This window comes from Gopherus flavomarginatus, chromosome 1 (genome assembly GCF_025201925.1).
Source record: "Gopherus flavomarginatus isolate rGopFla2 chromosome 1, rGopFla2.mat.asm, whole genome shotgun sequence".
Classification (NCBI taxonomy): domain Eukaryota; kingdom Metazoa; phylum Chordata; order Testudines; family Testudinidae; genus Gopherus; species Gopherus flavomarginatus.
The window spans coordinates 244,272,635-244,344,723 of NC_066617.1; the positions used below are offsets into that span (position 1 = coordinate 244,272,635).

The 72,089-nt window shown below is 41.2% G+C and overlaps 1 protein-coding gene across 1 annotated transcript; it reads left to right on the plus strand.

Annotated features, from left to right (window-relative positions):
- The first annotated feature begins 3,785 nt into the window (after nt 1–3,785).
- On the plus strand, nt 3,786–33,977 carry LOC127046193 (interleukin-5 receptor subunit alpha-like). Its single transcript, XM_050942920.1, has 12 exons — nt 3,786–4,073; nt 5,101–5,262; nt 15,836–15,984; nt 16,160–16,307; nt 17,181–17,283; nt 17,365–17,558; nt 18,891–19,027; nt 26,036–26,180; nt 30,318–30,417; nt 31,170–31,260; nt 32,446–32,515; nt 33,105–33,977. Exons 2-12 carry the CDS (start codon nt 5,190–5,192, stop codon nt 33,185–33,187), a joined length of 1,293 nt encoding a protein of 430 aa, XP_050798877.1. The 5' UTR covers nt 3,786–4,073; nt 5,101–5,189; the 3' UTR covers nt 33,188–33,977.
- Nucleotides 33,978–72,089: the final 38,112 nt, after the last annotated feature.

Genomic DNA, 72,089 nt, shown 5'->3' on the forward strand with positions numbered 1-72,089 from the left:
AATTAATATTTCCCCCAAAAATTTTGAAAATTAAGTTGAGGATCCAAATTCAACATGTTGTTGAGATAGACACAGAGAACATTTTCTCCTAAAAGCAGATGCTGTGTCAGTTTCTGTAAACACTTCAAATCTGGGGCGTAGTGGAAAGGTTAAGTTAGACTCTAATTTAGATTCTACGCATATAGCAGTACAGTGAGTAATTAGTATCCACTTCCTCTCCTATCTTTCCCACACTGCTCTCTTTAAAGCTCAACTAGCTGTCCCACAGCAGTAAAACATTTCATTTTCAACTGTTTGGACCATTGTAATGTGATTTTCACACCAATAAAACTTTAAGGATGTGATTTTCTCATCTTACTCTGCTGATGTAAATATAAGCAAAACAAAGAAAGACGCCCCTTCTGCCACAAATGTACCTTAGGAGAAGAAGCAGATCCATGAGAAAATGGAATGTCAGAAACGTGACACCAGTTTCTCTTTCTTCTACCAGAAGTGATGTGAAATGGAACTTTGCAGTGCTTAGGGTATGTCTACACTACAAGCGCTACAGCGGCAGAGCTGCAGTACTGCAGCTACGTTACTGTAGTGTAGACAACTTGCTACAGTGACAGAAAGGGGTTTTCTATCACTGTAATAAATCCATCCCCTTGAAAGGAGATGTCTATACTGGACCTTCGGTTGCCTTAATTACATCTCTTAAGGTGTGACTTTTCACATCCCTGAGCAACATAGCTCAGTCAACCTAAATTTAGTTCTAAATAATTAGTTATACAAGTTCTGAATCAGCAAGGTACTTATGTGTCCACTTGACATGCACAAGTAGTTCCATTGAAGTACCTTGCTGAACTGGATACATATTTCTGTTCAAAATGATGATATATTAAGGATAGAAGACAGATAGAACAATGCTGAATTACTATGGCTCTTGAGTTGCTGGAAACATTGTCAGTTTGTGAACTCCCAGTCAAATACATCTACTATCTCCAGTAAACATAAGTTTCATTTCCTTTTTCACTTATCTGAAAATATTGTAAGGAAAGAAACCCCCGTGAGAGAAAATTGTTTGAAACGGCTATCTGGGTGTTCAGCAATGATAACATTGAGTGGTTGCAGAGCAGAAGACAGAAAGGAAAGTAATATTAATACACAGCTTTTAATTCAATGTACAATTAATGTACATTTTTCTTGGTCCGGCTTCCAGGCTGGGGGGTGGGGTGGTCTGTGGGGATGCATGTGATTTGGACCTAGAAGCAGTCAGTCTGCACCCAGATAGCCTAGAGTAAAGTTAGTTGTGCCTTGCTATTTGAAGGAGCAGTTTGCTTTGTCTCTCTCTGTTTTTGCATTCTTGTGTGCTATCATTCTAAGAAATAAAGTAGTGTTAAGTTGCAACCTTCCAGCAAGAGTATTTAATGTTTTATCAACCTTCTCCATCTGTGTGCTGTGAACATAACATGTTTAAATCCTACAAAATGGTTCATTTTTCTAATAAATGAAAGACACTCATAAGAAAATTTTGCCGTGCGTCTAATAGATAAAGTACTGAACCAGGCTTAAATTTGCATTATTAGTACTTGATCTATGATTATGGGCCATGTTCTCAGTTAAACACATGCAGCTCAATTGATCTAAATGGGGCTGCACAGGTGTAATAAATTTACTCTTATGAGTCTATTCTACTGAATATAACTGTTAAAAGATGCATACTGGAGAGAAATTACTTTTGAGTGTCTGGATCCAGGCATCCTGCCTAAGTCCATGGCCAGCACTGAAAAAAAATTCTTTGGTGAAGCAATTAGAATCACCATGACATGAGAAAAAGACCTCAATGTCAACCTCAGCCCCACACATTTAATTGTATTCTGTGTGTGTGGCCATAGATACATTTAGCTCAGGGTACTTTTTTTTTTTTTTTGAAACTATGGTAAAGTATTGAATCATATACATTACAATACTGGGTGTTAGCCATTGTAGGACCCATCAGCACAAAAAACTAAGTATTGTTCTTTTAAAAGTAAATCTGAAATACAGACAAAGAAGCAGTTGATTTAAGTGACTTGCTCAGCATTACACAGGGAATCTGTGGCAGAGGCAGGGATAGAATCCAGCTCTCTAGGGCAGCATTCAACTGCCTTAACCACGAGACCATCCTTTCCACCTCTGCCTCATGCACTGCAGACCTTCCAATGTCTTCAGCAAATGAAGCAGGGGTACTACATTCAACAGCTTCCTTCTCTGCACAATCCAGATTCATCCTCAGAGGAGTTGCGGTAGATGTAATGAATGAGGCAGGGATTCTTTGGAAAAATACAATGTGATCATGTAATTAAAGATGGTGTCATAAGGAATGTGCAGAAGGGGGTGAATCAAGAATACCTGGGCAACCTTAATTCTGGCATTTCCTAACTTTTCAGTACTTGACTTTGCAACCTTAACATTCTGTAAGGTAGATTTTAAATATAATTTCTTACATTTTCAAAAACTAAAAAGAAAAAAAACTCAAAAATTTCCACATGTGGACCTGTATAGACCTCTGACATGGTTCCTCAGCAGGGTTGAGATCTTTTGCTCCATAGCACAGTTCTCTACCACTGCAGCTAATGAAGTAACTAACAGCAAGAGAAGGTTGTATTTGTGCATGTGGTCCTGCTACTAGAGGGGGATGGAGACACATATTTTGCCAGTAGTTTTCACAGCTATTTACTAGACAGCACAGAAATGTTGAGACCAGGTGAAAATTTCCTTTCCCTCCTTGTTCCTATTTCCCCCTAGTCACTGGCTCCTGTCATCTTAAGCTGCACTTTGTTCATATCTCCATTCTTGTATTTTCAGCACCCATTTACTCCTGCCCCTATGCCCACTCCCAGCTCCTGCTCCGAACCTTGCTCCCCCACATGCTTCTATTTCCCCTTTCCCACTATGCATCTCAATCCCATTACTTACCCCTCTACATTTGAGTTGGACACTTTCCTCCTTTGCCTGCATGCTGGGCTCTGGCAGAAGGAGCATTGAAAACACTCAGGGCAGGCAGGCTCCCTGCTCTCATTTCTGGCACCTGGCACCACAGTTGCTCCCTAGCAGCCAGTAGCTGCAATAGCAGAGAAAGTCCTGCTTGGCCCTTGCAGCACTGTGAGTCTTCGGAGAATTTAGCTGCCAAACTCTGACAAGTCTCCATTGAGCATGTGTAAAATGAGATTTTGCAGAGGCTTATAATTTACCAAATTTGGGAAGCTTTTCACAGAAGTGGCAAAAGGCCCATTCCTGATATCAGGCCTACCTCTCCCCCATAGTCAAATTTTAAATCCCTACTCCAATACATGGAGGTGTAGAGATTGTCATGAAACAGATGTAAGCACTTTTTAAACATGGGAAAAGCAATGTATTTTTCCTTAATCTGATAGTCAGATACGTCTGAACCATTTTAGCTGAACCTTTCTCCCAATATACCAGACACTCAGGATGGAAAATATCAGCTTGAACAGTTTAAATTTGACAAAGTTATAAACAACTACCTACCCAGCCTATAACCAGGCCCCTGGGGAGGAAGTCCTGAACAATCACCAATCAAAGGTCAGTATTCTCACACAATTAAATTACAATTTTAAAAATACTTTAAAAATATAATTAACAGAATAAACAAGACGAAAGCTGGACGATTCCAGGAACTAAGTTAAGTAGATCTGATATCAGAAGTGAAATTGGTAGCAAAAGTCAAGTTCCTTTTGTCAAGAGGAGGCTGGTCATTCTTTCCCCTTCAGTTAGGGTTGGAGCTCTTTTGCTGATCTGTTTCCTTTTTATTTGTTGCATACAGCAAGACGCATGAGGCTGTAGTAAGTTCTGTACAATCTTTCCTAGAATCAGAACTTTTATTTTTGAAATTACAGTAGCTGTTGATTCATTTAATTTCATTTAAGTCCTGGAAGTTTCTTTAAAGACAAGAGCTGATAGCAAGATACAGAGTGGTTTGAAAACTTTCTCTTCCAATGAAGTCAAGGGAAGAGATGGTAACAACTGACTGTTGGCATTTCAAAGAAGATGAAACTCAAAGCAGTCTGAAGACTTAAGATAAAGTTCTGGTATGTATCCACACCGCCAAGTCTTTAGGGATTTGTTTTTTAATTTGATCCCATAGAAAATGTCCCGCCACAATGTCAAGTATAACTTTGAAAATACACATGACTAAGAGTTGCTATTTTAAATCGTAGGAGTCCACACCTTAAAAATGTAACATTATCTATGTTGGTTATTTAATTGTTCCTAAATATTTCAGAACATTACATAGCATAATATAATATCACTGCAAGTAGAGTTAGAAAAACCTTTGTCCTCAACCTTAAATACAGTGCAAGTGCTAGTCATGATCTAATTATGCAGCTGTTTTAGTGACTCCACAATTTAGATTGCTTTGAGATTTGCATTAAAAGAAGCAATAAAATCTCCATATTTCAGCTTTTTAGGATTGAATTTAGTTTCCAAATCTGGCACTAGAAATGTCCAGGTTATTTCTGTAGTGAAATGCTCACTTCTTCAGAGAAAACATTTAAAAATGCTGCTTTTTAAAATGTTATCCTCTTTTCCTAATTTCTGTGTGTCCTCTAGCAAAATAATCAGAGTTCCCACCCACAGTAAACTGTCTCTCTATTACACCCTCACATACACATAGTTTAAGAGAATATCTTATATATAGGTCTCTTGAGTAATTGCTTTAAACCATACAAAGTTTAGCTGTCAGAACTCCTGAGATCTGTTACTTTCATATTCCGACACAGACTTCCTGCTTCCTTAATTCACCAGATGTGCTCTGCACAAACCCTGCAAACCTCAGAGCTGAAGCAATGGTTAAGCCCTTGGCAGCCCTGAGGATCGGCAGGTATTAAACATGAGTGGCATACAGTGGCTTGCCCCTCCCCACTACCACCACCACTTGGACTAAATAGAGCTCAATCAGACCTGAGAATTGGGACTGTTATTTCTTTTACAACAAAGTCCAGAATGACATTTTGTATTCATGGTTTATGTCTTTTTAAGAAACCACTTAAAATGTTTAAAAGTTTTTTTTTTCACAGCTTGAAAATAACAGTAACATCCTAACTCTCTTTTCAGCCTCAAACAGAACCGAAGTATTTTAGTTTCAAATTCAATTGAAGTGCAAAGTATTTGTAAGGGCACATGCTACAATTACGCCTTCGATCATGCTTCTGCTTAGCCTTACCTGGTATGAGATGATTTCTGTTAGCCTGGCAAATGGAGAACCAGCAATAACTGGTAAGTTTTGTGACATTTAAAGTGATACATTTAAAATGATACAAAGAAGATGAAACTCAAAACAGCCTGATAAAGTTCTGGTATGTAGCCACACTCCCAAATCTTTAGGGATTAGTTTTGAATTTGATCCCATGCAGGTAGTGAGAGGCTGCAATCGCTGCCATCTGCAGTTTTGTCTTGAGAAGAGGGGACTCTCACACATTAATTCCTCCGGTTGTCAATACATAGCCTCACAACATGACCTCTCTAGGATTGGGGTATCTTATGGAGGTGCTTGGGCCAAATCCCAAGTGATAGGCAGGCTCCCAGGCTGGAAAATGTCCTGCCACAATGTTAAGTATAACTTTGAAAATATACGTGACTAAGAGTTGCTCTTTTATATCGTATGAGCCCACATCTTTAAAATGTAACATTATCTATGTTGGTTATTTAATTGTTCCTAAATATTTCAGAACATTACATAGCATAATATAACTTCACTGCAAGTAGGGTTAGAAAAACCTTTGTCCTCAACCTTAAATACAGTGCAAGTGCTAGTCATGTTCTAATTATGCAGATGTTGGTAGTGACTCCACAATTTAGATTGCTTTAAGATTTGCATTTAAAATAGTAATAAAATCTCCATGTTTCACCTCTTTAAGATTGAATTTAGTTTCCAAATCTGGCACTAGAAATGTCCAGGTTATTTCTGTAGTGAAATGCTCACTTTTTCAGAGAAAACATTTAAAAATGCTGTGGTTGGATAGGAAAGGAGCACTGAAAGTGGCAGGGATCCTATGGGAAAAATAATATGTGATCATACAGTTAAAGGTTGTATCACAATGCATACGCACAATGGGTGTTAATATAGGCAACCTCAATTCTGCCATTTCCTAATTTCCCTTATGGGTCTCGGGACAGAATAGGGCCCCTGTCCTCTTGCATGGGTTGTGGAGGATTGCAAAGGAGAATAGAAATTGAGAGAACTTGCAGCCAGAGGGAACAAGGGATAGGCCAGAGAATCGCACCATCACTGGTAAAAGGCAAGTCTACGTGGCTGGGGACTCCTTACTGAGAAGAATAGACAGGCCTGTAAACAGAGCTGATCCACAGAACAGAAGGATGTGCTGTCTGGCAGGTGCTAAGATACGGCATATGGACCTGAGGCTGAAGAGGATCCTAACGGGAGCGGGAAAGAATCCACTAATTGTCCTTCATCTGGGAACAAATGATATGGTTAGATTCTCGCTGGAATGTATCAAGGGAGACTATGCCAGGCTGGGGAAGATGAGAAAATCGAGGCTCCGGTGATCTTCAGTGGGATTCTCATTGTTCCTAGAGAAGGGCAACAAAGGTGTGACAAGATGTCTTTGGGATGTGTGGCCACTGGGAAGCATTCATAGACAGAAGACTGTTCTCTCAGGATGGACTTCACCTGAGTAGGGAGGGAAATAGACTTCTAGGATGGAGGCTGGCACAACTGATTAAGAGAGCTTTAAATTAGGAATTGGGGTAAGATGGTTGGGAGATGTCCAGGTAATCTCCATGCCAGATTTTAACATTGAGAGGGAAGGAAATGTAAGAAAGGATACAGCCATGGGTAGGAGAATGGACATAAGGAGGAAGGGTAGTGTAGATACCAGTCTAATAGGTGATATTAGTGGTAGAATTTCTGGGCCTCATCGGGTAAAGAATGTGAGCAAAGCCAAACAGCAAAACTTAAGATGTTTGTACACCAATGTGAGGAGGTTAGGTAACAAAATGGAGGAACTAGAGCTACTGGTGCAGGAAGTGAAACCAGATATTATAGGTATAACAGAAAAATGATTGAATAGTAGTCATGACTGGATTACAGGTATTGAAGGGTATGTGCTGTTTAGGAAAGACAGAAATAAAGGCAAAGGTGGTGGAGTAGCATTGTATTTCAGTGATGAGGTAGACTGTAAAGAAATAAGAAGGGATGGAATGGATAAGACAGAGTCTGTCTGAGCAAAAATCACATTGGGGAAGAAAGCTACTAGAGCCTCCCCTGGGATAGTGCTTGGGGTGTGCTATAGACCACCAGAATCTGATTTGGATATGGATAGAGACCTCGTTAATGTTTTTAATGAAGTAAATACTAATGGGAATTGTGTGTTCATGGGAGAGTTTTACTTCCCAGATATATACTGGAGGACATGTGCTAGTAATAATAATAGGGATCAGATTTTCCTGGATGTGATAGCTGATGGATTGCTTCACCAAGTAGTTGCTGAACCAACAAGAGGGGATGCCATTTTAGATTTGGTTTTGGTGAGTAGTGAGGATTTCATAGAAGAAATGGTTGTAGGAGACTACCTTGGTTCGAGCGATTATGAGCTAAGTCAGTTTAAACGAAATGGAAGGATAAACAAAAATAGATCTGTGACTAGGTTTTTTATTTCAAAAGGACTAACTTTAAAGAATTAAGGAAATTAGTTAGGAAAGTGGATTGGACTGAAGACTTTGTGGATCTAAAGGCGGCAGGGACCTGGAATTACTTCAAGTCAAAGATGCAGAAACTATCAGAAGCCTGCATCCCAAGAAGGAGGAAAAAATTCATAGGCAGGAATTGCAGACCAAAATGGAAGAGCAAGCATCTCAGAGAGGTGATTAAGAAAAAGCAGAAAGCCTACAAGGAGTGAAAGATAGGTGTGATCAGCAAGGAAAGCTACCTTAGTGAGGTCAGAACATGTAGAGATAAAGAGAGAATGGCCAAAAGCCATGTAGAGTTGGACCTTGCAAAGGGAATTAAAACTAATAGTAAAAGGTTCTATAGCCATATAAATAAGAAGAAAACAAAGAAAGAAGAAGTGGGACTGCTAAACACTGAGGCTGGAGTGGAGGTTAAGGATAATCTAGGCATGGCCCAATATCTAAACAAATATTTGCCTCAGTCTTTAATTAGGTTAATGAGGAGGTTAGGGATAATGGTAGGATGACAAACAGGAATGAGGATATGGAGGTAGATATTACTACATCCGAGGTAGAAGCCAAACTCAAACATCTTAATGGGACTAAATCGGAGGGCCCAAATAATCTTCATCCAAGAATATTAAAGGAACTGGCACATGAAATTGCAAGCCCATTAGCAAGAATTTTTAATGAATAACGTTTAATAAACTCAGGGGTTGTATCATATGACTGGAGAATTGCTAACATAGTTCCCATTTTTAAGAAAGGAAAAAAAGTGATCCAGCTAACTACAGGCCTGTTAGTTTGACATCTGTAGTATGCAAGGTCTTGGGAAAAAATTTGAAGGAGAAAGTAGTTAAGGACATTGAAGTAATTGGGACAAAATACAACATGGTTTTACAAAGGGTAAATCTTGCCAAACCAACCTGATCTCCTTCTTTGAGAAGGTAACAGATTTTTTAGACAAAGGAAATGCAATGGATCTAATTTACCTCAGTTTCACTAAGGCATTTGATATGGTTCCACATGGGGAATTATTAGCTAAATTGGAAAAAATGGGGATCAATATGAAAATTGAAAAGGGGATAAGAAACTGGTTAAAGGGGAGACTACAATGGGTTGTACTGAAAGGTGAACTGTCAGGCCGAAGGGAGGTTACTAGTGGAGTTCCTCAGGGATCAGTTTTGGGACCAATTTTATTTAATCTTTTTATTACTGACCTTGGCACAAAAAGTGGGAATGTGCTAATAAAGTTTGCGGATGACACAAAGCTGGGAGGTTCTGCCAATACAGAGAAGGACTGGGATATCATACAGGAAGATCTGGATGACCTTGTAAACTGGAGTAATAGTAATAGGATTAAATTTAATAGTGAAAAGTGCAAGGTCACGCATTTAGGGATTAATAACAAGAATTTTTGTTTAAGATGGTGATGCATCAGTTGGAAGTAACATAGGAGAAGAAGGACCTTGGAGTATTGGTTGATCACAGAATGACTGTGAGTCGCCAGTGTGATATGGCTGTGAACAAAGATAATGTGGTCTTGGGATGCATCAGGCGAGGTATTTCCAGTAGAGATAAGGAGGTGTTAGTAGCATTATACAAGGCACTGGTGAGATCTCATCTGGAATTCCGTGTGCAGTTCTGGTCTCCCACGTTTAAGAAGGATGAATTCAAACTGGAACAGGTACAGAGAAGGGCTACTAGGATGTTCCGAGGAATGGAAAACCTGTCTTATGAAAGGAGAGTCAAAAAGCTTGGCTTATTTAGCCTAATCAAAAGAAGGCTGAGGGGAGATATGATTACTCTTTATAAATATATCAGAGGAATAAATACCAGGGAGGGAGAAGAATTATTTAAGCTCAGTACCAATGTGGACACAAGAACAAATAGGTATAAACTGGCCATCAGGAAGTTTAAAATTGAAATTAGACGAAGGTTTCTAACCATCAGAGGAGTGAAGTTCTTGAACATCCTTCCAAGGGGAGCAGTAGGGGCAAAATACATATCTGGCTTCAAGACTAACCTTGATAAGTTTATGGAGGGTATAGTATGATGAGAAAGCCTAATTTTTGCAATTAATTGATCTTTGACCATTAGCGGTAAATATGCCCAATGGCCTGTAATGGTATGTTAGATGGGGTGTGATCTGAGTTACTACAGAGAATTCTTTCCTGGGTGTCTGGCTGGTGAGTCTTGTCCACATGCTCAAGGTTCAGCTGATTGCCATATTTAGGGTTGGGAAGGAATTTTCCTCCAGGACAGATTGGCAGAGGTTCTGGGGGAGTTTCACCTTCCCCTGCAATGTGGGGCATGGGTCAGTAGCTGGAGGATTCTCTGCACCTTGAAGTCTTTAAATCATGATTTGAGGACTTCAGTAGCTCAGACGTAGGTTAGGGGTTTGATACAGGAGTGGGTGGGTGAGATTCTGTGGCCTGCGCTGTGCAGGAGGTCAGATTAGATGATCATAATGGTCCCTTCTGACCTTAAAGTCTATGATTCTATGTCCTGCAACTAAAAGGGGGCTGTCTGGGGAGGAATAGGCTCTGCCAGGTTAGAAATTTGCCCAAGACACACCATATGATGAGCAAGTCAACAATGTCCATACAGATTGATCGCAGCCCGGGTTAAACCATCTCCCACCAGAGTGGACACAACAAGTATACTACTGGCGTAAACCCAACAAAGAGGATCCATAGAAGAGATAACATCACCATAGCCATGTGGAATGTAAGGACATTGAGACAAATAGGGAAGTTGAAAGAACTTACATATGAAATGGAAAATACACCTGGCACCTCTTAGGAATTTCTGAGGTCAGATGGAAGAACTTTGGAGAGGTACTAACAGAAGAAGGCCATGTGCTCTATTACAGTGGAGAGGACAAACATGTCAACAGTGTAGGATTTCTTGTGCATAAAGCTATCAAGAATTCAGTATTAGGATGCCACCCGATGTCCAGCAGGCTTATTTCCATCTGTCTAAAGGCAGTACTGTTTAATATCATAGTGATACAAGTCTACAACCCTACAACAGACTATGATGATGAGCAAATTGAAGATTTTTACAATGAGCTCCAGGAGACCATCGATAAGGTACACAAGAAAGATATCCTGATTGTACAGGGATACTGAAATGCTAAAGTGGGTACTGACACACAGGCAGATTGGTGAGATTATTATGGCCCTTTTTGTAATGCAGTAACCAAAGAGAGAGGATTGAGACTTTTGGAGTTTGCCAGCTATAACAATCTGGGTCTTGCAAACATGTTAGGAGCACATAAAGCAGCCAAATGATCAATGTGGCATGCACCTAATAGTCTATATCACAGCCAGATAGACTACATCATGGTGCAAAACCAATATCATTCTGGGATTAACAGAAGGAAAGCAAGGAGATTCCCCAGTGCTGATATTGGAAGTGATCACAACTTTGTGCTGCTAAATTTTTGGCTCTTGCTAAGGAAAATCATCAGACCAAAGTTCACCAGAACCAAGTTTGACTTAGAAAGACTCAGAGACCAAAACATTCCAGAGTCATTCCAATCAATGATCAGCGGAAAATTTGCACCACTGCTTGCTCTAGAGGAAGATGTAGAAACAATTACCAACAATTTCAACGCTGTAATGAATGAGGCAGCAATGGACATCCTTGGGAAACATTGTAAGAAGACAAAACCATGGGTCACAAATTAAATACTACAAATGTGTGACATTAGAAGAGAATTTAAGAGAGACAAGAACAGCACTGCGGGAGTTGATAAATACACTGAGGGAGTTAATTGGCAGAAAGATCAAGAAAGGAATGAAGGTGGCCAAGGAGATATGGATTGTAAAACAATGCTCTAAAATTGAAGAGTGTATCAATAATAAAAATAGCAAACGAGCCTTCCAGATTGTAAAAGATCTGAAGAAGGAAAGATGGACCAAAACTAATGCAATTCAAGACAAAGAAGGGAACAGTCTTACAGAAGAAAGGGACATCATCAATAAATCGACAAATTACTGCTCTTATCTATTCAACCACCAGAGAAATGGAGATCCTAGTGTTTTAGACAGCCCAGATTCAAGGAAGGAGGATAACTTTCCAATTCTATGTGAAGAAGTGGAGACAGCTGTGAAATCACTCAGGAACAGAAAGGCTACAGGTATTACCAACATCCCAGCCGAACTGATGAAATTCGAAGGAGAAATAGTAATAGATGTACTCACCAAGATCTGGAACAAGACATGGCAGACCAGTGAGTGGCCCTCCACATGCATACAGTCACTAATCATCACTCTGCCAGAGAAAGACAACCTGCAATTGTGTCAGAATTACCGAACTATATGCTTAATTAGCCATCCCAGCAAAGTGATGTTCAAAGTCATATTAAACAGATTGAAGCCACAAGCAGAGAGTATCATCGCTGAAGAACAGGCTGGCTTTCGTTCTGGAAGAAGTACCAAAGAACAGATTTTCATCCTTCATGTCTTGTGTGAGAAGTACTTACAACACCAGCAGGACATCTATCACATCTTTGTTGACTTCAAGAAGGCGTTTGACAGAGTATGGCACAAAGCTCTCTGGACAACCATGAAGTACAATATTGGTTGTAAGTTTATTCTTGCCATTAAACAACTATAGGCCAAGGCCAGCAGTGCAGTTCTTGTCAGTGGCATAATAGGAGACTGATTTCGCACCACATTTGGAATCTGGTAGGGCTGCCTTCTTTTGCCCACAGCATTCAACATCTACTTGGAGCACATAATGACTGATGCCCTAGGAGATCACATATGCACAGTCAGAATTGGGGGGTGATCAATCTCAAATCTTTGGTTTGCTGGTGACATTGACGGCCTGGCAGGCAGCAAAGATGAACTTGCCAGCTCGTGAAATGATTGGATGAAACCTCTGCAAAATATGGCATGGAAATCAGTGCAGAGAAAACCAAGCTGATGACAAACAAATGTGATGGGATCAGCTCACATATCACTGTCAGTGGACAAGAGCTGGAGACAGTGACGCGGTTCAACTTTATGGAGGCAATCATCACTGATGAAGGATCCAAGGCAGAAATTCTGGCAAGAACTGCACAAACAACAGCGGCAGTGGCAAAGCTAAAGCCAATTTGGAGGAATAAGAACATCTCCCTGGAATCCAAACTGAAACTGCTGCATGCATTGGTCATCTCTATTTATCTGTATGTGTGTGAGACATGGACTCTTACGTCAGAACTTGACTGGAAAATACAGGAAGTAGAGATGAAATACTTCCGTAAAATCCTGGGCTTCTCCTACTTCAGCCATGTCGCTAATGAAGAGGTCTGCAACATCATCATCCAGTGCGCTGGCTGGATCATACAAAGTCCTCCTGATGACTGTGAAAAAGCATAAGCTGAAGTGGTTTGGCCACGTAATAAGATCATCTGGCCTATCCAAGATCATCCTCCAAGGGACAGTACAGGATAAGAGAAGAAGAGGTAGACAGAAGAAGAGATGGACTGACAACTAAAAGAATGGACAGGAATGGACTTCGCAGAGACTCAAGCACTGACACACAAGCATCAAGGGTGGAGACAATTGGTTGATTGCTCACCAGTGATGGTTCCCCAACAACCAATGTGGTTATGGGAATGACAATGATGATGATGATGAATTTAGGATTGCTTTTCCTTGTATCCTTAATAATGGTCTCTTAGTGTAGGTTTTTGTCTGTCATTAACATTGGTGGGGCTTATAACATTGCCTATTACTAAAATTGCCCCCGGCACATCCAGTTCCAATTTCCTCTACCAACAGCTCCAAGAGCTAGTGTTCTTGCTCAGGAATCCCAGTCACCCCTCAACCTTAACTTCCAGTCCCAGTTTTCCTCTCCCCACCATGAGCCTTTAGTCTGAATCTGCTGCCCCCTTACAAGATCCTTGTCCAAATCTATTCTGCCCTGCCACCTCCCACCCATAGGTTTGGCTCTTATACGGGGTATAGCCCTGGGTGAGCCTGAGTGGCTGCAGCCCACACACTTAGCATCCAGGCCCTCCCAAATTGGGGCCGTAATCCCCTGAATTTACAGGCTGGGACTCCTGACCCTGGCTCAGTGTCTTTCAGCCTGGCCGCATCTCCATCCTGCTGGCACTGTGCACTGCTGCCCTGGTCTCTGGCCCCAGCATTAGCCCCACAGGGGTTGCGCCTCATGGGGGTAGGTCTAGGTGGGGCTATCATTGAGCATTGGAGGCAGAGACCAGGGCAGTAGGGCATGGCACAGGCAGGAGGGGCACAATGCTGGGCTGACAGACACTGACACTGCTTTGGGAGGGGTGGCCAGAGCTCAAGCCCCAGTGATACCTCCATCTATCCCATGGGTGCTCCCCACAACCTGTCTGCCCCAGATGCCTGCTGAGCAGTAAATGGGGGTGGGGGAAAGTTGGCTCCCATCCTTCCCTCCTACCTCATGCCTTTCCCCTGGGCACCTGCAACCCCCAATCCTTCCTGACTCACTCCTCACCAAGGCCTCCATCCCTCCTGTTCCCCTCCCCATCATTGCCTGCCCACCCGAAAGCTGGGCCCACCCAGTTTTCCTGTCCTAGCTATGCCACTGCTCTCATCCCATCTGAATTTGAATCAGGCAGCTTCCTCCTCCAGGCTGCTTGGGCCCAGCAGATGGGACATTGAGAGCACAGGAGAGACAAGCTCTCTGCTCTCAGTTTTAGTGCCCAGACCTTGCACAGCCTGTAGTAGTCTGGAGTGGCAATTGCACAGGGCTGGAGCTTGCTCAGTGTGGAAAGAATCTTTGGGGCCTTTGTCATGATATTCTATCCCCAATCTGAACCTTGGAGTCCAAAAGTTGGGGTACCAGCATTAATTTCTCTAAGCTCAATTACCAGCTTAGTACTTGTAGCGCTGCCACCAACCAGGAATTCCAGTGCCTGGTACACTCTGGTCCCCCCAAAACCTTGCCCAGGGACCCCCAAGACCCAGACCCTCTGGATCTTAACACAAGGAAAGTAAACCATTTCCCTCACCGTTGCCTCTCCCAGGCTTCCCCTCCCTGGGTTACCCTGGAAGATTACTGTGATTCAAACTTCTTGAATCTCAAAATAGAGAAATCAGGTTTGTTTTCCCCCCATTTTCACCCCCTCCCAGGCGTTCCCTCCCTTCTCTCTCCCTGTCTCTCACCAATTTCCTGATAAGTACAGACTCAATTCCCTTGAGCCTCAACAAGGGGAAAAAAATCAAACAGGTCTTAAAAAGCAAAACTTTTAATAAAAAGAAAGAAAAAAAAGTAAAAGTTGTCTCTGTAATTTAGATGGTAAAAGTAACAGAGTCTTTAAGCTTATAGACACTAGAGAGAAGCCTCCCCCCAGCAAAATACAATTTAAAATACTCCCAGCAAACCGCAATTTAAAATACTTCCAGCAAAATACACATTTGCAAATATAGAAAACAATCAAAAGACTATAACCGCCTTTCTACTTAATACTCACTATTCTGAATATATAAGAGACTGTAGCAGGGAGATTGGCAAGAAACCTGGTTGCACGTCTAGTCCCTTTCAGGACCCAGAGAGAACAAAGCAAAACCCAAAAAACACAAACAAAGGCTTCCCTCCACCGAGATTTGAAAGTATCCTGTTTCCTGATTGGTCCTCTGGTCAGGTGTTTTTGGTTCCCTGTTTGTTAACCCTTTACAGGTAAAAGAGATATTAACCCTTAACTATCTGTTTATGACAGCCTTTAACTGCTAAAATCTAAGAACTCTCAACTGAACCTGTGCAAACTGCAGTTTTTCAAAAGGCTTATAAATTGGCCAAATTTGGGTAGATTTTCATGAGGACAGCATAAGAAATATCTGACACAAAGGCCATCCCGCCTGCCAAATGTCAAGTCCCTGCTTCAAAGCATTGGCGCTCTATAGTATTTCAAATAAAAGGTCTCAATACTTTTTTAAGCAGGTCAAACAATGAATTCTTTGCTAGCCTTGTTCTCAGAAATGGCACAACACTTCAGCTTTAGGCAAACATTGGACGTGAAAAGTTTTAACACAAACAGTTAAAGTCTGGCAAAGTTAGAAGCTACTGAAAACAGGGTCTTAGAATAAGAAGTGTTGGGCAACCTCAAGAATGGGCTGTACCATCAGCCCCATCTATAATATAATAATTATCATTCATCTTACTGTATTTACAGCTTCTATTATGGCACCCAGTGATCTGCACATTGTTAAGCATGACTTTGGAGTTATTCTGTCCTGGAACAGTAACATTACAGAAGAAATTAAGACATATTATGTGAAGTATGTTTTGATTTATAAGTTCGATACAGCTAAGGAAATAACAGTAAGTCGCAACACACTTTACACACAGTTTTGGTAAAATACGATAATGCCTTATTTAATGTCTGGTAATTTGCAGAGCTTTCCTTTAATAATAATAATAATAATAATAATAATAATAATAATAATAATAGGCTATTGCATAGAACTCTTCATTATAATGCAGTTTCTTCTTCCAGGAAAGACTTCAAGAAAAGGAAAAGATGATAAGACTTGGGTTACACTCTGGTTTCCATGCTAAAGTTAAAACACAGCTTCTTTCAAAAGAATCAGAAGACATTATAAAGGAGAGTAACTGGACTGAATTTACTTACAAGGCACCACCAGGTCAGCTAGTTTTCTGCATAGTATTAGGATATTAAAAGTATCCGATAAAAAAGTTAGAAATGCACCAGTTCTGAAGTCCTGACTAATAGCTCTTTCTTGTGCTGGCTATTTTTTGGTATGCATTTTTGTAAAACACTAAGGAAGGATAATGATAGAGGTCTATAAAATCATGACTGGTGTAAATAAGGAAGTGTTATTCACCCCTTCACATATCATGAGAACCAGCAGTCACCCAATTCAATGAATAGGCAGCAGGTTTAAAACAAACAAAGGAAGCACTTCTTCACACGACGCACAGTCAGCCTGTGGAATTCGTTGCCAGGGATGTTGTGAAGGCCAAAAATATAACGGGGTTAATAAAAAAAAATTAGATACGTTCATAGAGGATAGGTCCATCAATGGCTAATAGCCAAGATAGTCAGGGACACAACTCCATGCTACAGGCATAATGGGAGAGATGGGTGGAAGCATGCTACAGTTACAAAATTACCACCTCTATTCTATTGACTCAGACACAGAAGCACCCTACAATCCTATTGGACTTCCCTAGCAACTGAATGGATTATGGAAGTCCCATAGCACATGGTTCCTGGGAAATCCCAGGAGGGCTCTTTAAGCTACTGGAATAGGAATTATTGAGTGTTTCTGCAAATGTCTCAAAAGGGACCTCTGGCAATAGGAATAGAAATGTTCTCAATGCCCTATAAGGCAAAGGCAGGCACATCCTTTAACTCAATTCTAGAAACTTGGATCCCTCTCTCCCTCTCTGTCTCTCTCCTGGATTTGTACTGGCACCAATCACTTCAAGAATCAATGTAAAACAACCAACATGCTAATATCCTTCTCTTTTCTTTCTTTATTTTTTGGTTGCAGTATATATCCAAAATTTCTCATGCGTCATATATAACATTTCCAATTTAAATTGTACCTGGGACATTAAAACAGAAGCTCCTGAGGATGCTCAGTATTTTCTTTCCTACAGGTAAGGATCCTGTTAAAACAAGCACAAAATATTATTAAAAAATCATCAGAGTTTTACATTACTTCTATTTGCTACCTACAGGCACAGTAGAGAAGAGTTTCAATGCCAACTATATTTAACAAATGCAAAGAACAAAAACATTGGATGTCACGTGAAAGAAGTATATTTTAATCACGCTAATAAAATCAGATTTAATATAACTGTAAAGGAACTAAGCAACAGTTCAGAAAACCATTCCTATTACAAAAAATTTACACCTCAAAGACTAGGTAGGTGTTTTCATTATTGTCTAGCATTGTGAAATGTTCAATTGCTTGTGATTTCCTACAGGGGAGAAAGGGGAAAAAGCATGACTCACTACATTCAAAGGGGTATATTCTGCTTTTATAATGCATTGACATTTGTAGGAGTTTGACATAAAGATCAAAAATCAAAGAATCTCTTATATAAATCACTTTTTAATTAAGGCTGTTTGAAAAATGGTAACGATTGTTTTGTAAAAAAAATGCAGTTGTTTCAAAATCATTTCTGTCCTGCACAATTTGAAAAATAATGATTTTTAGTTTAGAACATTTTATGAACATTTTCATAGAACATTTTTGTTTTTGAAGTTTTCATTTCTCCTAATTTCTTCCCCTATCCCTGCGTTCCCCCTATTTTAATTCTCTTTATTTCTTTTCTCCCCTTTTTGCAACCACAAAAGGGGAAATAAAAACAAAAACTAAAAACCAAATCCATAAAATTTTCATGTTGGGGTTAAAATAAAAAAGGAAGATTTTAAACTATACTTATTGGCAATATTCATTTTTTAAAAATGAATTTTCATTGAAACCTTTTGATGCAAAATGTTTTAGTTGAAGAGTTTCAGTGAGTGCTATTTGTAACTCTGTTGATAATTATGGCTGATCCAATAAGTTTTTTATTAATTTACTTCAATGAATTAAACCTGAAGAAGAGGAGGAAAAGCTTCTCATAAAAGGTCTGGGTAGTTTCCTGGTTGGTTCTAGTTCACATCTCAGTTACAATAAATATGTAGCCACCTTTTACATTATGAACCTAAACGGTTGTATTCAAACCTCAGTTACACTGCCATAAATCTGGAATAACTCTAGATGATCTGATGGTCCCTCTAGAGGCCTTTAACTCTGAGAATTTATGAACTCAATTAATAACCGAGCAACAGAATTATTGGTACAGGCATTCCAGATTTACACCACTATAATTTATTTCAGAAGATGGCCCACCACGTTTACACTCATCTACACTCTGACCCAGATTCTGAATTTATTTACACAGATTTACATCACTGGGATTTACTGGCTTCACCTTAGATTTATACTGTAACTGAGATCATTATGTGGACCTTTGAACTTATTTCTGGTGTGAATTCTTTGTTCAGACCCTAGGAAAACTTGTGCAGCAATACATTTTAGTTTAGCTTTAAGCTACACTAGACTACTGTGATTACCTAACCAAAAGGTGAACAGCGTACTTTGACTGAAACTGCCAAACAGAAGCTGCAGTCTGCCAGTATACTGCATTCCATTCACATGCCTGCTTGCTGAAAGAACATGAAATATTCTGTTTTTGTTTATTGTCAGAGAAACTGAACCCTCCAATCAATGTGTCTATATCACTTGAAAACAGAAGGATTAAAATTAACTGGAAACCACCACCTACTATTGGTTCAGCAAAAAAAAAATGCTTTACATACCAAGTGAAAATTACAGATCTAGAGGTAATATATGGTAATCTTTCTTAACCAATATAACCTCAGCTCTATACCAACTTATTCCCTGCTCAGTTAAACAGAATCAAGTCTTGGCTGAACTTCTGAGAAATCCCAAGCCCTGCAGCAAATGACCTAGCATTTACCATTCTTTCTTCTCAGTGGAGTTGGTCAAAAAGTGAAAACCTATTTTCATGAAGATGTAGAAAGTTTTCTTCATTTTGAAAGGAACCAGATTTTCATTTGTTTTGTTTACTGAAAGCACTATAAAATAATTACTGATATTTTTAATTTACTCAGCAGCAGATTTTTTGGTAAAAGAAAAATCTTGTTAACCATCTCAATATTTTCAATTTTAAGAATATAGGCATTCATTAATTGTGAAAAATGAAAAAAAAATCAACAACACTGACAAATTTCTATGAGAAATGTTGATTGAAAAGACCAGTTTGACTCTGAATCTTTGTGCAGTCTCTCTCTTTTGTGCAGACTCTACTTCTGAGTCATTGCTGATAAAAACTTCCTTAGCAAATACTGGGGTGTTAAGAGAGGCTGTCTTTGAGATGAGGTATTAAAATGAAGACTCACTTGTCATTTAAGAGCTTGTTATATGTTTTGCAAGAGGATGGGTGTGTCCTGGTCAAATTAAAGATTTGCTATTTTACTATACTCCTTTCCCAAATTTCTTCTACAGTTTCAGTACCTCTGAAACTGGTGAATAGAAGTAACTGATCTCCATAGGCCTTGGCATAGGCATTTTGAGTGCTTGAGTGTATGGGGGTGTTATATGCATGCAAATGTTGTCATCATTGCAATATTTAGTTGAAATTGTGAAAGAGTACATATCCTAAGCTCTAGGCCTTATGCATATCTTCCCTTAAGAATGCTTGCTAAATGTGTTTTTTGTAGTTCTTGCTACAGTTTTAAATTCATATACATATAGATAAGCAGGGGCCGCTCTAGGCACCAGCAAAGGAAGCAGCTGCTTGGGGCAGCCCATTTTCAGGGGCAGCAGCCAGCAGGGATCCAGCCTGGAAGCTGAGAACCAGCAGGGGGCCCTGTGAGCTGTAGTTCCTTGGTTAGCTCCCTGCCTATAGAGCCAGAACTGGAGCAGGGAAAGAACTACATTTCCCGGCATTCCCTTGGCTGCTATCAACAGGAAAGGGAGGGGGAGGTAGTATGGTAGCTGAAACTTCAAGCTGCAGCTTGCTGTGAATGGAGAGCTCACCACTAGAGCGGGATGGCACTGTGAATGGGGAAGAAGTGTGCCCAAGGAGTAGAAGGTTTTGGCCCAGATATCGCCTTCAGAAGACATCCCCAGACTGGATTAGGGATACTGGTGTGACTTCACCTTGCAGCCCCCAAAGAAGGAATTGGGTGGACTAAATGAACAGTGCCGCTCTCTATCTGAAGCCTAGCAAGGGAGGTATGTGGATCCCACTAGAATTTAAAATGAAAAGTAAGGGAGGGGAGGTCTGGACCTGGGCAGCTTTAGATACAGTACCAGGCACATAGGAGGATTTCCGCTTCTGAGCCATGGAAGCAGAAATTGACTTTTCCTTTCCAGATTTAGCTAATATTCAGAAAGGGAATCTAGAGCCTGCCTTCCAGATTTGAACACTCTCAAAATTCAGGAGTGCTCAAGCTCAGTTTGGGTAGCTGTTACCTCATTCTCCCAAATCAAATATACTGATCCACTGTAACTTGCTGTAGAAAAAGTAGGATTAAATTGAGCAAGAAATGCTTCCCAGTGGTTTTTAGGACTGGAATTTCTATTTTCAACAGCCATTGCCTTTTTTTTTTCAGTTTTATTTGTTTAAAAGGAAGCCAGTGATAATGCATTGGCAAATTCCCCATAGAAATAAAGGGTGGAACAAAAGAATAATAAAGGCACCTCAACTTTTCCTCATTTATGGAGTACAGTCTTATAATATGCATCCAGATATCCTCCAATCACACAAGCTGAAAATTGTTCAATTTTACTGCAATTCTGTAACCATATGGGAACCAATCCTGTCTGTGTTCTGTGCACATCCAAAATTCCCGCTGAATGACTCGCCCTGGGAGCAAGTTACCAATGACCCAGGGCTGGGGCAGAAGGAGGGTGCAGGTGGCGGCGGGGAGAGCCTGGGGCTGGGACAGCAGAGGGTGCGGGTGGAGGAGGCAGAGCCCAGGACTGGGGTGGCAGGGGGTGTGTGGGTGAGGGGCACTGGTCAGAGGGGAGGGGGAATCCCAGAGCTGGGGTGGCACGGGATGTGTTGTGGGGGAGAGCCCAGGGCTGGGACGGCAGGGGGGTGCAGGGCAGGGGAGGCCTAGAGCTAGGGCGGCAGGGGGTGCAGGTGGGGGGGAGAGCCCAGGGCTGGCGGCAAAAGACCTATAGCCGGCCCGGTAGATAAGCTTTGAAACAAAAGACACTGGAAGCTAAAAACAGAGAAAGGGCTCCACAATTAATGCTTGCAAAGCTAAGTGTAGACAGAACTCCAGGTGCACAGGAAGCAAGCTGTGGGAATTCTGAATTTTGTCTGTGCTCAGAACAGAGAGAGTGCCCTTCACTGAGCTGCTGGTGAGCTGGGTCCAATCGAAGCTAAAACCTAGGACTACAATAACATTGGAAAACTCTGGACAATGGACTGGAGTATTTTTGAACCCCAAGAAGGAACCATCCCTACTCAGAAAAGCACTTAAAGATGTGTTTAGGTGCTTTCTTGAACCAGGGCCTTAAAGCACAATGTTGCATTTTAACAGGAAATTAGTTGAACATAAAAATTTCAGCATGAATTTAATTAAGACTTGCCACCTTTCCATCAGATATTTTTCTCCCTTCAAAATAAAAAGGTATTGGAAAGATAAACTAAATATGTAGTTCACTCTCAAAATATAGATTTACAAAGATTCTGCAAAGTCCTGCAAAGATTTACCAGTGCACTTAATGTTACACACACTGCACTCAGTGGCAGTATCCACCTGCATTAAATATATATGTAGGTCTTTGCAGGACTGAGATTATAACCTGTGAATTTCAAATGCCATAATATGTACGTGATGGCAAAAATCCTACAATAAAACATCCAGTCTTGGTTTTTTATGAATGTTGTGAAGATCTGAAAAAAACTTCCCTGTATAGCTCAAGCATCTAAATTAGTTTTACTAATGAATACAGTGTAATATTAAAATTTTGTAATATTTACGTTAGACAGGGACCTCATCTGCCTTAGTGTTTTTTAAAGCACCTGACTCTATAAAATGTAAGCAGCTGAACTGAAAAGTTATGTTCAATTTATATGGACAGCTAAATTGTAAGGCTGTCAATTAATGTCAGTTAACTCAAAAAATTAATCACGATTATTAATCGCACTTATAACAATAGAATACCAATTGAAATTTATTAAATATTTTTGGATGTTTTTCTACATTTTCAATATTGATTTCAATTACAACACAGAATACAAAGTGCTCAGTGCTCACTTTATATTGTTATTTTTTATTACAAATATATGCACTGTAAAAATGATAAACAAAAGAAATAGTATTTTTCAATTCATCTCATACAAGTACTGAAGTGCAATCCCTTTATCGTGAAAGTGTAACTTACAAATGTAGAGTTTTTTGGTTATATTACTGCACTCAAAAACAAAACAGCGTAAAACTTTAGAGCCTACAAGTCCACTCAGTCCTACTTCTTATTCTGCCAATTGCTAAGACAAACAAGTTTGTTTACATTGACAGGAGATACTGCTGCCTGCTTCTTATTTACAATGTCACCTGAAAATGAGAACAGGTGTTCACATGGCACTTTTGTAGGCAGCGTTGCAAGATATTTATATGCCAGATATGCTAAACATTTGTATGACCCTTCATGCTTCAGCCACCATTCCAGAGGACACGTTTCTACGCTTATGATGCTTGTTAAAAAAATAATGCATCAATTAAATTTTTAACTGTACCCCTTGGGGGGAGAATTGTATGTCTCCTGCTCTGTTTTACCTGCATTCTGCATATATTTCATGTTATAGCAGTCTCAGGTGATGACTCAGCACATGTTTGTTTTAAGGACACTTTCACAGTAGATTTGACAAAACACAAAGAAGGTACCAATGTGAGATTTCTAAAAATAACTACAGCACCCAACCCAAGGTTTAAGAATCTCAAGTGCCGTCAAAATCTGAGAGGGACAAGGTGTGGAGCATGCTTTTAGAAATCTTAAAAGAGCAACACTCAGATGCAGAAACCACAGAACTCAAATGACAAAAAAAGTAAATCAACCTTCTGCTGGTGGCATCTGACTCAGATAATGAAAATGAACATGCATCAATCCACGCTGCTTTGGATCATTATCAAGCAGAACCCATCGTCGGCATGGAAGCATGTCCTCTGGAACGGTGGTTGAAGCATGAAGGGACATGAGAATCTTTAGCTCATCTGGCACATAAATATCTTGCAATGCCAGCTACAACAGTGCCATGCAAACCTTTGTCTCACTTTCAGGTGACAAGAAGCAGGCAGCTGTATCTCCTGCAAATTGTAACCAATCTTGTTTGTCTGAGTGATTGGCTGACCAAGAAGTAGGACTGAGTGGACTTGTAGGATCTAAAATTTTACACTGTTTTGTTTTTGAATGCAGTTTTTTTGTACATAATTCTACATTTATAAGTTCAAATTTCATGATAAAGAGATTGCTCTACAGTACTTGTATGAGGTGAATTGAAATTTTTTGTTTTTTGTTTTTTACAGTGCAAATATTTGTAAGAAAAAATAAAAATAAAGTGAGCACTGTACACTTTGTATTCTGTGTTGTAATTGAAATCAATAGATTTGAAAATGTAGAAAACATCCACAAATATTTAAATAAATAGTGTTCTATTATTGTTTAACAGTGAGATTAATCGCGATTCATTTTTTTAATCGCTTGACAGCCCTATTAAATTGTTATAGACCTGTTGCCGGCAGATAACTGCCTGAGGCCAAGCAACAGCGGGGGGGGGGGGGGGGGTCCGTCGCCTGCTGTGCCGCGCCAATAAACACACCAGGGTGGAGAAGCAAACCAAGTTTATTTGAGATCTCAAAGCGGTGCAGGGAGATTGACTCAGATCAAGCACACCTAAAACAAGCAGTCTGTTCCTTTATATCCATGAGAACTTTTCTCACTGACTAGCAATCCCCTGTTTCCCCTCCCTCCTCCTCCTTCCTCCCCCTGTAGCAATTACGTAAGCGCAGGTGCATTAAGTAATCTTGGCCACGGCAGCTCGTTAGTAAGTTTTCCTTCTGCAAGTTATCTTGTCCTTCTGCTAAAGGTGCACAGGCCTCATTATTTCTGCTTTAGACCAGTTAGAACTGTTGCAACTGATAACGGCTGTTACACCTGGCCTTTTAGGTCGATTAAAGTTCAAACATGGAGGGACTCTTGTCTGCTGAGGCCTAAAACCAGGAAGGCTCCATACTCTTGTGACCTTCCACCCTCCCGAGTTACGTAGGGTTATGCTTAGTGACACCAACAGACCCATTCTTTGAAAATCACAATATAAAGTGGAAGTGTGCTGGGTTGGATATTGTTGCCTTTGTAACCCACATGAACTATTAGAACTGTACTTTTTCCTCTTCAAAAAAACCCACGTGCATTGCTCAGCATTTTCAAATTCAGTGCAAAAAGTTAGGTTTTAGCCAAGTCTGTGGTTAGACACGTACACACAAGTACGCTGAGTGTGTGAGGTGCTGAGCACCTGTAGCCTTTGCTGAAGTCAACATGTGAGTAGCTCTGTGCATAAGGAGGGCTCACATGAAACACATTGTCAGGATCTAATCTAAGTATCATACAACAAAGGACAACAATGAATAAAGCCTGGAGGTGAGGGCAGAGAAGGATGAAGGTTATATCAGTGAAAGGTTGTTAAACAGGCTAAGTTTGGTATTTTAGAGGAAGATTTGTCAAAGCCCAAAGGACAGTTAGGTGCTTAACTTCCTTTTGAAGTCAGTGGGAGTTGGTCGTCTAACTGCCATGTGTGCCTTTGAACACCCTCCCCGCTCCCCTCCTCGGAGATGTTTTAGCATATTAACCTTTGTGGCATTTCTGGAGCGAAGGCTGAGATGGACGTCAGGAAGGATTTGCAGGAGGAGAGTAAAGTCACATGGTGCATAGGGTCACAACTATGCTGTGCACCATGCTGAGAAGACAGCATGCTAAATCTTTTTAAAGGTGTAGTGTAGCCAGCACCTCACATGCTTCCCCAACACCACTGGAGTCATTCTGCCTTGAAAAATTATAATGATTCCAGACCTCATTGCTTATGTTATCACAACCTCCCTGCACAGCTCTCTGCCTCTTAGTTTATTCCTTCCACTATTGCTTCTCCTTGTCAGTAACAGTCCCCTCCCCTCCTTTTTTTCCTGCCTCTTGTAAAGCATGTATTATTGTGCATGTCTGATAGTTGGCCTCAATTTTCATAAATAACTAATTATTTTAGGTACCTCAATTTTTCAGTGTCCAACTTGAGAGATCTTAATGGGCCCTGACTTTCACAAATGCTGAACAGCCACTCTGAGGTCCTTTTTAAGGTTAGTTACCCCAAAATTGTGGCACCCAGAATTGCTAGTTATTTTTGAAAATGTAGGCTATTTCTTTAGGGAAACAAATACAAATCTGTGACAAAACCAAACCAAAACAAACAGAACCCTAAACAAACAAAACCAAAACCAAACACTAATAAAAACAAACGAGCTTGGCTTTAATATGTTTTTCAGGCTCACGCTAATAGAAAATTAAAAAGGAGTCATTACTCTTTGTATATCAAAATTCTCTTATTTTGTAGCTTCTCATCTTATCAGCTCCCAGGCTTTGCTCTTTTGTTTTGGAATCTGGCTTTTCATATACTCCAGCTAGTAATCAGACTGTGATTTACCATAAACACTGTAACTAAAATATATCTATATTAGGTTTGAAAGAGAGACAATGATATTTGAGGTCTCTAGTATTATAAGTTTCTGAGTTGTATTGCTAAATTACTGAAACAAAAACTGTGCTAGCCCGTAGATGTTTCTGAAGAGGAATATGTGCATCCAATTCATGATCCAGCAAAACAATATGTTATTCAAGTCAGAGCAAAGAAAACAACATGTATAAGTAACAAGTTTTGGAGTGAATGGAGTGAACCAGTTTTTATTAATGATGGTAAGTTACCAGACTTCTATGACTTTTAATATAAAAGGGAAGAACTTTAGCTGCCGAAAGGGAATGCCAGAATAAATAGAAATAGTGGGCCACATCTTGGGGCCTGCCAGACTTCATGCAGTGCAGGCTGGGAGAAGGGGTGCAAAGATGGAGTGAAGTGCCCTAGTCATGGACCAGAACCACGTTGTGCTAGGCACTGTACAAACACGGGATAGAAAGACAGTCCTTGCCCCCAAAGATCCCACTCTCCTGATTCTGGGGCCATTGTGTGCAGGGCTCTTCTCTTGGCTGGCTGCTAATTGTTCCAAGAGGGAAAACGTCGACTGGGGGTTAGCACAGTGTAGGACCATCCCAAACCTGACTCCTTTCCTCCAGCCACTTCCCTTACTCTAAAGCACAGAGCTAGCTTAGTGGCCTCTTCATTGGCTCTGCATTACCGGAGAACATCCCCCTGAACTGGAGTGATCCTTCTGAGAGCAGAAACACTGGCCCTATGAACAAAATCCATCAATGGCACAAATGCAAAGCAGCCATATTGCCCTCAAAGGAGTTGGCCTAATATATTCAGCCCTGTTAATAGATCATGGGGACAATTTTTCATTCTGGCAGAGCTAGGAATGGGAGGGAATACACATATCTAATCATTCCTTCAGTGTGTCCTTTAGATGACCCTCCTCATCTGCCATCCAGATTTCTGTGGGGCTTCTACAGGGCTCTGTCCTTGGTCCCCTTTTCTTCTCCATCTTTCCACCGTATCTCTGCCCAATCTCATCCACAAACACAAATTCTCTATGCTGGTGACTGACAGATCTACCTGTCTGCTCCAGACCTGACTCCTGTCCAAATGAAGATCTTTGCCTGTCTTTCTGACATCTTCTTGTGAACACCTAGCCAACACCTAAAGCTTACCATGTCTAGAAGAGAGCTTTTAATCTTTCCTCCCAAACCCTTCTTGCTGCCTCCTTCCTTGATCACTATGGACAACACCACCATCCTGCCAGTCGCTCAGCCCTGTAACCCAGGCATCATCTTCATCTTGGACATGAATCAGGGATGGCTCAGGGGATGTAAAATATGAGAACAAGACTTGATCCTTTGAGAAGAGAAAATGGGTTTATTTACCCTCCACCCATAACTGCTAAGAAAAAAGAAACAGAAATTGAATAGCAGATTTCCCTCATATGAGTAGCTGGTTTCCTGCTCTTCAGATATGAGCAAATCTAAAAGAAATTGCAAAGATGATCATGTTAAAAACAGACATGGTTTACTGTAAACTTATGATACACCCTGAGGATAAGCACAGAATCTGAGAATTATCCACATGATCCAATAACAGTATCCTTGGATATTTGGGGAATATGTTCCACTGCTTCATCCCTTTCAAAAGCCTGTTCGCTAGGCTCTCCTTCCTGCATTCCACCCTACAAATACTCCTGGTCCTCTTTTTCCCTTTCTTCCCTCAGGAGTTTGTATGGTTTGTGTGCTAGGGTGGGGAGGTTGCCAGGAGCACCGCCTTCCTTTACCCATCCCTAGATCCCTATTGAACAAAGTACTTAAACATATGCCTAACCTGAAGCATGCGAGCAGTCCCTGACTTCAGCCAGTCTGATATCTTCCTGAACCAGGGCCCTGGAGGACAGGGAAATGTGTGCTGTTTTTTATTCCTGGGTCCCCAAAGAGTGTGGTCAGAAGGAGAGTAGACCTGATGTTTTGGTTGGGGTAAGGTGTGCTCTAAGCTCTTTCTCTCTGGTCTGTCTAAGGAGACCTAGAGTTAGCTGAGTTGTTCACTCAGCATAAAACCAACTGCTAAAATGGAAAGCAGCAGACCCTGCTCTGAACTGATCTCTGGAACATACATTTGAGAAAAATACCTAGTTCATCTTAAGGTGTATAAAGGTTTGTTAAAGGCCATTCTTACATACAACTCTGCCTACCAGTTTGTAAATTGCTTGGTTTCTCCTGATTTCACAATAGAACCATGTGAAATATATGTAGTTAGGCTCAAACTGGAAGCCCATATTCAAGCCCTTCATGCTCTGAAATTGCTCTGGGTTGGATCTAAAACCAGTTACACATCTAGCCTGACTGGAGCACAAAATGATGAAAAACCTGAATGCTAACCTTACCTGGTTTCTGCCATTTTGAGTTACATTCTGTGAGCTGTGTTGTTCAAAGGAATCTGAACCTAAGCTTTGGTTCAGCTTTGAGCCCCAACCCTAATTTAAAATAAATCCACATTAATAATAGGAGATATACCAGTCTCCTAGAACTGGAAGGCACCTTGAAAGATCATTGAGTCCAGCCCCCTGCCTTCACTAGCAGAACCAATTTTTGCCCCAGATCCCTCAAGGATTGAACTCACAACCTTGGGTTTATAGGCCAATGCGCAAAACCACTGAGCTATCCTTTCACCTTTGAAATATGTCCTCCTCAGCCCACATCCAGTCGGAGCTAAAACCATGAAATAGCTAGACTTCACTCAAAGATGGTTATTATTATTTGTATTGTAGCAGTGCCTAGCACAATATGTCTTGTATAAACACACATGAAGACAATTCCTGCCCTAACGATTTTACAATCTAATCAGAAATGTAATGACACTTTTTGCTGAGTCTGGGAGTCAGTTTTGAATGCACAAGGAACCTTGATTCAGGCACGTTTTGCATGGTTTCAGCTTTGAGTGCAAAGAATTGGAACAACTTTAGTCACAAGGTTACAATGTACTCAATATAAACCACACTGAATGAACTACATAATGTATGAGCAAGTTCTGTGCTATAAAACCTGAACCTATGCAATATCTACATCAAAAGCAGATGTCCCTACTATATGTCCCTAATTCTATTGTGCATAGAATAGCAGCATAACAGTAACACTTCTGAAAGCTATAATAAATAATAATAATAATAATAATAATAAAATAATAAATTAACATCTATCTCATATATAGCACATTTCATCAGCAAATCTCAAAGTGCTTTACAAAAGAGTTCGGTATCATTATCCCCATTTTGCAGACGGAAAAAACTGAGGCATAGAGCAGCAAAGTGACTTGCCCAAGGTCACCCAGCCAGTCAGTGGCAGAACTAGGTATACACCCAACGTTTCCTTCATTCCACTCCAATGCTCTATCCACTACCTCTCATAAAATCTCAGAGAAGTGTTCTTTGGATTTATAGCATTACAAAAAGAAGCATAATATCATTTGATTCAATAATTTATAGAAAAGAGGCCATAGAGCAGAGGTGGGCAAACTACGTCCTGTGGGTCGCATCCAACCTGCCAGCCATTTTAATTCAGCCCTCAACTCCCACTGGGGAGCAGGGTCTGGGGCTTGCTCTGCTCCAGCGCTCCAGCCGGGCCGGGGTCTGCTCTGGATGGCTCCCAGAAGCAGTGGCGTGTCTTTCCTCTGGCTCCTATGTGTAGAGGCAGACAGGGGGCTCCGCTCAGCACACTGCCCCTGCCCAAAGCACCGCCTCCACAGCTCCCATTGTCCAGGAGCTGCGACCAGTGGGAGATGCAGAGGTGGTGCCTGCAGATGGAGCAGCACGCAGCAGAGCTGCCTGGCTGCACCTCCATGTGAGAGCCAGAGGGGAGGACATGCCGCTGCTTCCAGGAGCTGATTGAGGTAAGCGCCACTCAGAGCCTGCACCCTTGAGCCACTGCCCCACTCTCCAACCCTCTGCCCCAGCCCTGATCCCCCTCTCACCCTCCAAACCCCTCAGTCCCAGCCCAGAGTACCCTCCTTCACCTTAAACCCCTCATCCCCAGCCCCACCCCAGAGCCCACCCCCCAGCTGGAGCCATCACCCCAGCCCTGATCCCCCTCCTGCCCTCTGAACCTCCTGGTCCCAGGCCAGAGCACCCTCCTACACCTCAAACCCCTCATCCCCAGCCTCACCTCATAGCCCGCACCCCAAGCCGGAGCCCTCACCCCCACCCCCTCCAGCCCCCAACCCCAATTTCGTGAGCATTCACAGTCTGCCATACAATTTCCATACCCAGATGTGGCCCTTGGGCCAAACTGTTTGCCCACCCCTGCCCTAGAGTGTATAATGCTCCCATTTATGGTTGTACCTTTTGAAGATTCTATATTCTCTTCACTTTACTAAAACTAACTTTCCCTCTTCTTTTTAAGAATATAAAGATTATAAAATGAACACCTGGAAGCTGCTCATACTAATTTTGTTTCCCTCCGTGATCTTCACTGGAGGATTGCTGATATTTCTTTGTAGAAGGTAATATACATTTTTGGGGAGGGGCAGATGGGGAGGGAAAGGGGGATTTGTCTTTCTGAGGATAAACAAACACTTTGATGAATCAATGTTCAATCAAAAATAGATCTTCCTTTTCATAGGGGGTTCATTATACTTAGAATAATCAGGTCATTGTGAATTAGGGGGCTACAATTCTGAAGACTAATCTGAGGAGAGGCTGAGGGCCCATAACAGCTGCTGACTTCACTAGGGATGCTGGGAGCATATGTGTACTGTTCCTTAAAAGCTGTAGCAGGAAGCCTGGCTGGAGGGGAACCTGGGAAAGTGCTAGGTAGAAGTTCTATAGTGAAGCAGAGAGAGGCAGGTGGACGAGCTTTTGGGACAATGTTGTTTTTCCTTTGCTAACAGTCACTTGATAAGTGCTAGAAGAAGCTGACCTTTTTCTGTGATAACAGACAGCATTCAGCATGCACAGCTGGTAGGATCAAGCCTCTAGTGACTTGCCCAAGACCACACAATAGAGCAAGCCAGGGACAGAGACAAGGTTAGAACTTATACAATCCTGATACATTGTCCTAGCCTCAGACCAATAGACCTTGTTGCCTTTAGACTGATGCTTCCTCTCTGTGTATACTGCTGGTTTACTTAACATGTTATTTTACATGTGCTTACAAACAAGATAAAAATACCCTGGCATGAACAATCTGCTCCTGCAGAAATTTAACAGCAATAACAACCCTGTATTTTCATCTCTTTCTCTCTCTCTCTTCTAGGTATAAATGCATTGATCCTATACTCACACCTATCCCACACCCTTCAGACAGAATCAGAATCTGGTTAGCTTCTGATGCTGCTCTGTCTCAGGTACAGTACATGCTGATCTTTTCCACCCATACAGTGCTATGTATGTTGTACATAGAGGGTCAGGATGGTATGGCTGAAGAAACTTAGTCAGCTGGGCAAATAATAGCAAAGAAATATTCTGGAGTATTCTTCTATCTCTAGCCGATAGAGCAGCTGGGATCTAATTTTCCACACCTTTGATTCAGTGTCTGTGAATGTTTGAGCTGGAGAAAAATTAGGGGCAGCCATTTGCATTGGTGCCAGTTCAGAACCCCATGCTCCAGAGGAGCTCGGAGGGTGATTGTGCCTCCGGGACAACCATGGCCATCTCCTAGCTGGGTGGCTTGGTGTATGTGGTGTGTGGGAGTGTATGTGACCCTGCCATTCCCCTTTTGAGACACTGTTGAAAGAAGATGTTAATATGTGGATCTCCTCTTCCCTATCCACTAATAACACTTGTCTTTGACAATGCCACAGGATCCTCATTCTCCTATTGAATTTCATTCCATTCCAGATAGGTTCTTATACCACGCTCATAGCTGTAGTGTCTGACTAGTGCATTAAGCAAGATGACTAACATCTGCCAGGTGTTTGTTTTCTCATCCACTCCTGAGAGGGAGCAGTGCGTGGAATGGAGAGCTTCATTTGGGATTTTTTTATGAGGTCAAAGAAATGCACCCTGCGCTTAGAGCATAAGGTGGTGAGATTTGTGATACTCCTTGGTTTCTGTGGGATTTCTTTCCATAGTCTCAGCTTCTCAGAAAGCTTTGTCGATTTCTTGGTCCTGAGGAGTAACTGGGAAAAAGGTCACACCACCCTCTCTTTCAGGAGACGAAAAACCCAGCCAGAACTCAGGGGAAGATGAGCCTTCTCTTCTCAAGACACAATATCTGTCTCTACTTCCTTCTGTGATTGGACAAATTCATTTGCCACCTTTTCTCAGCTAAAAAGGATTGCCTTATCGCTTTCCTCAATAGAGCAGTGCAAATTAAACTGATATTTCTGTCCAGCACTTTGCTGTGGCCTGCCAAACTGTAAGGACCAAGCCATGGTGGTTGTGTCTATGTTAAGCATGTCCCTTAGCAGCTGTAAGACATTTCTTTCAGAAGGCACAGAGTCTCTTCTTACTTCGGCAACCTTGTTTATTCATTATGTGAATGGAAGATCAGAACAAGCAGTTACTGACGTTGTATGTTATTAACACAGCAGGAGTATGGCCTGGTTCTCCAAACGCCCGACATGCTGTTTATCAGCGATCTGAGCACACCTGTCACAGGTAGGTCCAAGGAAACCCATGCGTTTGCTGACCTGGTGACAACAAATGGCAGGGGTGAATGTTGATGTCGCTGACAGAAGAGGGAGATTGGTATATGGAATAAAGAGTACTTGGCAGATCCTGTATACAAAATAATGGTTGATGGGAGTGAGACACAGAAAAATGGCTATTAGTGTCAAGATGCCTGGAGAGACTTGCCCAGACCCAATCTGTTTTATCCACAAATAAACCTATCCCCTTATCTTGGGGATAGAGTGTGACTGTGCCACAAGCCCACGTTGCATAGTTACACTACCCCAGGAGCAGACCACAGACCATACTGGGATTCAGAGAGTGAGTTGGCTGGGGCAAGGAGTAAATTTGTTAGTCTCTAAGGTTCCACAAGGACTCCTTGTTGTTTTTGGTGATACAGATTAACACGGCTACCACTCTGAAAATGTAATCTCTGTTTCCCACTTTGCTCCAGTAATCTATCCCAACCCTGTACATGACACATGATTTGCACATAGGTAACAGAACTCAGAATCTGATCTCGTTTGCTACACCACTGAGTGAATGCATTTGTGTGTAATAAAATTTTACTCAACAGAACTAAGTTTCGACACAAGTGAAGTGAACTCCGAGATCATGTTGGTCCCTCTGGAAAAGAACAAACACAAGAGGATTAGCTAATGAAGATTCTTAAGCATCTGGAAAACAGCCTACATGTACTAGCATATGTATCCTGAGGGATGATAATCCTCATTGCTGTGTGAGTGGGTTATGTTTTCTGTGATTAACTATCTTGTGGAGATACTCCTGCTGAATCCAAATAGGTCTGAGCCAGGAACCAGTATGAGCCCAGCAATTTGACAGATCTTAAAAAGGTTCTACTAGTGACATTATGAGATTCCTGAAGTGTGTATTTGGGTCACAAAAGCAGACACCAGAGACAGCTTGCAGTTTGTCTTTTACTCATCCTCCTCCTCTTAACCACAACACTATTATAACGACATAATAGAGAGTTAGAGCCTGTTCAGGTGAAATAACATGAGATGGTTTTTGGATGCAAATTAAACTAGGATTTGGGATTAGAGTCGAAAGTCAAATCAGGGATAGTATTTGGGTTTTCATTTCATAGCACTGTTATCACATGAGATTGTGGCCAGAAGAACAAGATCAGCTGTTTTTACAAGATCAATGGGTAGTTGTTAAACACCTGACTGATTTATGGGCAAGATGAATTGTGGGCGATGACTGTTTCTTATAACATTCCTGGAGGTAACAACTATATAGAACTTTGAGACATGTATAATCTGATAACCTGTATAAGCAATCATATTGTTGATAAGCAGACATCAGCAAAGAAGTAATAGCCTTGTATAAAGATGTAAGATCCTTTAATGCTAATGAAGAGCTGGCTTTTGGACATTATAACGGGGTAGCCTGCCCATTTAGGAGCCAAAGACCTGGAGGTGGCCAGTCCCAGCTAGATAGTTTATGGGTCACACATGAGAGAGGGAAAAAAATTGAGTTGTACTAAGCCTATCTATAGAAGAGCAGCAGGAAGCCATGAGGTCAGAGAGACTCTGAAGAAACAGAAAGGTGGGACTTCAAAGTTCTCCAGGCAGGGAGAGACACTGAGCAAGTGAGAGAAGGAATGCAGGGCTCTCCAGGCAGAGAGAGACCCTGAGCAAGCAGGAGAAGGAATGCAGGGCTCTCCAGGCAGGGGAGAAGCCAAGGCCCTACAGCAGAAGAATCTGTTGCTGGAATCCAGAAACTTTTGTGTGGGGACTCTTATGTTTTGTCTGGGCTCAGAGGGTAGACATTTTAACTCATTTCCACTGTTCCTTTCAGATTACTTTATTAAATGGAGATACGCTGACATTAATTAGAGAGTTTGGCTTCTTTTTGATGGGGCTGTTAAAGTGACCTCATTGTTACCTCATCAAAAGGGAAAACCGAGGCAGGCTGCAGCAGAGACTTATGAAAGGAGGGTCTGAATGAGCTTTCCACTGATAGCTAGCTGGGGAAGGGAAAAGACTTCAGGACCAGACTGTATTTACGTGAACACATCCACTCCACCTAGGTATCCAGCGGACCGGAGCTATGTAGCTTCAAGTGATCAACTTTGGCTGGTGTTGGGTTACAAATGTCTTTAGTACGTAATTCAGGGGTAGTTAAATGTTGTTATCTTTATTGTATGAGTAAAGGGCAGCAGAACTGTGCTAAGGTCACCTTCAAATGAAATGAACTCACTAAGCCAGGGACTCGAATGCCAGACCAGTGTGAAAGTAGGAGGAGGTGGGAATAGGTGTCCCTGCCAGAAGGTGTAGACTCTATTTCAAAGCCCCAGGCATAGTTTAATCTGCCTCTCCTCACTGTTCAACCATAGAGCTAAGTGAGTCTTTTGTTTTGTTAAGTCATCACTAGAGCTTAAATCACTTGTTCTGGGACAGCATTTCTGCCCAGCTTGCTTCAGCAGCCAAACTCCCCCATTAAGAGATGACAATCACTGAGGTGAACCTCAAGAGATTGACCTGCAGCGATCACAACAGAGAGGTAGCGGGCAGCAGAAGGTGACTGTGTGTATTGCAGCAGCTGGAAAGGTGGCCAGTGGAGTAGAACTGTAGCTTGCAGGAAGGTGGCTGACAGAGCAGCGACTGGTGGAGTGACAGCCGGCCAGTGAAGTGGCGGCTGGTGGAGCAGCCAGCCTAACAGGGAGCGGCTGGCGAGGCGGCCAGCGGAGCAGTGGTTGGCCAGCAAGGAAGTGAAACCAGACCAAACTAGGATGGTGGAGCAAGCAAGGTGCCCTTCACCCCCCATAACCAGTAGGAGGTGACCTCACATAGATGCACCTCTGAACTCTGGGTGCACACTGACCAAGGACAACCACTGTGAGTGAAGTGTGGTGAGAGAGCAGAGAGGGGCATGGAAAGAGAACTTTTGGTGTAGAACTTAAGATCTCGAGACAGAAGACACTGCCCCATGCATCTGGGGTGGATGTTTTGCTCACAGATTTATGCTTATTAAACCTGATTCTGGCATTTTCCCTAATTAATGTTGAGTAACTGCCCTCCTTTCATTAAAATTTTATCTTCTATACTCATGCTCTGTGCTTGCGTGTGGGGAAATATTGCCTCTTAGAGGCACTGAGGGGTGGTGTGTAATTGTCCCAGGTTACTGGGAGGGGGTTCGAGCCACTTCTGTGTTGTACTGTTGGAAAAGAACCCCTAGATATTGAACCCAGCACTGGTTGCTGCCAGCTCCACGTGGCAGAAGAGCTATATTTACTTAACCGGAAAGGGGCACTACAGAACAGGCATGTCCACTTACAGATATCTGTAAGCAAAGTCTGAATGAACTATGCCCTGACAGCTAGTTTGGGAAGGGGAGAGACTTCAGGAGCAAACTGTATTTACATGAACACCTACTCTGCATAGGTATCTAGCAGACAGGAGTTGTGTAGCTCCAAGTGATCAGCTTTGGCTGGTGTTGGGTTACAAATCACTTTAGCATTGAATGCAGGGGTAGTGAAAAATGTTATCTTCATTGTATGACTAAAGAGGAGCAGAACTGTGCTGAACTTGTCCCAACTGAGTGGTCACCCTCAGCTTAAAGGAACTTGCTAAGCCAGGGGCTTGAATGCCAGACCTCTGGGACAGTAAAAGGGGTGGGAACAGGTATCCCAACTATGAGGCATGGACAGTCCCCAGTCTGGTTTAATCTGTTCTTCCCCACTGTTCAAAGAGAGAGCTAAATAGGCTTTATTAAGAGCCTTTTGTAATGTTAACAAGCTCAGATGAGAGCTGAAACAACTTATGGTAAGGCAGTGTTTCTTCCCAGCCTGCAAAGAGGTGAATATCACTAAGAGACTGATGTTCATAGGTTACAACAGAGAGACAGGTGGCAAGCCAAACAAGTGGCTGGCGAGGCCACCAGCGGTGAGGAACCATGGTTGGCAGGGCAGCCAACCAGAGCAAGTGTTCATATGACGGAGTAAGCCAGATGCCTTCTTCCCGGGGTGGGAGGTGAACTCACACAGATGCACCTCTGAACCCTGCGTCCTCATGGAGTGAGTGGGGCATGGTGAGGAAGCAGAGAGGGGCACAGAAAAGCAACTGCTAGTTGTAGAACTCAAAAACATGAGGCAAATGACCAAATGACTGCCCCATGCACACTGAGGTGGGTGTCCAGCTCAGAGTTTTATGATTATGAATCCTGCTTGTGGCATTTTCCCTAATTAATATCAGTCGTCTTCTGTCCTTTCATTAAAAGTTTGTTTTCTACACTCAGACTCTGTGCTTGGGAGTGGGGAAGTATTGCCTCTCAGACGTGCCCAGGGTGGTGTGAAATTGTCCCAAGTTACTGGGTGGGGGCGCAATCGGTTCTGTGTTGTATCATTGAAAAGGAACCCCTAGATATTGAACCTGGCCCTAGTTGCTGCTGAATCCACCTGGCAGAAGGTTACACATCAAAGCTGAGCAGATTTTGGAGCAAAGAGTTTCTAGTCATGCAATTTTCTGAATTGCCAGAACAAAGTGCTAGCAAAGGGAGACAGCTTTAGGGAGTAAGAGGAGAAAGGAGGATATTTTCTGCTATCCTGTAGGTTATTTTTCAATATTTTTATAACTGAGTGGCAGTTCTGTGCTGTCCATCTACGGCTGTTTATTTTTTCCTCTCCTTTAAAGAGCTTTTTCTCTCCATTTCCATACAATTCTCAGCAGTAAGAGTTTATTCTGAGGAAAACATAGTAAGTTGGCTCTCTGAACAGCTAGCTGGGGCAGTCACTGGCTGATCCTTGAGAGGGAACAAAATACCCTGGACTTGCAAAGTCAGGTAATAGTTTGTGTGAACAGTCATCGAGAAGGCTGCAGTCTTTCTCCACAAAGAATACTAAGAATGGGTGCTGACAACCATAAAGCCTGATCCAGTCCCCAATGAAATAAATAAAAGGTTCCCACTGACTTTGGTAAGCGCAGGGTCAGGCCCATAGCAACCGCTGAGAGTGGCAAATGATCTACAGCATCCTGGCTATTGTTACTTGTCTCTATGGCATGAAGTTTTTGTGTCAGGTAAGCATGCCAGTGCTCCCCCACCTGCAGCTATCATCCTGTACCCTATGAAATGCTCATTAGTTATTACACATCAAATCCTGTTTCAGATCATCATTGCAGCTGCTTTTGTTTCTTAATTGTAAATGAAAGGTACCATTACCAACACATTTATCTTTCACTCAGAAGGTCAGACACCCAAAGTACTCTACTGGCTGTAGTTCTAGTGATAGCTCGGAAATGTGGCTAATTCTGTGGCTGGACATGGCAGCCATTCTACACTTGCAGTGCTACACGGCATGAGGTGAAGGTGTCACTTCTCCAACTCAAACCACCAGAGGAGGTATTTTAGAAACAAGAGCCCTTAATTCACAGGCTTTCTCTACAGTTGAAGATATAGAGTTCATAAGGTGGAAGTATTAAAATAGCAGGAATGCAGCTGAAGTAAACAAATACTACACAATAGCGAAGGACTTCTGGAGTCCAGACTTCAAACAGTGAATCAGGCAACAGTGAGCATGGAATAATATTATTTGGCCTGAAAGAGTCTTAGCTCACAACTGGTGTTGGGATTTAAAGTGACACATGGTGCTTATACAAGTGAAAATAGTGTGTCATCATTACTGGACAATAAACCGAATGACCAGTTTGTAAAATCAAAGTTACTCTGTCTTGAATGGTCTCATTTTAGGCCTATTTTGTTCAAATAGGTGCAAAAAGCTTTGTAAAGGAAACTTGTAGAGCACCGCCTGTACTCTGCGAGGCATTAACTTAGTCACATCAGCACCCTCTATGGCAATCTCAGCCAAAAAGCCCAGTCCAGGGCTGAGGGATGTTGGCAGGACTGTGTAAGGGATATTTTCCTGCTGCTGTTTCTCTGCTCATTGTACCTGTAATTGAGACAGAAAATTTCAATTTCGAACTAGCATGTTTAACACATCTTTAAATAACTTTTTCTTAGAAGGTTATAAAACAGTATAATTTATTTTGCAAACAAGAAGGTCAATTTATATGTGTATAGTTTTAAAATGTCCATTAGATACTCAGTACATTTTTAGTATCTGAAAGTAGTGGTTCTGCTATACATTAAATTGGTGTTAATTAGAGATAAGTGAATAATAGATTTTTTCAGTTTGTTGCCCATTTCAAAAAGTAAACAAAATAATTTTGGGTTAGATCAAAAACATCAAAACACATATTTTAAATTTATGTACGTATTTATTTATAGTAAATAATAATTAATCTATTATTTTATTTTATTTTATTTTTTCAAAATGAAAAATTCTACATAATTTACAGGAGTTTGCAAACTGTTTTGGTGTTACCAAAACTCATTTGTTTTGGCCAAAAAATATATTGACCAAATAATTGCATCCAGTTCTATCTAGTATTAATACTTTGTGAGCCTAGAAAAGTTTCTTCAGAGCTATTGTTATGCTGCAGGGATGTATTTAGTTGTCCACATTATTATAACACATAATTTACTTACAGCCTGTACAACCTTTACTCACATTGATGAGCACTTAGGTATCTGTTTAGTCTCGGTCAAGTCAGTGAGGATGTTCCTGTGAGTAAAATGGTCACCAGCATGAGTAAAGATTCCAAAATCTAGCCCTCAAGTGGCAGGGACTTCTTAAAAGCTTTTGTAGTGCACACAGCATATGAGGATTTATGTTTCCCTCCATTTATGCAGAAACTTCAATCCCATTAATGATATTGGGCAGTGGATGCAAAAATTATCCTTAACATTATAAAGCCCTATGAAATATTAGGAATTGTCATGTTCACTCTTTCATCTCCTGGGCTCTGATTCAGGAAGACACTTAAGTATGTGTCTAACTCTCAGTTAATACCTAGCTTACCTGTCATGCTGAATGGGGACCATAGTGATATACACCCACCCAGAAAAGCATGGTGCTTGGGGGTACTATATACCACAGTGAAGCTTCACAAGGCACAACAGTTACATCCTTGTGCTCTGATGACTACACAGTTGCGCGAAAGTAAGACCCTCGTAGGCACTGCCAGTAAAGCAATCCCCAAACCTGGACATGTGCTGAGCTAGAGTGCTTGCAGACTACACTAGTGGTTCACTGCTGCCACCTACTGGACACATGACATGCTCTCACTGATTCAGCTATTTTTAAAGCTTTCCTGTTGGCTTAATCAAGGGTCTGTCTACATACAAAAGTTATACAGTATTGCAATATACCAGTATAGTTAAAGTGGAACAGTCCCCATCCCCATGTGGATGCATGATATACTGGTATAAATGTGTATTATACTGGGATAGCTTATACTCCTTTCTGAAAGGGAATAAACAATTCCAGTATAAGGAACCTTAATGTCAGTATAACTGTGCACACTAGGGATAGCACAAGTATGACTATATCAGTACAGAATAACATAGTTATCCCAATATAAAAACAGTGTGTAAGTCAGGACTAAATGTACTTATAAAACTAAATTAATTTTCACAGTACTTAATCAATTTCTGTGAATTTTTAGAGGTGTAATGTTTGATAGGCTGGCTGTTAAGAAATTGTAGGCTAGCCTATTTAGTTGCAACTAACAATATTGTGGTCACCATTGCTCAAGATACTCTTCTTGAGCAGAGATGGGCTTGAATCACAATATTTGGGTCCAAAGTTTGACTCTTCCACCAGCAAAGTATACTGATATTTAGATCCAAGGTTCTGGTTCAGGACCATCTTGACTTCATTTCCTGTGCTAATTTAGTCACTCCAACAAGCAGAGATTTCAGCAAACTGAAGTATGGCAGATATAATGTAACTTCATAATTTCAAATGCATGAAAATCCATGTTCAGTGATATCTAAATAAAAAAAGAGACGTGTGTGCATGACGTGGTGGGAAAAACACCATTGAAGTGAAAGGCAAAACCCCATAAGACCAGGTTTAAATGCTATACATAGTCCTTTTTTCCTCAATTATTATCATGCGTGATTCCACTCATACCTTTAATTACCCAGTGCTAAGCTGAAATCTTGTGTTTAGTAAAACTCTATCTGCTTTCCGCTGAAAGATAAAAAGGAACAGGCTGCCTGTCATAAAAATGCATAATATTGCAGTTAAATATAAAGTTATAAAATAGCGTAGTGAGGGAAATTTGTAGAGCATCAGCCTGCACTATGACAGATACTCTTTTTGGCAATCTTAGCAGAAAAGCCAGAGCCAGGACTTTCAAGGCAAAACTTTCCTAAAGCCTGCAAGCTTAGTTTCAGTTCTTACAACACCTGGCAGTTTGCTAGTCACTAGGTCCCAGTGTTGTGCAAACCTAATTATGCCCTTGGGTCACAAGTATGAGAGCCTGTGATTTCAGTTAAGTTTTACTTTTAATTAGGGGGTTCACTTACAGAAAATTAAGTAAAACCAGAACAATGGTAAATACCAGTGAATCAAGCTAATCAAGTTAACAAAGTTCTACAGTTATGTCCACCATATACTCTTAAAATAGCTTCCATGTCCCGTTCTGTCTACCATTTTTACCTAGGCACAGCACATCCAAAATCTACAATCTTAACAAAAATCTTTTGTAAAATGACTGCCTAGAGAAAAGAGAACATGTGCTATGAAAACTTGAGTCTATCAAGATTCATAGATTTTAAATCCAGCAGGAACTATTCTCATCTAGTCCAAAGCAAAGAACTTCACCCAGAACTTCATCCAACATGTTTTCCAATAATTTCCTCATCAAGCCCATAACATCCATCTGAGCTAACACTTATCTTTCAGAGAGTCATTCAGCATTGATTTAAAGACTGCAAGCAATGGAGAATCCCGGTGAGACTGGACCATCCTGCCTATGGAATTAGTGTTAGCATTTAAGAATGAAAAAAATATTACAAGATGTTAAACATGTCTGAGGCTGAAGAAAACTATATGCTATTATACTGTATTATTCAAGAAATAATATATGATTAAAACTATTGTGCACACAAGCAAAATAGTGTTAACTCTCACATTCCCCTTGTCTTATATCTTGGGATCAGCATGCCTACAACACTGTAAATAGCAATCAAATGTAATTGTTTCAATAAAGCAGGAGGGTTTCTTGCTGTTGTTCTTTCATTCGTTTGTTTTTTCAGTTACAATTTATTGGCCTTTGGTTCCTTGGAGTGTAGAGATGCTCCTCTGTCTAGTTACCGCTTCAGTGAGTTTGTATTGGGCAGTTTCTACCTTACCACATTCCTTGTGCATAGACCATCAGGACACATACAATGCCTTTAGGAGCTTCCCAGCGCACAGGGGGAGCACACCCACTGCACCATTACTTAAGAGGTACTTGGTCCTAGTGCCTCTGGTGTTGCTAACCAGCCTAAAAGGGGCAGGGAGGAATGGGGCAGTGGCAAATCCTCTGTATTCCACTGTCCACCTCACCACTGTCCAGCAGCGTTAACCAACCACAGAGGGAAGCCTGGTGCACTCCTGAGGCACAATCTTTTCTGAGGTTTCCCTGCGGCATCCCCGTACTTCCTTTAGGGCAGCAATGTGCTTTACTGGGGCAACGGAGACTTTCTTCTTCTACTCCGTGGTTCAAGAAGACCTTTCTGGCTGTATTTAGAAAGCATTTTTATCCACATGAATTGATTTCAAACACTAGGTGTCAGTCAGTCACCTCACAAATGCCTCTGATTCTCACGGCTCAGCCTATTTCTCCGTATTAGCCCACACTGTTTTATGAGGCACCGAAGACACAGTCAACAACATACAATTTAATGCCAACTAGTCAAGCTAAGTTATGTCTTTAGTAAATGCAGTAATCCCAAACCTTCTGCAGCGCAGACTCCTTGGGAGGTTGCAGGCTCCCTGTGTTCTGCAGTCATAAGGGACACACTAGGTTCTGAAGGAAGGAAGGAAGGAGGGGAACCTCTTCTTAAGGGACCCTTGTATAGGCTATTTAGCTCCCCAACTCCTTTTCAGGGACTGAGTCTGACTCGATTAGCTAGATAGAGCAGTCAGGCTCAGGGTAATGATGTCAGGGTGCATTGGCTATGAGCTGTGCACCTCTGTGCCCCAGCAGGGGCGTAAATTCTTCCTTGGATGACTCTCAGTCATGCAGACAAGGGATGGTACATTTTAGAGGCATCCCTTATGGATGACTCATGCACGGAACAGAGATGGTGGGATACCTGCAATTAGCCCCATAAAGTGTGTGACTGTTATATATGTACAGCAGCCTCAAAAGGATAGGAACCTACCCCAAACACATCCATGCCTCTCTAGAAACGTGATGAGGGCTATTCAAACTCCTTCTCTGTATACTACCTCATGAGGGTGACTAGAAAGGACAATCTCAATAATGCTAGTCAGGTGTATGTCAGTGAAGAATCCTGATTTGGTGAGCATTTACACTCATTATGCATAGATGCAAATGACTACACATAATGTTTAAACTGAACCTTTTCCCAGCATATATATATTTTCTCGTTCTCTTCAGCTACATTTTGATTCAGATGTCCCAATAAACATTCAAGAATCTGTTATACACTCCTGGCATATGTTTGGACTACACATTTTCCTAGAAGCATACATGTACATTTCAATTTCACTGCATATGCTGATAACTTGATGTGACCATTTATATCCAATATTACTTTAGGTGACTCAAATGGGTGAACACAATTTATAATTAAATTGTGCACTCTTTTCTCACATATGTGCATTTCATATCACTATCCATGTTCTGTGATTATGCAATGAAACACCCTATTACAATGCATACACATCTGTAGGAACAATCACACTACATTTTCTGGGCCTGGTCTTTAGGTCTGGACAAGCTGTGCTTATCACCTGGTGATTCCCTGATCCTCGGGGGTGCCATGAGATGGACTCGTTCCTGGTGTAAATTAGAGCAGCCTGAGATGTCATTGCAGTAATTGGGGATTTCCAAAATACAGAGTGCTGCAGCCACAGCCTTCCAGCTGACACTGCCCAAATGGCCTTTGCACAAGGGGCTGACAGTGGAGGTAGCATAGGCTCGGCTGTATCAGCCCTATATTACGTGAGGATTTTCCTACACTGCACTGTCATTAGGCATCCGCAGCTGGCTTGTGCTAGCTGACTTGGGCTGGTGCTGTGGGACTGTTTCATTGCAGTGGAGACTTCTGGGCTTGGGCTGCAGTCTGAGCTCTGAGACCCTCCCACCTTGCAGGGTCCTAGAGCTTGGGCTCCATCCCAGTCCATCCCAGAAGCCTACCCTGCAACTAAATGACCTCGCCAGCCTGAATCAGCTGGTACAGGTCGGCTGGGGGTGTCTAATTGTAGTGTAGACATACCCTACGTCTGTTCTGTGGCATCAGAGCTGTACAAAGGACTGGAATGCACTTTTCACCCACTAACCACCATGCATGTTGTCCGGGTGTAAATGACTACACAAAGAGCAGAGTAATGGGAATGAGTCTTCTAGTTGGGCTACGATTTGGCCCCCTGACATTTGTGAAATTACATTCTGAACTGTATTGCTACAATGAACACCTTTTTTGTATTATTTTGCTTCCCCTCATTGCTGAGTTTTAATACTTTTACCCTTCTGATGGGAGGAAATAGGATTGAATCAGTTTCCTGTCCCTGCCCACGTCTCTCTAAAGCTATCCTTCCCTTCCTCCTCCCTATTATTCAGAACTCTTACTTCTCTCATTATGTTTGCATTGAAATCCCTTTAGATTAATCAAAACTCTGCCTTATTATTGTTTATATTGTGGCAGTATCTACAGGCCCTAACCCAAGACCAAGGCTCTCTTGTGCTAGGGACTGTACAAACATATGGTGAGAGACATGTCCTACTCCAAAGATCTTACAATCTAACAGAAGAGACAAACAAAGGGCATGAAGTAAAACAGACACGCAGAGAGGTGAAGTGACTTGCCCAGTGTCACAGAGCAGGAAATAGAACTCATGTCTCTTGAGTCACAGTTGAGGCCTGTCTGACTGGATCCTACCTCCTCTTGGCCTTCTGTAGTATCTTTCTAATTTACATGTATAACTCACACTCATTTGATTGAAAGGGGCCTTGAACAAACATTAGCAAGATACTATTAGCTGCTATTGAAAACTGTCTATTACTGGCATAAAACAAATGCCATTTATGATTTCAGCTAAGCTGAATACAGAAAAGAAGAAGGCATTTTGCAACAAAAGCATTCACAATCACTGAAAATCTGCTTTTCACAAATGAAAGAGTCTTCAATTTAAATCTAAACTGAAACAACATTCTGTGCACAGTGTGGCAATCTTCTGGACAAGCCTTACTGAATTAAGGTAACCCTTATTAAATTAAGTATCTTAGGAGCTCACTGTTTTGAAAATGCAAATGTTTCTGTGCGATTGTATGTAACTTTTCTAGGAGACATGAGTAATGTAAAGCTTGAGTAACATTACGAGCTTCAAAGGACTCTTTTAAACAACGGACTAAGACAAGAATGGACTGTTTGTTGAGTAAGTTTCCTAGGAAATACTTAGGAGGAGGGGAATGCAAAGGCATCCTCTTGACCTGATCTTTTAAAGCTTTTCCATGGAACAGGGACCTTTGTCTACGAACGATCTGTTCCTAGTATCAAAAGGCCCAAGTGGCATAAAGGAGTAATGTGATGCTGGCAGACCAAGTGCCAGCTCATGCCAAAGCCCCACATCAATTCACTTGTGTATTAGTATAGATCAAAGTGATTGTTAAATGTATAAGAGAGTATTTGGTGTTTAAACTTCACTTTCACATATATGTATCCCGTTATAATGTAATAGCAAACATTTATGTGTGAATACCCCTGTAATTAAATAACCGATCAAGAAGAAAGAAGCCATATGGAATGCAAATGAAGATCTTTACCTGCAAAGTGGTAATTTCACAGCAAGTGGTCATCGTGTTTGATGATAGGAGGCAAAGACTCTAAATGCATTCCTCACTCCCGGTCATCAAAGGAAAAGCCCTCATAGGTAGTGATATTATCAGCTTGTTTTCTGTGAGACGAAGCTATAAGAATGGATTCAGGAAAGATCCTTCATCTCTGGACTTTTGGGGTTCTAACAAAGCAGAACAACTGAATGAGAAGATGGAGATCCCCAGAGTTATTCTGGATAGCCCTGAGAGACACTTTTTGGAAACTAGCAGTTTATTACATCTCTGCTACCATTTGGAATTACAGACTGTGACTCAGCTGTGCATACAGTTTACCTGCTTTAACCTCTCAGTCGCTCTCACTTCCTTTTCTTAGCTAATAAACCTTTAATTCATTTACTATTGAATTGGCTTCCAGCGTTGTCTTTGGTGTAAAATGCAGAGTACCAATTGATCTGGGTTAAGTGACTGGTCTCTTGAGACTGGGAGAAACCTGATGTACTGTGATTTTTGGTTTGAGTGACCTTTTATCATGAAGTCCAGTTGTCGGTGTGGCAAGGTAGACTGGAGAATCTAAAGGGACTGTCTGTAACTCCATGGTAAGATTGGTACAGTGATCCAGAAGTTCACATTTGTTACTGGGTTGGTGAAATCTAATTATAGGACATACTAGCAGTTTAGGATGTCTGCCCTGTTTCTGACAGCCTGCCCTGAGATAGTCACTCATAGATGTGAGCCACTCCAGACATCCTGAGAAGTAACTTTGAGAATCATGGGGGTGTTTGTTCTGAGCTAAGAAGGTTATGAACATGTAACCACAGGAACATTTCTTGGGGGGTCTTGAAGGGAACTGCAGCCTGGAAATACAGTGATCAGAAGGGAGGGAGATACAGGTCTCTGCCCAAGAGAAGATGACTAAGGAGGGAGAAGCCAAGAGTAGATGCCCTTGCCAGACCATGAAGGATAAATGCAGGTGAAGTTGCCTTGAATTGTGACATACAGTACCTAACTCATTCAGGCATGGAATTTTGAATGTGAAGTGCTCTAGCCCAGGCCAGCCTTGTTCTAATGGTGAAAATCGAACTTTAGAACTAACCAGACAGCTCTCAAATGCACAAATATAAATTGGGGAATAACTGGCTAAGTGATAGCACTGAAGAAAAGGATCTGGGGGTTATAGTAGATCACAAGCTGAATATGAGCTAAAAATGTGGTGTAGTTGCAAAAACGGCTAATATCATTCTGGGATATATTAACAGAAGAGTTATATGGAAGATATGGGAGGTAATAGTTCTGCTTTATTTGGCAGTGGAAGGGCCTCAGCTGGAGTATTGTGTCCAGTTCTGAGCATCACACTATAAAAAAATAGGGACAAACTGAGGAATCCAGAGGTGATCAACAAAAATAATAAAAGGTTTAGAAAATGTGAAGTTAAAAAAATGGGTATGTTTAGCCTTGAGAAAAGAAGACTGATAGTCTTCAAGTATGTTAAAGACTACAATAAAGAGGATGATGATCAGTCGTTCTTTGTCCAGTGAAGGTAGGACAAGAAGTAGTGGGGCTTAATCTGCAGCAAGAGAGATTGAGGTTAGATATTAGGAAAAACTTTCTGACTCTAAGGAGAGTTAAGTACTAGAACAGGTTACCAAGAGTGGTTGTAGAATCTCCGTTTGGAGGTTTTTCAGAACTGGTTAGACAAACACCTCTCAGTGATGGCCTCAGCACAGGGAAAAGGACTAAATGACCTTGAAGGCCCTTCCAAATCTTCATTTCTATGATTCTGTTCTCAGAATCATCGGGCAGATATAACTAAAGGCAAAAGATTTATCCTTCCAAATGAGCTTGGAGGACCTGCTGTATGAAACTGAGGATTTAAAGCTGAATTTGGCATCTGACCAACAAAGAAAAAAAATATCTCCAGAAAATGCAGTATGTCGGTTGAATTCGAGCTGCAGTTTCTGAGCCTAGCTCTGACTATATAAATATATGCGCTGCTGGGGATAGGCCAGTTATAACAATCAGAGAAAATCTTTCTTTCCTTAAGATAATTGTGCAAATTTTACAAGGAGAACATTTTGGCGACTGAACTGATTAGTAGGATTCCTACTTAGAAGCACTGTGGAAAGTGATGCTTATATTTGAGTCACTAACACGATGACTAAAAGACCTCAGTGACTCACAAACCAGCTCTTAAATGCCCACGAACAAGGAAATTATACTTTTCTTCATGTGGTGTTAAGGGCTATATAAATAGCATAAATGAGAGAATATTTTACAGAGAAAGTAAAGATGTGAAATGACTTATCTAAGAAGAAACCGAAATGAGAAAAACACAAACAGTTTGTAACCAGTATGTGTTTATTGCACATAGTTTCAAAAGAGTTCTGTTAACATGCAGTTCATTCTTGTGGTTATACAGATGCTAAAGGATGTGTGCAGTTCTCCCCGTCACTGCAAAAATGACAACGGAACTTGTCCTAATCAGAGCTGGTACAAGGATATTTTGTGCCCTAGGTGAAACTTCCACCTTGCACCCTCCTTCCCCAAAATTGTGGCCCAGACAATTTTTCTGTATCTGCCATGAGGCTGCATCAACTGAAAATGAAAAAAATGAAATTTTATTCCTGTCAGTTCTTTTTCTTGTTCACTATTAAAAGTAAAGAATAGAGAATACATCACTTACAAACTGCGAGCCACTCTTTGAATGTCATCAACTGTTTGACGTAAACATTGATTAAGAGATCAAGATGACTTTTCCTTAAAATTAAGCAATGTTGATTGTAATCAGAAATACACCCTTTTTAATCACGTATACCTCCTTCCTTCATTCTTTCATATCAAAATGGACTACAGTTTATTCTACCTTTATAATATCAAATGATTGTTATTAATAAAATTTATAAAATTAGAATAGAGGATACTCCACCATACTGGGGGATCGGGTTTGCTGGGGAAGGGGAGCAGACCGGGTTCGGTCACTGGGAGGATCGGGTTTAACTGGGGAGGGGAATGGAAGCAGACCAGATTCGGTCAGTGATGGTTCGAGTTTGACCAAGAGAAGGAAGCAGATGGGGTTTGGGTCAGTAGAGGTTTGGGTTAGGTGGGGAAGGGAAGCAGACTGGGTTCAGTCAGTCGGGGTTCAGGTTTGGCTGGGGAGGGGAATGGAAGCAGACCAGATTTGGTCAGTGATGGTTCGAGTTTGGCTGGAAGGAGAGGGAAGCAGACCGGGTTCAGGTCAGTGGGGGATTGGGTTTGGCTGGGGAACGGAAGGGAAGCAGACTGGGTTGAATCAGTGGGTATAGGGTTAGGTGGGGAAGGGAAGTGGACTGGGTTTGATCAGAGAGGGAGTCGGGTTTGATAGGGAAGGGAAGCAGGCTGGGTTCAGTCAGTGAGGGAATCAGGTTTAATGGAGAGTGGAAGGGAAGTAGACTGGGTTTGGGTGTGGAGGGGGGGCGGACAGGGTAGGATTCAAAGAGCCGCAAGGTGAAACGGGCGCTCTCCTCTCCAGTCCCTGGCATGCAGCAGTGGGCCAAGTGCAATTGCTACAGGGCAATGGGAGCACGTCGCCTGCTTTGTCTTCACGAGTCCATCCTGTGCCCGGGCTGGGGAGTTGATGCTGGGCTCTCACTCTGGCGGAGGGTATGGGGCAGGCAGAATGCATGGCCCTTATGCCAAAGCAGGGTCGGGAGGGTAGAAAGCTGGGGCACAGGGAGTTGGGTTAAAGTGGCTTAGCCCCTCCATGTGAGAGACCCCACAGAGCTGCCAGCCGCGACCTCCCTACCTTCCTTCCCCAGAAAGCAAAGCCTATGCCTGGAAAACCTGCAGCCCACAGTCCAAGCATGCCATGTGCAAGCCAACCCCTGCCTGCAATGCACTGACAGCACAGCTCAGCCCCAGCTGGGGTCTTACCCTTCCTGTTGCAAGCTGCTCCACTTTTCTTCTGGCTGCTGTGCAATCTACAAGACAGAGGTGCTATTATTGTAATGTGCCTACCAACACAGCAATATTTGTACAATTATCGATTCACAATCCAAGGACTTCGCTGGCTTTCTAAATGGCAGAAGTCGGAGAGCAATTCATTGGGAGGGTGGTTCTTATCATGTCCTCCCTACAGTCTACGATCTAATCAAAGGACTTCACTGGCTTTCTAAATGGTAGAAGAGCAATTCATTGGGAGTGTGGGTGGTTCTTATCATATATGTCCTCCCTGCAATCTAATCAAAGGACTTAGCTGGCTTTCTAAATGGCAGAAGAGCAATTCTTTGGGAGCATGGGTGGTTCTTATCATATACGTCCTCCCTACAATCTGCGATATAATCAAAGGACTTAGCTGGCTTTCTAAATGGCAGGAGAGCAATTTATTGGGAGTGTGGTTCTTATCATATACGTCCTCACTACAGTCTGCGATCTGCAGCCAGCGTCTTGATTCCTATCTGGTCCTATTTTTGGGCACTGCTTTTTGACACCCCCAAATCTTGGCACCCTTTGTCTAGTTGTTGCACTGGCCCTGGTCCTAATACATTCAATACAAAAGACAGTGTTAACATTTCAATGTAAGGGTCCATACAGTCTTGCTCCCATTGAAGTCAACGGCAAAGCTCTGAATAACTACCCTTAATCTTTCTCCTCACTGGGACATGGGAAATTAATTATCTCCTAGCAACCTTACCCAAAGTCTGGCTGCTATACATAACTGGGCAGAGTCAGGCTCCAGCCATGGGTGGGAGGAGTAGTTTGGCAATCACATTACCTATACTGGGCCACCTCAGGATCCAGAGTATCCTCTATGCCTGTAAAGCCCAGGCAGGGTACGAGCTCTTATGAGCACCTATTAACTTCCCGCAGCCCCCATTGGCTTGGGACGGTGAACCGAGGCCAGTAGAAGCTGCGATTGGCCGAACCTGCAGACGCAGCAGGTAAACAAACCGGCCCGGCCCGCCATGGTGCTTATCCTGGTGGACTGCGTGCCAAAGGTTGTCGATCCCTGCTATAGTTGAAGATTTTTTTTAATGTTTATTCTGTCTTGTAAACATAACTCAGAAACAATATTTAAAAAATAAAAATTTATTTTTCACCAGAGATAGATGGTGCTTGGTGTAAATAGCTCAAATAATCGGTTGGATTCTATTAGGAATCCTTATGCCAGAACAGACTAATGGTCCATCTAGCTTCTCAGTTGCTTAGAATACTGTTGAATAAATAATTTAGAGCAAGGGTTGGCAACCTCTGGCATGTGGCTCACCAGGGTAAGCCCCCTGGCGGGCCGGGCCAGTTTGTTTACCTGCCGCATCAGCAGGTTCGGCTGATCGTGGCTCCCTCTGGCCATAGTTCGCCATCCCAGGCCAATGGGGGTGGCAGAAAGCGGCACGGGACAGGGATGTGCTGGCTGTGGCTTCCCGCTAGCCCCATTGGCCTGGGACGGAAAACCGCGGCCAGTGGGAGCTGTGATCGGCCAAACCTACCGATGCAGCAGGTAAACAAAAGTGGCCCGATCTGCCAGGGTGCTTACCTTAGCAAGCCATGTGCCAGAGGTTGCCGACCCCTGATTTAGAGGAAGGCTGGGATCTGTGAGGTTTGAGGTTAGACTCCCTGCTTTCTCTGCATGTGAAGAGATGGGTGTTAGGAAAGCAAATCTAACTGGAAGGATATAAAACAATTCTGCAAGTTGAACATTGGCATTTTCTTCCTTCTTTACTCCATTTGTGGAGAAGTATGAGCTAACTCATATAGAATATCAGTGCCTGCTCTTGCATGTTTGACAAAAGCAGAGAAAGTGAAGGCTGTGAAATGAATACAACTAGCTCATGACTATTCATTCTACTGTCTATGAAGGAGATCTAGTGCCTGTTTACAACAAATCTATGTAGAGTCTCTTAGACTGTGAACCAAACCAGATATACATAGACTGGCAAATTTATCACCACTGTAAGACTCCTCAACAACCAGATGACTGACTTCATCCTGTGCAGTGGCTCTATCTCTGAACCTTTTGCCATCTGAACTGGATGTGTATTGGCACTCACCCTTTTCTCCATATTCTTAGCAGCTACAAAAGCATTAATCCAAGACCGTCTACTGTAGGGCTTTACAATCCAATATCGGACTGATGATGACCTCTTCAACTTTTCTCATCTCTGTGCCAGAACTAAAGTAATATCGGCAACAATAACCGAACTCCAGCATGCAGAAGATTGCACTGTAGTTGCACACTCAAAGAAGAGTCTATGAACAGCCCTTAAATGCTTCTCTGAAGCTTACAAAAGCCTAGGGCTAATTCTGAACATCGGCAAAATAAAAGTTCTCCACTAGCCAGTCCCCTGTCAATCATCAGACCCAGCAAGGAAGATCTACATTGACAAAGAAGAACTGGAAAATGTAGAATACTTTGCCTATCTTGACAGCCATCTCTCTCAAAGGGCAGATATAGATGTCGAGATTCAGCACAGAATCCTCTGCGACAGCCTTGCCTTTGGCAGACTGACTTGCCAGGTGTTCAATAATTCCAACACCAGAACGCATACTAGACTTCTAGTTTACAAAGCGGTGTTAATCCCAATTCTCCTCTACAGCTCTGAGACTTGGGTGACCAAAAGAAAACACCTGAAAAACCTGGAACACCAGCCCCAGCACTTTCTTCAGAAGATCCTCAACGTAAAGTGGGAGGAGGACCATCGCACTAATGTCAGTGTCCTCAGACAGGCCAACATCTTCAGTGTTGAGGCCCTGATTATCCAGCACCAGCCGAGGTGGAGCAGGCACTGTGTGCACATGCCTGATATGTGGTTACCAAAACAACTGCTGTATGCCCAACTCACCAAAGCAGAAAGGAAATGGTGAGGCCATTACACATTCTCAAGATAAACATCAAGAGATATGGCATTGACACCACACAGTGAGAGACAGCAGCCCAGGATAGGGATAACTGGTGAAGACTTGTCAGAGAGGGAACATCTACTTTTTGTGGCTCAAGGATCAGACTCCTTAGTCACCAGAGGACCCATGAAAAATAAAATCAGTTAAAGAGATCATCCTCAACCTTGAGGAATCGCCAATGACATATACTGGCACAGTAATGGTGTCTCATTCCACAAACATCCATGATTCAGGGCAAAGCAGGTAAAACTATTTGCGTAAAAGGTCCTCTTTGAATATGCAGTGAGGTTGAAATAATCTATTTAATCAGTAAGCCTAGATAATACCTCTGAATGTGACTTCATGTTCTTAGTGTTATCTGCACCATACCCACTTGATGGAAGAGATTATGGGCCAAGAGATAAGAGAAAAGAGAAAAATACATCTTGTTCTGTTATTTTTCTTTCTATAAATGCACTGTCAGGTGACACTGAACTGTGTATTTTCATGGCACCCTGCTAAATTAACTCCATCAGAAGCAACTAGCACCAAGAGCGGCTCCAAGCTCCAGAGCAGCAAGCGCGTGCCTGGGGAGGCAAGCCACAGGGGGCGGCCTGCCAATCGCTGGGAGGGCAGCAGTCAGGCAGCCTTCGACGGCATGCCTGCGGGAGGTCTACTGGTCCCGCGGCTTTGGCTGTAATTCAGTAGCGGGTATGAATCTGTGTGAGCAGCGGACCACCCGTAGGCGAGCCACTGAAGCCTGCCTGACTGCCGTGCTTGGGGTGGCAAAACACATAGAGCCTCCCCTGACTAGCACCATTTGTCAGTTGCTGCTGGGCACCACCAAACTGAGTGCATGTAGAATTAACTTCCCTATTGCTTCTTATACCCCATCAAGGAGCGGTGATAGAGTGCAGGAGTAATAGCCAATGACATGGCAGCCCTAGCTGTGCTGCTAGAGAAGAGAGGAATGCAAGGCAAGGATGCAGAAGGGTCTGCTCTTTGTGCAACTAGTCCGTCACTGGCAGGATGTCCACGTTACATCCTTTTCTCTAGTATAAGGGTAACTCTTTCCTTTGAGGGGAGAATGAGAAGAGAGGGAGAACTTTCCCATCGTGGCTATAGGGCCCCACACTTGTAGGTAGGCAGCACAGTAATGGAGAAGAGACAAACAGAGCTTGATTTTCCTCTGTCTTGAAGCTTATGCCATCATTTATACCCATGAAAAATGGATGTAAAATAAGGACATTCCGATCTGGTAGCATTTTACATCCACCTTGCACAGATGTAACTGATTGTATGAGGTGCAAGGCATATTTGCTAATGCCGCATCTGCTGGCCCATGTAGATTCTATCCCCAAAGCAGGGAGCCAAGTGAGGGTCTATGCTGAAAACAGCTCTGTAAATAGGGCATCATGGGGGCTTCCATGCTCATTGTCTCTCCATTATTTTAAGTTCAAATCTACTCACTTTAGATGTAAAAAAAATGATTTTTCTAACTACCAGCCCTGCAAACACTACCTACGAATTGACGCGCCAAATCTATTTTTGTCACCAGAGCAAGAGGCTTTGACTCTCACTCTTTGATTCATATGGGGCTAGTTATCCTTGTATCTAGGGTCAAGTTAGAGCATCCCTGAGCCTTAGGCAGTCACAGAATAGGGAAGGTGTAAAGGCAGTATCAAAAATCTTCAGCCTATAGCCATGGGTGCTGGAGCACAGCCAGACCAAAATATCTAGCCCAAGGAGCAGATCTATTGAGAGAGCAGGTGCCATTTTTCAGGCTCAGTTTTCAGATCAAACTACTGTGAGCCGTAAGATGAGGTGGAGAGAAATGAATACACCTTGAAAAGATGTTCCTTTAACAAAAAGCAAAGAACAAACAGCCCCCTTCTGCCCCCAAGTAATGTGATCTTTCCATCCATCCCCAACCCCAGTCCCTCCCAGTCTCTACTCTCCATTCTAGGTTATTTGCTGCAAAAACAGCAGAACTCCCCTTCCCCCAAATCCTTTCTTCCCCTTTAGCTCTATTTTGATAAAAGCCACAACCTTTTGTTCACCATATGCCTCCTGGTCATGGCCGTCACAAATTTAATACTGTTACCAGAAATGGACTAAGTTTAATTCAAAACATGTGTCTGAATGTATTGTTGTATATTAGTTAATATTGCGTATATTTCCCCATGTTCAAGATTTCTATGGTTTGTTGAAAAACAAAATTTGAAATTCAATTAACTGTTGTGTAGTTTTGAAGTGGGCCCCGTTTCCTTTTTCAATCAACTTGCAAAAGATGACATGCTGTAAATACCAAAGCTGTAACATAGTGAGGATTGTCAAGCAAATGAACAGGCTGGTGCTGGCACAAGCTGATGTCTGTAGGTTTTTTTTTCTCCTTCAAGAGTTTCCCTTTAAGTACTATATTATCTAATCTTGCACATTACCTCGCCTCCAGTCAGCCTTGCATGGGTGCAAGCCTGCCACTCTTTTCAGAAGATGTGTCCTTATAATGTACAACTTGGCAATGCACCAAAAATGTTGGGCCCAATTCATCTTTGTTCTGGAGTCATTTTGGGCCACCTTGTCATAGTATAATTCCCAAATTTGAACCTTAGCGTCCAAAATATGGGTACTAGCATGAATTCCCCTAAGCTTAATTACCTGCTTAGATCCTGTAGTGATGCCACCAATCAGGACTTAGAGTAGAGCGCCTGATAGACTCTGGTCTCCCCCAAAACCTTCCCTGGGGACCCCAAGACCCAAATTCCTTGAGTCTCACAACAAAGGGGAATTAACCATTTCCCTTCCCCCTCCTTTCTTCCTTCCAGCTCTTTCCTGCCCTTGGTACACTAGGAGATCATCGTGATTCAACTCCTTGAATCACCACACAGAGAGGAATGATACCTTCCCCAGAGGCAATCCAGATTCAAGTTCCTTGAATCTAAAACAAAGGGATTCCCCCTTCTCCCCTCCCTCCTTGTTAAGTACAGACTCAATTCCCTTGAGCCTCAACAAGGAGAAAAAATCAGACAGGTCTTAAAAGCAAAACTTTTAATAAAAAGAAAGGAAAAAGTAAAAGGTCTATTTCTGCAATTTAGATGGTAAAAGGTTACAGGGTCTGTCAGCTTATAGAAACTAAAAAGAAGCCTCCCCCCAGCAAATACAATTTAAAATACTTCCAGCAAACTACACAATTGCAAGTAAAGGAAAAGAAATAAAAAGACTATATTGCCTTTCTACCTTTTTACTCACAAAATGGGAATAGAAGATTAGAGAGCCTGTAGGTATGTGTGGTCACTCTCAGAGTCCAGAGAGAACAAAGCAAAACCCAAAAACACACACAAAGGCTTCCCTCCACTGAGATTTGAAAGTATCTTGTCTCCTGATTGGTCCTCTGGTCAGGTGTTGCAGGTCACTTTTTTTTAACCCTTTACAGGTGAAAGAGACATTAACCCTTAGCTATCTGTTTATGACACACCTCATTCAGGAAATATCCACTGTGCAAGAAACTGCCAGTGCTGAATGACCCCTTACAACAGCTCCAGGTTCAGAGGGTGTTAAAGGCCAGGTCTGGGGCAGAATGGAGGAAGGGTGTGGGCAGGCAAGAGGAAGGAGAAGGTGGATCAAGGGTAGGTAGGAAGAGGCATGGCCAAGGGAGGACTTCCCTCAGAGATCAGCCCCACAGAGTTCACTGAAACAGGAGTACAATATAGGGCAGCTCTCAGAGCTGCTCCAACACCTACCAAGGGTTGTACTGGCCCGTTGCTGTGATCTGAATAATGGACGTCTAAGCTATCTCCACTCCAATGGCTGTGCCAGAACTTGAGCTAGTGCAAGGATGAATCTGCCCCACAGTCTTTATGGGATTCTCTTCACTGCATAATTAATCAAGGCTCTCACTCAAATGTCACCCCAACCCAAGTCCCCTCCACGCACAAAAACCTCTTGCTCAAATGGTGTTGATGAGGTTTTACAGCTGAGCTCGCTTGCCTGTCAGTGGGTATAGGCAATGCCAACCTGCTACTAATACTCCAGCTTCTAACACAGGTACTATGAAGGCTGGAGGCCAACCTATGAGTCTTGAATACTACTAGCTCTCCAATGCCTTCTAACAATTCTTCTTGGCCCTAATTTCTTACCAGCTATGTATTCCTCTTCTTATCTTAATACATTTTATGATCTGAAGTGTGGAATTTCATTCCTTTAGACAGTTGCAGATAAACTGTGTGGTGGTGAGGAAGAGGGAAACTTGGAGCAGAGGATATGAAATGAACAGGGGCAGCTCTAGGTATTTTGCTGCCTCAAGAGCGGCAGGCTGGCTGCCTTCGGTGGCTTGCCTGCAGGAGATCCCTGGTCCCGTGGATTTGGCGGCACGCCTTCAGGAGGTCCGCCAAAGCCACGGGACCAGAGGACCCTCCGCAAGCATGCCACCGAAGGCAGCCTGCCTGCTGCCCTTGCAGCGACCGGCAGAGCGCCCCCTATGGCTTGCCACCTCAGGCACGCGCTTGGCGTGCTGGTGCCTGGAGCCGCCCCTGGAAATGAAGCTGTCAAAAACAGAGGTCAGGTCACGGTGTCTTTTGTGTGAAAAATCTGAAAGAAGTGTAGAAGTAAAAAACACATGAACAACACTTAAACTCGCACTGGTACAATATACTGTGCAGCCTCAGTTACTGAAACTTCTTGGGAGATGTAGAATAATTTCACGTAATTGTGTTTTCTGATAATCAAGGGAATTTTCAGTTTAGTTAATAGCCATCACAGGACATAACGCAATTTGGTTAGTAAAGGCTCAGATGATTGAAGCTGAACTATTTTCACTGGTTATTTGTGGGTAATCCTAAATCTTCAGGACTCAAGTTAGCACCACAGATGTCTGGTCATGATTATAGGAATAATCTCTTTTTGCCAGTGCCTGTCTATATAGAAATAGACAAATAAGCCTTCCCTCAATCCAATTCTCCTCCTCACCAAGTTTATATTTAACCAAACTTTCAGCCTGGTACAGCCTCTTTTTATAGCCTCACCTCTGTTAGGACACAAAGGGCAGAACACAGATTGAGCATTCTTTCTTAGGCTACCTCTACTCAGACCCAATAAAAGGCAGAGCAGAAATCCTCAGCCTCCAGAAATCTCAATCCCTATCAGCACTGCTACAGTCTCATCACAGACTGCTAATGAAGGAAGCCTGAATTACTTTTATTTTCCATTGTTCTTGGTCTCCAGAAGCAAAAAAATACTATATTTTCAACTTCACTGTATGTAAAATTATTTGCCTGAAATATTGTTAGTGTGTGTGTTGGGGGGGGAGGCTGAGGGAGCAGAAATGTGTTGAGTTAGTTGCAGTGAGGGCAGTCATTGGTCAGCATCATCATGACATAATGACATAATGGCAAATAGCTAAAATGTCCTGGTCCTTCTCCAGCCTCTGAAGGCCCAAAAGGAGGGACAGCAGGGGGCCCAGAGTGTATAAAATTATTCACACGTGTTTGCAGAGTTGGAGCTTAAGTTTAAAAACAGTGAGAATTTAGCATTATGTCATTACAAATTTATATCAAGCCTAGAAGTTCTTATTCAGGCAAAAACAGCTGGTTGAAATTTGGAATCTCTGTCTGATGTGAAATTCTGATATTTAAATTCCAAATTGGAACAAAACCAAAACCATTCAAAGTTTCCCATGACAGTTTGTTGTTTCAGGTCAGTTTAGATGTTCCGTTTTGATAAAACTGAAGCATTTTATTCCAGATTTGACTTTTTAAACTTTTTATATTATAATTTATCATATAATAAATTTCAAAATAAAAATTCATTTTGAAGTGAAAAATCAAAATGTTCCATTTCAACCTTATCAAAATTATTTTTTAAATTTATTTCAAAATGAAAGTTCACCAAAGGTGACACATTCCCTTGGAAAGTTTTGATTTTGATGAAATGAACATTTTCTGATGGGAAATTTCAAAGAGCTCCATGGGCAAAACTCTCATTGAAATCAGATGGAATTCAGTCTGAGTCAAAATTGAATAAGTTCTTCAGACTATGACCTTTCTTGAATAAAGTATACTGCAATTTTTTGTGACTTTCAGAATTCTCAGAGTGAAATCCTGGCCCCACTGAATTTGGTGACAAAAATCCCAGTGACCTCAATGGAGCCAGGATTTCATCCTCAGTCAGGATGTGTATAATTAGTGGCTAAATATTAGAGCTGAATTTTCTGATACAACATTTTCTTTCTTGGTATAGAAGTGACATTTTACAAACATGGATTGAAACAAGATGGCTAAATGGGGTCAGATCAAATTCAAACTTCTCAGCCCAATTCTCAAACTATATCTGAACTAAATCAATTTGAATGACTGAACACATTTAGATTTTTTTCCCTGCAGTTTTTACTTTCACAGAAGGAAGTGATAAAATATCACAAGATGGACTTTGCTCTTATAATATTTCTGCTTTAACCAGAAGCACGGAAGAGGGAGTTTGGGGTTTTGCAAAACCTCTAGAAATTGAAAAAAAAAAAAGAGAAGTAAGTTTCCTAAGCTTTTTGAGTTTTATAAAATATTTGTCTCCATTATTTAGACCATTAGATTTTAATAACATTTAATTAATAAATATGTATCTGTTCAAATAGGAACAAATACTATGCAAAAAATTTTAAGATTCTTATTGAGAATAATTCTTATCCCTAAGTAATTCTTACCCTCTTTCTAGGGCTACCAGGGAACAAAGTAAAAACCAGACCAAACCAAAATGTTCAAATTCACATTTTACCAGAGACAAGATACAGCTCAAGCCTCAAAATTTTGAGTTCTTTCTAAACCTAGAATCTATGATCTACTTCTTCTTAGCAGCAGTCTCTTGTCATAAAACCAGGCCCTGATCTTGCAAAGCCTATGAAGGTATATGTGAACATGTGTGAACTACATTGTACTCAATAGGACTTTAAGCACATGAATAAATCTTTGAAGGATTAGGGCTTCCGACTGTAAGATTTTTGGGAAAGAAAATGTCTCTTTCTCTGTGTTTGTACAAGACAAAGCACAATGGGTCTTTATCCTATCTGAGTGAGACCTTGGGGTACTACCATAATAATAATTGGAACCCTCATCACATTTGTTACTACTGTTGGTCAAATCCTGCCAAAGAACAGTGTTCAAACAATACAATGAGAATTAGGTGACCAAATATGCAAAATGAATAGCAAAGAGTGAATACTCAAAGTAAACAGTTTGTGATCATCCCATGGGCTCAACATCTTGTCCAAACTATCTAGCTAATACTAATGTATTGCTAATATAGACACAGAAATCAGGGTTGGTTTTCAAATGATTTGCTAAAGGAAAAAATAAAGGCTAAATTCAAGAGATAATTTGCTCATGAGGAATAGTTCAACTTTTTCTGCTGATTATATTGAGAGAAGCACAGTGTAAACTTCTCAAAAAGTAAGCACTTAAATTTGTAATCTGTGAACAATTGAAAAAAATATGTCTTTTCAAACCTAATAGACCTGTGGAACACCATCCTCTTGTAATGTTCTGTTGGACCAAAGTCTGCTATCTACTATTTTCATGGAAGCCACTGCCCTAGAATGTAAGGCCCTGAAGATATTTACTAAGAAAATAACTCCCATTCTCATCTCATTTTATCTCCTTATCTCTTTTGGTTATATAAGTTCAGTTTATTTCATTGTTTTACCAGGTAGAAATGATTAAAATGAAGTCTTCAGCCAAGGTTCCAGGCAGCAAAGATAAGATTGCTTGAAAGTAACTTTCTTAAATACAGTGCAAGACAATGATTTCATCTCACATGGTTTTTACAATGTCATGCAGGGTGCTTACCATCACTCTTGCTGCACATCCTAATCTTTTGACATTTTATGCTGTGTTATTGTGATACTCTGCTCAGAGCACCCAGAATGGTAAACCACTGTGTTATCTCTCTGCATCAGCATCGGAGAGCTCTGCTGGAGCTTAAACTGTGTATCAGCTCCCTAAGACACCAGTTTGCACACCTCACCAGCAAACTCCATGCAGCTTGCCAGCCTTAACCTTGCCTTGCAGGTAAGATTCAGTGAACCCCAGTTCCTGAGTTCCCCAGAGATGTCTCTGCAGTCCCTCTCACTGGACACTCATAGAAATTATTAAGTTCATTGCCTCCAAAGAGATAATATCCAAAGAGACATTATCCTGCTGGCTCTCCGAGGACACTCTATACCTTAAACACAACACTGAGATAGCTTGTAGTAAAACTAAGAATAAGTTTATTAATAAAAAACAGAAATTTAAGTCATAGTAAGCAGAGATAACAGAAACAGAAAAAGGTTACAAATAATACAAGCTTCCTAATGTCTAAGACATAGCTGTAGCAAGTTACAACCTTTGGCTAAACAGCTTTCTTATTTGCATCAAGCTACCAGCATCTCCAACCCTTCCAGTAGGAGGATACAACATTCACAGAAGCAGAGGGGTGCTATCCCCTAAGTGATGGATAGGAAGAATATCTTTGTGCTCTTCTTGTATTTCCCAAAGTCCATTCTTTTTGTGTCAAGAGCCAGGAAGACCTCCTGGAGGTGAGGTCCCCTGATGTGCTCACCAGGTGTTTCCACCATAGCTTGTTAGCTTGATGGCTTTGTTTACAGTATATGTATATATTGTTACATTGTCCATTGCCTGGATAGGCAGATGGGTAAATCCACATTCCTTTGACTAAAGCATGCTTGTTTTTTCATTGCCTCCAGAACACAGTATAAGAATATACTTCCAGCATACATATAACTCTTCATACACAACCCAGACATACATCACGGAGTGACATTCATGACCAGTGTGTCACCAGTTTTTATGATACCTTAAGACATTGCTTGGCTAAATATACTGATAACAGTGTGTTGAGTGTGCCAGGTGGCATAAAGGAGCTCTTTGGGTCACAGTTATGTATCCTCATTAGATATTCCAGTGAAAGATAAGTAACCTCTTTTTCCCCAGGCAGGGTTTGCCTTGTATATGGTGAGCATGTGTTTTGGCCAAGGTGATGTTGACCTGATGGTTCATCTGCTTACTGGCATGGAACTAATGCCACCAGTTAGTATGTTTTCTTTCTCCACTTCTCATTAGGATATTTATACAATGTACTCTGCCTAAGAGAATATGTTCAGCATATAGTATAGATTACACGGCACTCTAAGTGGTCAATGAACCAGCCTCCCCTCACTTTCAACTCACTGTGCACTGATATAAATGATTACTCAGGGCAAGAGAGCAGCAGGCCTAGAAACTCTAAGAGCAGAATATTTACTCTGCTAGGGCAATTACTACTTAGGACTTGATCCAAAGCCTACTGAAGTCAATAGTTCAGTGAGAAGAATGCTGCCTACTGACTCACAGGCACCATTATTCCTGCGGAAGTAGATTTCCCATCCAAGTGAGTACTGGGCAAGCCCCAAACCCTGCACACTTCATGAGATCCAGTATTATCACAGTCCAGTATGGTAAAGCTGCAGGCAGCATTTTATATGTAGGGTTGAAAGGATTCGATTTGTATCAGTAAATGTTGATTTCACTGTTAAGACACAAAATGATAAAAAAAATTTCCCTTGATAATCAAAACTGACAGGCAAAGAAAAAAAGGATGCTGCTTGAGAACCTACCTGAGAGTTTGATTTAAGTATATCTACTTTGTATATTTTGCTGTATGTGTATGACAATTTGAATTGTAACAGTTATAAAGCTTAAACTTTTTGAATCTCAACATCTACCTAAATAATTAGGCTAACCCACTTATAATTTCCCACAACTGTGGAAATTTAAATCAATAAAAATAAAAAATGCTTAAAAATAAACATTGATACTATCCATTGAAATTATAAACACACAAAAATCAAATTCTGTCAAACCTACTTATATGTTTAGCTTTCCTGCAGACATTTTTTTAAAAGTCAGAATTTATTTTCCCTTTATGCTGTTTAATACTTTATCACACTGTAGCAAGACAATATAAAATCGGCAGACAACCGCTGTATCATCCTAAAAATCATGAAAAGACAATGTAATAGAGCAGGTTGAAAAATGAGTAAACAATTTCCACATAAAATTTCAAATTTTTGAATTTGTTTCCATTTTGTAGGATTCAAAATGGAATAATATTTAATTTATTTAATCTCCCCCCAATAATTTTAGAAAAAATGAATTTTGAAATTTCCCTTTTTTACTCTTTCCTTGCCTCCTCCTTTATTATTATTATTTTTGCCACTGAATGCAAAAAAAGGACTAATGTCCAATGCAGGTTTTTTTTGTTTTTGTTTTTTCTTTTTCCAATCTAACTTTCCAAACCTTCCCCAACTTTGGAAAATTTACAGAGTAGCAAGAAGAAAAAAGGAATCTATAACTCTGCTATTCTGTAATTTTTCAAAACTTCCTCAACTTCTGAAAATGTACAGAATGGCAACGTTAGTGTTTCATTTTTCCTTTCATTTTTTCATAGCTTTTTCAAAAATTGGGCTCTGATCTTGACAGTACACACAGGAGTAATTTTATGACTACAAATAGTCCCATTGAAATCAATAAAACTAATCGTAGTAGTAAAGGTAAGAACCTGTGTATGCTTTTTCAGGATTGAGACTGTAGAAATTATTCCCCCTATTGCATTCAGTGGGAAAAGATGGGAGGAGGAAGGGGAGAAACAGGGACAAATCAGATATTTTAAATTTCCAAAATTGTTATATTTTTGTAAACCAAACCAAATATTTAATATTTAAATTGAAAATGAAATGAATATTTGTTTAATTTCATTTAATAATCCTCTCTAGGAAAATGTCATTGAAAATGACATTTTCCTGTGGAAAATGACATTTTCAACAAAACCCTTTTTTTTGGCAGGAATATTTTTCTGATGAAAAATTTCAACCAGCTCTACACTGTAATATATAATGACAGTGTGAATTTCTTAGTTCAACTTATAAAATAAGTTGGCTACTAAAAGCATTCAGAGTGAGCTGTGTAGTCTTTGTCTGAAAAGATGGTAACAAGGATGACTCATTGTTTCCTTCAGCTTTACTTACAACTGAAGTTAGGCTTTAGGATAATTAGAACCAAGGTGGGATTTTTTTTTTTTAAGAGAGAGAATTAGATTGCTTCCACATCTTTGGGACTCCACCAGTGTTCCAAATACAATTATACAGTTTGAAAACAATGCTTCAGCTTTCATCAGTTAAATATTGAAACAGTTCAGAACATATGCTACCAACACCTGGGGCAGAATTGAAGACAGCTTAAATAACACACTTCAGCTCTCCTAAACTCAGCATTGCATGGGAGCTGAAGAATCAAGCCAAAAACTATTAAAAAAGCCCTCCATCCTTTCATCCTCAGGTTTCATTCCTTACAGTTAAGAAATTCCATAGAATTATTTCTTACCACTTTATAGTCTTGGTTTCACAAATATGAAAAATATAACTTTTTTAAAAGGCTCAACGCTTCGGTTCTGATTAACTCCTCCAGACATTTTCCTATGTGCCTGATCCTACTAATACTTACTGACATTAGTAATCCTCACCCAATGAAACCAATGACACTTTTTGCTTGTGCAAGTAAGGATTTGTAGGATCAGGCTCTTTAAAAATAAGGGCATCATGGAAAAATTAATGTGTCATTTTGCAAGTAATTTCTTGTACTCCTTTTGTTGGCTCTGTGACCTTCAGCTGATGAATCCTTAAATGACACTAAATTCTCCTTTATACAAGTTTTAAACACCTAGAAATTAGAGGTTATTTTGGATCTTTATTTATATGGATTTAAGATATATATATATACATACATACATACATATATATGCAAAGTACTTTATTTAGGAAAGAAAAAGGAAATACACAACTACAAAATGAGGAATACCTGGATAGGTCTGATGCAATTGTGAAAAAATCCAGTATCATTCTGGGTGTATTAAAATGAGTGTCACATGGGAGGTAATTGTCCCACTCTACTTGGCACTGGTGAAGCCTCAATTGGAGTACTGTGTCCAGTTCTGAGTGCCACAGTTTAGGAAAGATATGGATGAATTGGAAAGATTACAGAGGAAATCAATAAAAATAATAAAAGATTTAGAAAGCTTGCACTACAAGAAAAGGTTAAAAAAACTGCAAGGTTAGTCTTGAGAAAAAGACACTGAGTGGGAACCTCATAACAATCTTCAAATATGTTGATGGCTGTTACAAAGAGGACAGGGATCAATTGTTCTCCACTTCAGCTAAAGACAGGATAAGAAGTAATGGACTTAATCTGCAGCAAGGGAGATTTAGGTTAGATATTAGGGAAAACTTTCTAATTATAAGGGTAGTTAAGCTCTGGAATAGGCTTCCAAGAGAGACTGTGGAATCCCCATTACTGGAGGTTTTTAAGAAGAGGTTGGACAAATGGTCAAGGTTTACTTAGTCCTACCTCAGTGCAGGAGGCTAAACTTGATCAGCTTGTGAGGTTCCTTGTAGCCCTATGTTCCTCTGATTATATGGTTCTTCAAATCCTGTCCTAAATTGTACAGAAAGTGGTGCTGGTTAACCTACCTTAGGAATAACTGCATTTCCGTGAGGATTTAAATGATCCCCAAGGGTAGTCTCCATGGGCCCAGTTCCACTAGATGTTTAAGCACATGCTTAACTTTAAGTTTGAGAATGGTCCTACTGGAGTCAAGGGGACTTCTCATCTGTTTAAAGTTAAGAAGATGCTTAACTTTATCAAGGCTTAAATCATTTTGTAAATGACTTTGTGGTGAAAGTTCATAAAAATGTATGGTAAAACCAAGATATGTGCCAAGTTCTACAGAGCCTGGTTTTCTGAATTAAATGGAAGTATTTATGTGCCTAATGTGCATGCAGAAATTAATATGATTATACAAATCAGGTAATTGTTTATTCAGCTAAGAATTACCTGATTTGCATGCACAATCACTGCAACTGCACGCTGCAAATTATGCACACAAGCATGGCACATTTTTAAAATAATTTTGAAAAACAGATGCAACATTTTCTCATATATGCTTGCGAATAATATTTTATCCATTACTTCTTTTTCTTCTTTTTCTTATCTTAATTTTAAGATACAAGTGTATCATTTTGATGTACTTATTTTTTTTGGGGGGGGGGACTCTTGGGAGGATATCTAACCACTCTACCATAATCAGGACTTTAGGCTGCAGGTGGCGATGGTGCATATGCTTCTCTCTAAAGGCACAATTCAATGCTTACTGAAGCCAGCTAGAATCTTTCCATTTATTTTTATGGGTGTGGGAACAGGCCCCAAAATAATGAGAGAGGACCAAAATGTTTTGATCTCAAAAATGCCTTTGTTTTTTTTTCACTAAACATTATCAACCTTACTGAAGTTTGTCTTTTAAAAATTGACAGTTTCAATTAAAATTTTATTAAAAACCTTACCAGAAATGTTACTGAAATGGCTCTTGAATTTTTCATTCACTGAAAAAGGGGTTTCAGGGAAATGAAAATTTTTCATTTGACAAAAACTGAGTAGCTGGTAAATGATATCGTTCAATACTCATTTTGGTAACATTTTTGACATTTTTGGTAAAAAAAATTCTAAAAAAATCACTGTAACAATTACAAAAATGTTTGAAAGAACAACAACAACAACAACAAAAAAGCAGTTTCAAAGTGAAAACATCTTACTTTTCTTGAATTTTTAAATCAAACCATATTTTCATTTTCCAGTCTGCACTAACAATAATGAGCCATATTAGAAATGATGTAAGCATTTAGAAATATTTTATCTCCAAATATAGAGGGGCAGAGTGAGAGTGCCACTAAATCTGTGCAACTCCTGTTCACTGAAGAGACAGTGGAATGTTTGGACAACTCATGTGAACCAGTGTTAGTGGAGTTGATTAGTTTACGTAAATGCCTATTTGTGCTACAAAGGCCGTTCTGTAGATTATTACTGTGTAATCAATACTCTTTGTTACCTCTTAGCACTGCCATTCTCTTTCTTTTCTACCATTTTCAGTGCGGGAAGGAAGCTGATATTCCAGATGTAGGAAACAATATAATAAATTTTTCATGAGGAAGAGGGCATGTACCATCCCCCACCCTCCACCCCAAGCCTTATTTTGTTGTTTTTAAAATCCTTAACATCCTACTGTGAGAGTGGTGTGTACTTTATCTTCCTTCCTGTCATTCTTGTGCCTAGGATGGATTTGCAATATCGTGTATGATGTATAAACAATTCACCGCTGGGGCTGCATCCTCAATATGTTTTATTTAAAGTGGTGATTCATTTTTAAAGACTGTTTTGTTATGTTGTCGGCAGCCGGCTGTTACAATACTCTGCTCCAAGAGTTTTCAAACCAAACAGGAGACCAGCTGCTATGGATGAAACTTAGCTACTCCTATAGTGTAGAATGGATGAAAAAATGCTGAAACAGAGTAGGTAACAGTGTCTTCCAAAGGAAAAAAAATATGACAGTGAGTCCTTGCCATAGTTCCTGAAGAAGATGGCTAAGGAAGGTCCCAATGTTAGCATCCCACATACAAGCCAATCAAGAGAGGAACTCATTTGTATGGCTTTTGGAAGTGGTGTGGCAAGGCTGCTTATAGAAAATGAACTGACTGCAGAAACTTCAACTGGAAAAACCCACTGTTCTGATAAATGCTCTTGTTACCTGCATATGATCCCATTAAATCCATCTCTACTACTTTGGTTTTCTCCTGTGCTGAGTAAGTACCGTGGTTACTAAAGGAGTGCCACAACCAAAGGCTGGATCAGCAGTTGAAAAAAGCCCCAAACAAACAATCATGGTCCGAAAAGGGGAAACTAGCAATGTTGATGGGCTTATTGGGAATTCTCTTTTTTAGAGAAGACAACTTTTAGAATAGAGATTATAGAATTAGTGGCATGTCTAATTCTCAAGTTGCTCTAACTACCATACGACAGGGACTTTTCAAATTAGTTTTTGGTTCACTTCAGCTAATTTAATTCTTCATTTCACTGTTGTTGCATCCTTGTTTTGTTTTAGTAACAGCATTTTAAAGAGAGAAATGGGAGCTATAGAAGTGGCACCTTGGCATTAGGCAATCCTGAGTTTCCTAGCTGCTAATTGTTTTTTTATGTATGTCATATGGGCATGGGAGACTGACAGGGACCAAAGATTTGATTTAAGAAGGATTTCAGCTTAATTGCTGGGTAGGGAGGTCTACTCCGGAGTCCCTGGAGTAGGGTCCCTTGCTTCTGCTGCTTCAGCTCAAGCTTCCTCAGAACAGTCACTAAGCCACTGCTGCATCTGCGCCAGCTATTGCTTCCAAAGTCACCTCAGCTTTACTCTGTCCTCCGTTTTGTAACTGCCTCATCATAGCTCTTTAGAGAGGGATTGATGGAATATAGGACCCTTGACACAATCCTTCCCAGCAGGGAGGTACTCCCAGAAAAAGGTCAGAGCCCCTTTTTTCTTTCTCTGTTTATTTAGCCATCTCCAGGCTCACTTACCCAACTGAATCTGATCATGGTCAGTCAGAGTGACCCTTTCCCCCAAGCATAGTTGGTGTAGATCTCTTTTCCCTTCCCTTCCCACTAGGGACAGTAACATTTTATTGCCCCAAACTGAAAACTTAACTGTATTTTATGCAAAATGCCTCAAACTGTCCCACAACTGTAATGCAAATGGGACCTGGCCCATTCAGTCCTTCCCTCTTGCTCACTAACAGATGCTAGCAGAGAGCTCCCTCCCCAGCAAACCCCCTGCCCATCTGGAGCTCTCAAGCAACTCTTTTCCCTGTTCACCAACAGGAGTCACTAGCGAGCTCCCTTTTCTTTAGGGGTTCAGGCCACAGCAGTTACTTACAGCTACACAGCAGCTCAGGGTGAATTTCAAAAAGGACTCATTTAAAAATGTTCTTTTTGCCAAAGTTAGCAAGTTGACCAAAATAACAAACTGTCTAAAATACTACGGGAAATTCAGCTGGCCTGTGAAGAGCGATGCATTCAGCTGGCCAATGGAAGCAGTTTCCATTGTCTAGGTGATATCTCTGAAAAGTCTCCACTTTTATACAGTTCTTGGATAGTCCTTGTGAGTGTGGACTTCCTTTATTGGGCCCTCAACAGCATCTAGCTGTTCCACTGTTGTGCCTGAAAGGCTGGTTGTGGATGTTCCCAACCTCACAACATATTTCAGTAACACACACATAGCAAAACTTCATAACTCCACGTACAACGAAAGCACATACAATCTAACAGGGTATTAATGTTCAACAGATCAAGACTTTAAAATGATACCTGACAAGGCATACTTTGTATAAAATATATTAAAATTTTATGACATTGGTAAATACAGGGGTTCCAGGGTGCTGCTTTGAGGCACAGCATGCCATACCATCAATTTGGCATTTTCAAACCTAGCCACTTCGTTTAAGTGCCTAAATGCAAGTCAAGTTCTTTGAAAATCTGGCCTATAGAGTGTGGAGAAAAGATTCACTCATTATAGTGTGAAGAACAGGGATTTTAGTCTACTTCAAGTCCAACTTTCACTACAATATTAACTATGGAGCTGCTAGGGCAATTCCATCATTTCAAAAAGTCCAAGGATGAAATCCTAGCTCAACTGAAATCAATGGTAAATATCCATTGACTACAACAGAGCCAGGATTTCACCCCTAATACTTAAAGTGAAATGCTGGTTTGAGGGAGGAGAAATACCTTGGTTATTGCAGCTGGTGTTGCAGCTGGAATGATTTCTGTTCTTGCCGTTGTCAGTGTAGACATTGCAGTGAGCACCATCTGTCTCTCGGCCTTTTGCTCTATGAGGCAGGAAGTACTGGTTAGGCTACAATTTATTTCATTAACATACTTTGACCCAAGAGTCTAATTAAGCATCCAGCAGCAAAAATTTCTGTTTTGTTGTAGTATAAGAAAATTAATGTACAAAGTTTCTACATATGAAACAAGGCATGGAAAAAAATCTCTGAGTTTTCTTATCTTAGTTTCAGTATCTAAGATTTAACTGAATAGGCAGAGGCTTCTCCGGAAAAGCTCTTAAACTATAACCTTCTATATATTCCTTGATGAGTTTCTCTAGAAGTAGGGCCCACAGAAGAAAGAAAAGCCCACTGGAAATTCCAAGGTGAACTTCGTGGAGTTTCCTTCCCATCATGGGTGCAGCAGTATGTGACTGAGCCTCCAAACAACCAATCAGATTAATAATTTTCTCCACATGTAGCTTTTCCTTTTACTCTTTCCCCTTCTCTTTTCTCCTGATAGCTATGCCCTACTCTATCACCATTACATGCTCCTCTAGGGCTCACCCCTTCCATTTCCTATCCTCCCTCTCCTTATGAAATGTAGGATTAAAAACCTATTTTGTACTGATACAAGAGCAAACTGTGGCCCAGCTTTATATCCCTCTTTCCCGAACCTCTGCCATGCAGCTTCCCTAGATCAACATTCTAGAATCGGGGGTGAACAGGCTGTGTGAGTAAGCAGGTGAGAGTAGAGGGGGAAAGAGAGGCAGGAGATGGTGAAGCCTTGACTCCCCTACACTCTGCAACGTGTTAGCCAGTGGAGTCTTCACAGGTGAGGAACATAATCAGCTTCTGGTAAGGGGCTTTAGAGCAAGGCAGAGCAAAGGGAGTAGTGGAAGAACTCTTTCTCTGGACTACTCCTGGGGTAGTACAGCTATGCATTATTCTTTACACAGGGCTGCCTGTAAAGCCACAATTTAGCCCTAAATAAAGTTTTGCAGAAATTACTCTAATCCCCAATAGAAAGGAACAGAGAATCCTATCCTTTCCATGTCAGTTTGTACACATCATATAGAAGTATCCCTCTATAGATTCCATCAGTATCCAAGCAGTTAGAGGGGAACAGGTCAACTGATCACGAAGCACTAGAAAGAATCTTCAGCTAACTTGTTTGCATCTAGCTTATCAGCTCAGATAGAACTATGGTCTCTTGGTTGCAGCTATACCAAATGACACAGAGTTCAAAGGACAACCCAGCTAACTATTTGTCATGACATCCCAAATAGAAATTGATCATCCACCGAAGAGCAGATTACAGAGGATTTTGTCCTGTATATTGTTGTAACAAGTTGTTCCAGACACTAGGAACATGTAAGCTGTTCAGAAAGCAATCTTCATAAAAACAGTCAGGAAAGCAGCAATCCAGGCTCTGCATCCTGGAAAATGGTATTGAAAGATCTTCAACTGATGTGCTGTTTCCTCTTAACTAAGTATGGACTGAGACTGAACTGTCCATGGAAACAGCTGAGGCATATATATTCTTCAGGTTCAAAGTTGGTGATTCTAAAAGAATGAGATGTGAATACTAAGTAATTAAATGACAGCATTAATAGTTCTGTTGCATTCACCTTCCACAATGACAGAACTCACTAATCTGTCTGCCATCTTTTTATAAGAAACAAAAGAGGATCATAACTTTATTGTTGGGCTGAATCTTGAAATCCTTGCTCCATTTTTATGCAGATATTACTCAGGCAAACCTCTCATTAAAGTCACTAGCTGATAAGGTGGGAATTCTGGGTGAGCGAAGTCTGTGAAAAACTGAACTTCAGTGAGGACCCCAGGTTTTGAAGTAAAATAATAATAAATAATAATAATGTTTAACTAACACAGCTATGCCTGATGTTTTACAGTTTCCCCAGGTGCGGGGAAAAATATATAATCTCAAAATCAATTTGATTTCTCTCATTGTCTACAAGATATACCAAGATTTTAATAACAGGGCTTCAGTCAATGAATAGCTTCTATGGAATACATTATCTTTGTAAAGTGGCAAGCCTCGAGTCACCTTCAAATATCTATTTAACCCCCATGACTTCTAATTGCTGCGATTCTCTTCCTTCTAATATGTATTATAGATTCCATCACCCCCTTTAGGCCTAATCAGTTTTGTTTTATGTATCCTGAAATAACCACCTGAGAACTCAAATAAGAAGTGCTGCTTTTAAATGCCCCTTTGCTGAATTCTTTATCACAATTCAGGGAAGGGATGACTCCGAGGAGATTGAGATCAGAGCCCCCATGGGATGAAATAGGTGTGGAGTGGAAGAAAGAGAGGTTACTGCTGCTGTGCTTTGCTCTATCATTTGTTCTTTCCCTTTGATAGTGGAAACACTGGCTGCCATTTTCACATTATGTATTTTCTCTTCTTAGTTTTTAAGATGTGGGGGAAGGTGCAGTGAAGATGAATTAAGTTAGTGCTAGTACATTTTTTTCTCCCTGACTGCCGCTGATTTTTCACGTTGTTTGCTTTCCTTTCATCTCCCACGTAGTCTGTCATACTTTCCCACAACTATTTCCTACTCATGTTCTCTGCCACACAATCACAAAACAAAAATTATTATGAAGCTGCTCTGCCATAAGTATATGGCTTGGTGATTTATCACCTAGTCCAGTTTAAACACATCAGCCTCTATTCTGGGCAGCATTCCTTCTAACCCAGTGGTTCTCAAACTTTTGTACGGGTGACCCCTTTCACACAGAAAGCCTCTGAGTGTGACCCCCCCCTTATAAATGAAAAGCACTTTTAAACACATTTAACACCATTATAAATGCTGGAGGCGAAGCGGGGTTTGGGGTAGAAGCTGACAGCTGGCGACCCCCCCCATGTAAGAACCTTGCAACCCACTGAGGGTTCCTGACCCCCCTTTTGAGAACCCCTGTTCTAACCCCTTTACACTGTTCCTTGCAAAAGTGAATAAAGTTCAGTCTCTCTTGCAAGCCCTCTGGTGTGTCACATGGGGTCAGAAGGAAGCTACATCTTTCACAAGAACAGAGCAAGTGAAGCTATCTAAATTCCTTATTCTGGAAAAGAATAGGGCAGAGAATTGGA

Coding starts and splice junctions, on each gene's coding strand:
- LOC127046193 (XM_050942920.1), top strand. CDS start 5,190: ATGCTTCTGCTTAGCCTTACCTGGTATGAGATGATTTCTGTTAGCCTG. Junction 26,181..30,317: donor ACCAGTTTTTATTAATGATG/GTAAGTTACCAG, acceptor CTTCTTTTTAAG/AATATAAAGATTATAAAATG. Junction 32,516..33,104: donor TCTGAGCACACCTGTCACAG/GTAGGTCCAAGG, acceptor TTTACTCAACAG/AACTAAGTTTCGACACAAGT.